The sequence below is a fragment of the Silene latifolia genome, chromosome 4, assembly GCF_048544455.1.
Source record: "Silene latifolia isolate original U9 population chromosome 4, ASM4854445v1, whole genome shotgun sequence".
NCBI classification, from domain to species: Eukaryota; Viridiplantae; Streptophyta; class Magnoliopsida; order Caryophyllales; family Caryophyllaceae; genus Silene; species Silene latifolia.
In genome coordinates, this window is record NC_133529.1 from 3,318,710 (window position 1) to 3,380,089 (window position 61,380).

The 61,380-nt window shown below is 37.3% G+C and overlaps 4 protein-coding genes, 2 long non-coding RNA genes and 1 pseudogene across 6 annotated transcripts; 4 read left to right on the forward strand and 3 right to left on the reverse strand.

Annotated features, from left to right (window-relative positions):
• Positions 1-7,074: 7,074 nt before the first annotated feature.
• Positions 7,075-9,579, forward strand: LOC141651982 (uncharacterized). Its single transcript, XR_012546924.1, has 4 exons — positions 7,075-7,430; positions 7,520-7,555; positions 7,867-7,962; positions 9,312-9,579. It is a non-coding gene; the product is annotated as an uncharacterized LOC141651982 (long non-coding RNA).
• Positions 9,580-13,539: 3,960 nt separating this feature from the next.
• LOC141653916 (putative lipid-transfer protein DIR1) lies at positions 13,540-13,845 on the forward strand. The gene has a single exon (XM_074461783.1). It carries the CDS (start codon positions 13,540-13,542, stop codon positions 13,843-13,845), a length of 306 nt encoding a protein of 101 aa, XP_074317884.1.
• Positions 13,846-14,686: 841 nt separating this feature from the next.
• On the reverse strand, positions 14,687-18,760 carry LOC141652593 (uncharacterized). Its single transcript, XM_074460130.1, has 5 exons — positions 18,378-18,760; positions 16,704-16,867; positions 16,561-16,591; positions 15,729-15,828; positions 14,687-15,106 (listed from the first exon to the last, which is right to left on the reverse strand). The coding sequence occupies exons 1-5, from the start codon at positions 18,681-18,683 to the stop codon at positions 15,000-15,002; spliced, it is 708 nt and encodes a 235-aa protein (XP_074316231.1). The 5' UTR covers positions 18,684-18,760; the 3' UTR covers positions 14,687-14,999.
• Positions 18,761-28,264: 9,504 nt separating this feature from the next.
• LOC141652594 (uncharacterized) lies at positions 28,265-31,352 on the reverse strand. Its single transcript, XR_012547221.1, has 2 exons — positions 30,413-31,352; positions 28,265-28,552 (listed from the first exon to the last, which is right to left on the reverse strand). It is a non-coding gene; the product is annotated as an uncharacterized LOC141652594 (long non-coding RNA).
• A 7,213-nt stretch (positions 31,353-38,565) lies between these two features.
• LOC141653917 (uncharacterized) lies at positions 38,566-40,279 on the reverse strand (annotated as a pseudogene).
• A 4,015-nt stretch (positions 40,280-44,294) lies between these two features.
• On the forward strand, positions 44,295-45,110 carry LOC141653918 (uncharacterized). Its single transcript, XM_074461784.1, has 2 exons — positions 44,295-44,696; positions 45,039-45,110. The coding sequence occupies exons 1-2, from the start codon at positions 44,295-44,297 to the stop codon at positions 45,108-45,110; spliced, it is 474 nt and encodes a 157-aa protein (XP_074317885.1).
• Positions 45,111-49,264: 4,154 nt separating this feature from the next.
• Positions 49,265-54,689, forward strand: LOC141652590 (putative serine/threonine-protein kinase WNK3). Its single transcript, XM_074460127.1, has 8 exons — positions 49,265-49,808; positions 50,079-50,116; positions 50,379-50,606; positions 50,703-50,926; positions 51,192-51,349; positions 52,583-52,763; positions 52,840-52,980; positions 53,343-54,689. Exons 1-8 carry the CDS (start codon positions 49,722-49,724, stop codon positions 54,344-54,346), a joined length of 2,061 nt encoding a protein of 686 aa, XP_074316228.1. The 5' UTR covers positions 49,265-49,721; the 3' UTR covers positions 54,347-54,689.
• Positions 54,690-61,380: the final 6,691 nt, after the last annotated feature.

Sequence of the window (61,380 nt, forward strand, 5' to 3'; positions counted from 1 at the left end):
TCTCTTGAAACAAAAACATCATTAATCTACAATCTCATTAAATTCAAGCTTCCTCCAACCAATAATCCAAGCCACAAAATCATATTTGTGTTTCCTCACAACTAGAATATAAACTTTGTACAATGCACTGTATGCATAAATTAATAAAGAGCAAACCCTAATCAAAAATCTGCAAAAATTTGGGTTTCAAAAATAATTTCAAATAAAAATTTGAAAGAAAGAACATTTCACCTTAAAATAGAATTGTTGCTTATTGATAGAGAGAGAGAGACAAACATGAGGGAGGTAATTTGAAAAATCTATAAATACTATTAAAAGGCATCCTACAAAATGCCAACTAGACAAAGCCACGTAGGATGGGAAAAAGCCACGTAGGATAGGAAAAAGCCACATAGACATTCACATTGCCACGTTGCTTAAGATTGACAGACGCCTACCCAACCATTCTCCACACAGACATGTATATCTAAAAAATATTATTAAAATGCTACCCTAAAATGACCAATTAAGTCCACGTAGACAATCACACATAGGATAAAAAAAAGTCACGCAGACATTTGAAGCTCACGTCAGCCGCATAACCCAAATCCATGCCACACACACATTCATACCCAATTATCCCGTCTCTTATCATCATTGTTCCTACCGACAACGACAATCCGACGTGACATATTTTTAATGTGACATGGCGATTAATGTGACATGGATTATCGATTTATTATTACATGCCATTGATTTAATTCATTTATCTATAAATTAATTTAAATCACGTATTTATAATATTATTGAATATTATCACTATTCTTAAATTAATTTTTTATATTTAATATATTGTTTTCCAAAATTTATGTAACCTTTACAAATTTACATCAAAATTTCATAATTTATAATTAATATTGACATTTTAATTGAAACTTTTGTAATAAAAAATGTAATAAATTTTATAATTTATAATTAAAATTGCATTTTAATTGAAATTTTTGTTATAAATCATGTTAATAAATTAATTAAAACTCTTCATATTACTTAACACCCACCATTTTTTTTTAACATTTTTTCCTATTTAATTCATTTTGTTAATTAAACATGGTAATAGATTCCAAAAAAAAAATCTTCATAATACTTAACGTCCACCAAATTAATTAAATTTTTTTCCTGTTTAATTAATTTTTGTAATATCTAATTTAATTTGCCTGTTGAGTTTCCCTCCAATTATTAGAACTATCATTATAACTCAATGCCAAATGCACAATGTAGTCTTATAGTAACATAAATGTTAAGAATTCAAAAGGTTTTTTTGTTAACTACTCTCATTATCGTAGATTGATTATTCATTACTCCATCACTTCCCATTTTCCTGATATGAGTATAAATTATGAATTGTATCTATAAGCTACTCAATGGCTACATAACCCTCCATGCATACACTAATCAAGGTTAGAATTTATTGTGCCATCAACCATGATCTTCCGATTCACATAATCACATATGAGTATTTTTTAAAATTTTAATATTGTTCTTACCTTTGTTTTTTTTTTCTACAATTATGTGTTTTTTATTGGTAAAATTTGATGAAGATCAATATCAAATGTTAATGGTCGAATTCGCATTTGACCATGGTATAGTGCATTTAATGTGAAGATTTGTAGTAGATTTATCCCTAACTCCATTTTCACTCCGTATTATTCTTCTCTAATGTCGTCTCGTGTATTTTGTTTTGTTGCCGATCTTTATGAATTGCACTTTCACTTGGCTTAATGTAAAACCATAAATCATTAACATACATAATATTGTGGCCTATTTGGATTCATCTTCTCCATGCTAATATTTGTCCTTTTGGCCAATGAAACTCTTTATCAATTTCAGGAAATTATTACACGCGATGGTCGTTTTCACCATGTGGACTATGATGAGGTAGAGCACCACGAAAGAAAATAGGGGAAGGACGACAAGTATAAGAAATGCAAGACTGACTAACTGAAACTTTTTAGGTAGAAGCCGATAACTTTTTGAAGCATTGTTCTATTATTCGGAAATGAGTACATTTTCTACTATTACTCCGTAGTGTAAAACACTTATATCCATAAAAGAAGTCATTGATCATATTTGTAACTATTTAGTGATAAAAAGTCAAAACTAACATTGTCAGTTTTTAAAAATAAAATGGTAATAACTTTTTTTTTAATCAAAAAATATACGCATTTTATTGTAAAATGGTCACATTTAATCTGTCTTAATTTCATAAGGATATCACCTGTCCAAAATGAGGATTTGGAGGAGTTGAGTTCTTCTCATGCTTAACTCAAAAAGTATACCATGTTTCTACGATCATACTTAATTCACAAACCTTTCTTTGTTATAAACGTGCTATAAACTTTTTTTTGCATCATGTTTTATACTCATGGTTATATTTATATATAGAGCTGCATGAGAAGACACATACACAAAAACAATAACCTCTTTTCCCCACTTTTACGTAGTTGCGGACTTGCGGCCATATACCAAGTTAAGTTTTAAATAACATCTCAACAAGAAAAATATAATTGTTGCTATCAAAGTAACAAATATTCAGCAAGATACAAAAGTCGTAGACCAAAAATAGCCCAGTGATTTTCACGGGTACAAATGAAAACATTTTATTTCAACCACTATTTAAGATTAATGATAATAATAGTAATTTTCATTAACGTTTTTCCTATTTGTTTTACCTCTTGAGCTCCTCACTCATAACTCGAAAATAAATAAAAAGGCAAATTAAAAGATGGGAATCAATAGTTTATAATGGCTATTAAACCTACAATAGTTTCCATTAACTTATCCTCCATTTAATAGCTATTACTCATGAACTTCCAAATTACAAACTAAATTTCATGGATGAATTAAAAAATTCCAAAAAAAAAAACGATGTAATTTCCCAAAATTCACATCAAAACTTTTTAATTTACAATTAAAATTCCCATTTTACAATAAAAAATGCAAGTGAATCGATTAACATTTTTCACAGTAATATAACTCATAAAAGTTATACAATTATGGCATTTTATATTCAACCATTATTTAAGTTCAACACACGATAATTTTCACATAAGTCCAATGATTTTCTTAAAGGCATCGTCGAATTTTCTCACAAGTCTCTTCTAATTCCCTATCCTAGCCTAACCGTTACTCCATTTAACTCTCATACTAATTTTGCAATAGTTTCTACCACCATTAATATTATATAAAGCAACCCATTATATACAACCCTTTCAATGCTTTTTTTTTTTTCCTAATTAATATTTATGTCATTTAAAGTTTGTGAACACTAATTTTAGTGTACAACATTTAACTTCCAAATTAGCATTATATAGTTTCTCCTATTTAAGATCGTCTCATTTGTTTCCTCCAAAACATTCATTTGGGGTGGTAAAAATTTGCATTATTTTCTTTAACTTGAATTTGGAATGACGAATTACTAATTTGTGTATTATTTTTTGTTGTACTTTTGTTTTGTAGGCGGTACGAAAGGAAGACCTTGCGGTGAAGTCCTATGGTTAGCGGCTAACTCTTGATGTCATGCACACTCCACAGGTAAATCCACTTTTATGCAACTAACAACTTCAATATTTCAATTTGGTTTTAAACTTTTCTAATTCGTACATAATCAAATTTTAAAATTTATGAATTTTTATTAGATGATGATCAAAATTAAGAATAGAAATATGTATCAATGATTAACTAAATTCCGATTTCATTTGATATTCACAAAAAAGAAACAATTATCTAAATTTTTAATTTTCCTAGAGATAACCCGTGACTTTTCACGGGTAAAAAAACTAGTTTAAAAATTGAAAAGGGGGAAAGAAAGGGATTTAATAGATTTGGGAGGGAGATGATTTAAATTAAGCACATAATATAGGTAAGGGCAATATAGTTATAACTTATAAGCAATACAATTAAATATCAAATTTAAATTTTGGACGGAATAATTTTTTTTTTCCGAAATTATTAAATGGGCGAAAACTTTGATAAAATTAACATTTCATGGGGGTAAGTTTCAAAAAAAATTTAAAAGAGGGAGTAAATTTCAAAAAATAAATTATATAAGGGTGTTATAACCATAAACTTAATAATAAGCAAAAATTTCAAAAATCCTTCCCAAAGATCAAGTTTTAAAGTGAAACCTAGCTATAAAATGATACTCCCTCCTATTCACTATTTTCTTCCCTATTTCCTTATTCGGATTATTCGGGTTTTCTTCCCTATTTCCTTTTTTGGGTTGATTTGTGTGATCCAAATTCATTTGCATGTGAGGTAGTGTGTTTTGTGTGGTCCAAATTCACTTTCTTATTTCTTGTGAAAAAAAGGAAAGGGGAATAAAATGGTGAATAGGAGGGAGTAATAAATAAGACTTTAAGAAAAGCACAAATTATACTATGCGACTGTCATATAATACGATTACATAAAAAATGACCACTTTCTGATAAAATATAACCATTTTTTTTTTGTTAAAATAGGATCTATTTTTTGGTTAAAAATAATCATCTTTTATTATAAAATTGTTGAGTGATCACTTTTTAACCTAAAATGAACACTTTCGTTACAGTGTGCATTAATTTTAGAGATAGATTAAATCTACCAAAAAAAAACTTTGCATTAATTTTAAAGGGAGACTAAATCTACCCAAAAACAATAAAAACTTACTAAAATATACATTATATATAATTAATTAGGAGGTAACAAGGATAATGTAGTCACCAACTTACCATTTAAAGCAATAACCAAAAACTAAGATTAAGTACAATATGGAGCTTAAGAGAAAGAATGCAACAAGCTTACTTCTTTTAATTAACATGTTAATTGTTGTAGGTGCTTTAATAATGCAAGGGGTTAATGGACAACAAGGAACCATGATATGTAACGTACCAGGAGAAAAGTTTAGGGTATGTTTACCAGCTTTGAAGGGATCGAACCCGCCACCTCCGACCAAAGATTGTTGCACTTTAGTTAAGAGTTGTGATCAAAAGTGTTTGTGTTCTTACCCTACTTCTCTTATTTTGCCTCAATTTGGCATTGACCCTAAGCTTTTCTTATCGATTATTTTTGACAAATGTGGCCTTCCGGATTGCTCTTAGACTATCTTTATCCCCATCCCGGCTATAAAAATAGCCTTAAATGTTAAGGCTAATAACCTTATTTAGGTTGTCCTGTAATCAATAATAAAATAATTGTTTATTTCTTACTTATATGAATAAATTAATAATATAATTTTATATCAGTTGCTTGATAACTTGTTAATGCATTTATTTGTTTGTGTCACGAAATGTGAATACATTGATCATGCTTTTGCCATAAGCATGTGAAATTGCACCCTTATATCTGGTGGTTACATATAATCGATCTGATCATATTAGTATATCACTTAATTTAAATGATCCAAGAATTTTTTTATCACCAATTCATGAAAATCAAACCAAACTATGAATAGTTAAAATATGCCTTTGCGAAATCTACAAATTTGTCGCTAATTATGACATTATTATTGTATAAGTAAATGAGTTAATACAATGATAAACTACAACCCCGGCTATTAACCAAGCTAAAGACATAGTAGTGTTGCCGCCATGAGTTTCACCATCTAAGTCATCATCCCGTCTTTGACTTGAGTTGCCGGAGTTGCAATTTGTACGTATGTGGGAAATGGAAACCGTTTTGTTACCATGCATGACATGAGTAGTGAAGTCGAGCTAGCATGTTGGAGTGGAGTGGCGGAGTCAGGATTTTTCGTTAGAAGGGCGAAAAATCTTAGCGAGGGTGGTATTGTCACAAAGTAAAACCTTGAAAAATACTGAAAATTTTAACTAAAAAATTCGAAATTTCCAATGTCTAGAGGGGCGACCGCCCTACTTGTAATACCTCCATTTATCAAAGAGCCTTAACAAGACCTTCCCCAGTAAATAAGGGCGTTACCATCTCGATTGGTTACCCGAGGTAAGTATTAAACAATAACAGAGCGTTTATTACGTGTCCCTTATAGATTAAGCCAACGTGATAAGGATTACGACTCTAACAACTGAAAAAACTACTAAGCATGAATGATAGCGACAACTTGTTAAACAGCGTGATGACTCGATTCCCTTCCATGTCCCGCAAGAAACATATCAACCAACACTTGCTAAACCAACTGCTCACCATCTCTGAATGGATCACCGCAATTTTAAAAACATAACACGGGGTCAATCACCTGTATAATCAAGGTAAGAAAAATAACAAGACAACATCCAAGTCACGCAATACAGATTCCTCCAAACTCCACTAGTACCAGTAACCGACTACACACCGAAGTGTGTAGCCCTACCGGGTTTCCATCGCAACAAGAGACCCCCACCGTTAGTGGAGGACCGCAGCGTTGCCCACCTAAGCCCCGCTCATCGCAATGAGTGAATAACCCATGTCCATTAATGTACACATCCCCCTTGTGACGGGAACCACAAGAGGCGAAATCAAGGGCATGATGCCATTCCCGTTGATGACTCCACTCAGCCGAGGGCGCACGCACCTTGAGAACCATAGACAAACAAACAACCAAGCCAATTTATCCAAGAATTTCAATAACAATACTAATCATGCCAATAAATCAATCATTATCATCTTAAACCAATTAAACAGGCAACTGAGTAGGGAAACCATACCTTTCGCTATCACTACAAGGATATAGCGGATTAGTGACGGAAGTGTAGGGACGGATAAAAATCGTCACAAAACACGGGTTTGTGACGGACTTGTGACGGACAAACATTTGTGACGGACTATCCGTCACATACCGTCGCATAATAATGGCGCGTTAAAAAAACCAAGGGCGCCAAAAGCTGTGACGGATTACCCGTCACAAAAAAGGTACTTGTGACGGATAGTCCGTCACATAAACAGTGATTTGTGACGGATATTCCGTCACATATATCTTTTCCTGTGACGGATATTCCGTCACATAAAGGAATCCGAAAAAGCAGTCTGCGACGGATATTCCGTCACATATAACATTTTTGTGACGGATAATCCGTCACATAGGGGATTTGAAACACGGGATTGGGACCGATAGGCCGTCACATATTTTAGTTTTTGTGACGGAATACCCGTCACATTGTTTCTTAAGTTGAGAAAACACGCGACTCTTACTCATTTTCCCCTAAATTGAATTTTCGAAACCCTAACACCAAATCGCTTCCCCCATCAACCACCACCTCCGGCCTGCCATCACACCACCTCCGGCCTGCCACCAAACCACCTTCGGCCTGCTACGACACCACATCCGACAACACAACAACCACCACCGATCTTATTCCTTCTCTTCTCTTATCTTTCTTCTTCTGATTTATTTCCGCCACCTCTGCTTGTCGCCATTCTCCCGGCGCCACCACCTCCGGCCACCACCACCTTTGCTTGTCGCCGTGGTAATTCCTTTCTCCCTTCTCTTTTTTCCCTCTCCTTTCCTCTCTTCTTTTCCTTCTTTTCTTTATCTTCTATTTCTTTCTCCTCTCAGCTGCCGCCTGCCGTGCTGCCGCCTTGCGCCGCCGTGGTAATTGATTATTTGTTCCTTGTTGATTTAGGGTCCATAGCTGCCACATGTCATTCATTGTAAATTTGTAATGCAGGTAGTTTATGTATCTTGATTGTGTGAGCTTCATCTCACAACATGATGAAGGGTGCATATCTGAGCCATAGAATTAGATGGTTCTTGTTAGGGATGTTGAGAATTTTGTAGTTGGTGCATCAGAATTAGTTAGGTGCATACATGTGTTGTGCGCTGCAACTTTACCACCTTTATCATTTATCAATACATGATTATGTTTCTTCATTTAGGATACTAAATGGCCTTTTTGTCTGCAGGTACACACCAAACATCAAGGTTCTCATGTTAAAATGTTACGAGTCTACCCATATTTCCAAATGTGAGGCCGTTGTTCTGTGTTAACGAGTTTATGGGTATGTGATTGGTCTCTCAATCTTGCTTTATGTATACATGAAACCATCGTTCAGGTGATTTACTGTTGGCATAAGTTGTTGGCAGATTCTATTACTGTCCTTGCTTAGTTGCTTTGTTTTCGCAAACTTTTTACTGCATAATAATAGTTGGCATACAAGAAACTTGTAAATGTAGGTGACTTCTGGTCATTGAACCATTGATTGTGGTTGTTTTAGTTTAGGTTAATTTTTTTTGCTGTGTTTAGATTTCAAGTTTGTTTAGTGATGACTTCTTTTAGTTTTCGTGGTTTTTCAGTTATGTTACTCGTACTCGTTTTCCTGTTTTACCTATCATTGATGGTTTTTATATGGCGATTGATGTTAGTCGAACCCAATTCATTTTGAGACACCAATTCTAATATAAAATCGTCTGAACTTCTGACATTTTTTACCCAATTAAAATAGGGGGGATATAAAAATAAATTGTGAGAAATTTTAAGTTAAAGACGGTTTTAAGTAAGATCAACTGATTAAATATAGGGCAGTGTTTTGTGGAGCTACCCACAAGCACTATTCAGCTGAATTAGTATTAGTTGGTCTCATAGTAATAGATTTGACATCTGCACAATTCTTTTATGAGTGATTGTTGTGTGACATGGTTTATAGACCATCTCATTCTAGAATTTGTGTTCTTTTATATGTTAGATACTAGTTTAGAACCATGTTACTGAATTGGATTTTAGCTGCAGTCATAGAAATCATCTAGATATCGCTTCTTTATAAAGTAATTTATGGAAAAAAATACCCTAACAATTAGCTGTAGAAGCTAATTCAACAAAAATCAATCATCTCATGGGAAGTAGACACTATAAGAACTACCATCTTCATGAATTAATTATAAACATCAGAATAAAAAAACATAGACTAAACATTTCAATTGGCAATCCAATGACAAACATTAACAAACATGGTGAGGAATACAGCATCATGTCACCAATGAAATTTCTAGAATTAAATTTCAAACTCAAGCCAGCATAAACACAAAAATCATATGAAAAATCAAATTCAAAGTCGAATTTTAAATTTATGATAAAACGGTAGTAAAATGGAATTTTGGTAGATTTTATATAGATTTTATTGATAGTAATGATGCTTAATCAACTAAATGGTGACATCTTTTTCTTTATCCTCTCACCTTAAGGTTTACTTGTTTTAAGACTTTATTTTGGTATCCTATTATGCAGCTAAAGATGTCGCCACAGTTGCTACTGCCGTGTTAGAAAGCCTTAGTTTATATGAGTACTATATAGTATATCTCATTTCAATCTTTTTGGTGGTGCTAATGATTAGTATTTAATTCATCTTTACAGGGATTTCTTGTGGCGCATCTGTATCTTGTGATGAAAAATCAAGTAAAACAAGTTCTTGCTAAGTGAGGCAACATCAAGTTTTTACCTTCCTGACATATAGATTTCGCTAAATTTATTCCTTTTGTAATTGGGGTGTAGTTTGTATGAATCCGTATATAATTTTAAGTTTTGGTTGATTTAGGAAGTTGATGGTGATGATCTATCTAATTTGATAATTGTAATGTTTTAGTAATTATAATTTTTGAATAAAACCGGTTACAAATATTAATTTTTTTTTTTAAAAAACTGACACTTGTGACGGACTTTCCGTCACAAATACTGTCTTTTGTGACGGAAAGTCCGTTACAAAAACTGTCTTTTGTGACGGAAAGTCCGTCACAAATGTTAAATTTTGTGACGGGTAATCCGTCACAAGTGTCAATTTTGTGACGGCTAAAAGGGACCCACATAGAAGTGGGTTTGTGAAGGGCAATCCGTCACAAGTCCGTCCCACCTCCTTTTGTGACGGACTATCCGTCACAATTCCGCTTTTTGTGACCATTGAGAGTGACGCCAGCTTGTGACGGGTAATCCGTCACAAACCCGCTTTTTGTGACGGGAAAGGCTAAATAGTGACGGGTTCGTCCGTCACTATTCCGTGTTATCCTTGTAGTGTATTCCATGAAAGTGCGTCCATCAAACAAGCCAAGCAAGACTCCATGACGAATCCTACAAGGAGCAATCATGTCATATCACTAAACTATACAAGATCTACAGAAAGACAACAACAAAACACAAACTCACCTTGAAACGCAAACCGATGCCGAGGATGGCAACAACTCGACTCAGTGACTCCATGCCTAGACCGTCACCCTTCCCGGATTAATGTTCAAGACCATACAAGAAGTATAGGGTGAGATGAGAGGATTGGGAGAGAGATATTAGGTTTAGAAAGAGAAAGAAACCGTCGAAAATGAATTATGTTTACGCGTTTTATAATAACGCGCTGACTAACGAGGTGCTCGGTCGAATATGGACTTACTCGGCCGAGTATGTCCTACTCCGTCGAGTATCTTAACTACTCGGTCGAGTAACCCTAACTAGGTCGAGTAACAAGTTACGTTGATCAACTAATCTCTCCCGTATCTCTTGCTAAGACTCTCCTTTGGTCAATAGGTCAGTCAACAGGTCTCTAACAGGGCGGGTATTACAATACTTGTTAATTGCCATTTTACTTTGCATTGGTTTTAGAGCTAAGTAGACTAGATTTGCCTAAAAATGATACTAAAACTTTGCATTAATTTCAAAGGGAGACTACATCTACCCACAAAAAATATAAACTTTGTAATTAGTGATGGAGTCGGAATTTGAGGTTAGCGGGGGTGAACAAGTAATGATATAAGACAAACTCGAAAAAAAATCGAAAATTTTAACTAAAATTTATGAAATTTTCATTTTCCAGTGGGACGAGCACCTCTGCTAGCCCCCTAAATCCGCCACTGTTTATAATATCAAAGGGAGACTAAATCAACTCAAAAATGATAAAAACTTTGCATTAATTTCAAAGATAGATTAAATCTACCCAAAAACAATAGAAACTTTGCATTAATTTTAGAAAATCTACCTTAAAAAGTAATTAATGGCAAGTGACCTACTCAAACATATAAATAACTAGGAGATAACAAGGATGTAGTCACCACTCACCCCCTCACCAATACAAGATACAAAGTATAAACTAAAGATTATTAACTATAAGATGGAGCTTAAGGGAAAGAAAACAACAAGTTTAATTCTTGTAATTAACATGTTAATTGTGGTAGGAGCCCTAATCATGCAAGGTGTTAATGGTCAACCAGGAACCACGATTGAGAAGATATGCAACATACCAGCAGATAAATTTCTGTTATGTGTCCCAGCTTACGCGGGATCGAACCCGCCACCTGCGACTAAAAATTGTTGCACTATAATTAAGAGTGGTGATGAGAAGTGTTTGTGTTCTCTTGCTAATTCTATTGTTTTGCCTATAGTGCCCACTATTGACCCTAACATTTACTTGATGATTTTTCGCAAATGTGGCCTTCCTTGTTAAATTTGTCATAATTAAGATCAATAAAATAAATGTTTTCTTATATATGATTAAGCCAATGATATAATTTTGTTGAGATTGCTTGATAACTTGTTATTGCATTTATTTGATTGTGTCAAGAGATGTGAATACTTCGATCATGTTTTTTCGCGTAAGCATGTGAAAATGCACCCTTATAACTAGCTGTATGAAATTACAGACTTACAGTAATTTAAGAATGTTTTTTATTCGACATTGAAAACACACGTTTATATATCTTTAATTTTTTTTTAGAGAATTTCTCTAGTTACCACTAATGAACTCAAATTTGGTGTTCGATCACAACATTATCTAAGTAGATAACATCAAAAGAATTGATTCCTATACAAAAACAAGGGACCAAATTCTTTCAGTATAATATACTAGTACTATTTACTAAATACAAACGCCCTGTTCTTTTAGACTTAATTTCAGCTCACTTCAGTTTGTTTAGCTTTATTCAGTTCAGTTAAGTTCAATCCATCTTTATTAAGTTCAGTTCAGCTCCATTAAGTTCAGTTTAGCTCAAACGATTTCAGTTCAAAAAAATAGGGTTAAACTCTTGTTCACCAATAAACTTTTTAAGCAAAACATCCAAAAATTCTTTTAGACTTAATTTCAGCTCACTTCGGTTTGTTTAGCTTTATTCAGTTCAGTTCAGTTCAGTTCAGTTCAGTTCAGTTCAATTCAGCTCAATTAAATTCAATTCAGTTCAGACGATTTCAGTTCAAACCAATAGGGTCAAAACTCTTGTTCACCAATAAACTTAATAAGCAAAACATCCAAAAATTCTTCACGAGATCAATATTTAAAGTGAAACCTAGCTATGAAATGATAACAAATGAGACTTTTTACAAAAAAGAGTAATATAATGTGGAAGTAAAGCAATGGTGAAGTGGCACATGAATTGCATATGTATTGCTCAGCCGACTAAGTAAGGCCACTAACCAAGTCCATCCAAAATCCCGTGAACTCAATATGCTTCTACTCAGCTTGTATTCTTCGTACTTCGTCCTGGTCACTTGGTCAGTACCTTCTTCTGTCACGAGAGCTTACTAGTGGCTAACATTACACGAGTAGGAGCAGGGTTACTGGCCGGAGTTTCCTGCGGCTACGAATTGTTAATCGTTAAGAATGAATTTTATCTCGTCGCTTATTATTGGAGTACGTTGACGACATTGTTATCAGAATCCCGATTAAATCTTACGATTCTTTTACGATCTAAAAATGTTTAACCGGTCCTGAATCATACGATTCTATCATGGTTGTAGAATCTTACGATCCGATTCATTTGAAAAAATTTAGAGGTAGGATCATAATATGATCCTACGATCTTATGAGTCTACCCGACTAAAAATATAAATAAATATTTTTATATAATGAGATTTTAAAACCTAAATTTTATGTAAGTTGTTATAAAAAGATGCTCGTAAAATGATAATAAAATCATTAGTTATCAATATTTCATGGATAAATATTAATAAATAGGTGTTTTAATCATCAATCATACATTTTTATCAAATAAAAAAGTATATTTAGTTAGTTTGTAGGATTTTACGATCCTACGATCGGATTCTACTTATTCGATCCTACCCACATTATCGATCCTAACAACATTGATTGACGGTATTGCCATATTGGAGTGTACCAACAGATACAAGGCATACATGGAACACGACAACCGACATGATTGACAATGTGAAGGAAGTAGTTAGTGTCCGTGATGAATCAATGTGTCCCTTGGTAAAATAAATACGACTTTATTGTAAATCAAAGAACATGCAATTTATTAATAATATTTACACTTGTATAATTTATCACTTACTGAAAATACATATAACATACTATCTATAAAAACGAATTGCAAATTAATAAGGACGTATTCATAGCGAATCAGGTAAGCGTGAGTAAAAGTATAGGCATAATACATCAACTTCTAACTCCGTCATTATTCTTTACCGTATAGTAAAACCGTCTTACACGGTACATTTATTCTCATACTATGCTGCATGACACACTCCCTTTACCCCAACCTCTATATATAGCAACCTTTGCAGATCATTGTATTTAAACAATCTTACATCAAACCCTAGTATCCGAAAAAAAAAAAAAAAAAAGAAAAAAAAAACACTTGTTCTCATAACAATGGCAAGCAAGTTGGTTATGTTTCTTGTAGTGATGGTTGCAGTTTGGGGAGCCACCAATGGGGTGTGCAACTTGTCCCCAATGGCCATGTTTAGGTGTATGCCGGCCGTGTCTAACGACAACCCGACCAACCCGTCAAGTGAGTGTTGCAACTCTGTCAACAGTCTGAGCAGCAGTGACTTTCAGTGCTTATGTGATTATAAGAACAATCACCCTGGTGATTTGCAGCAATATGGTGTTAATGCTACTCGTGCTGCTCAACTTCCTGCATCCTGCAAGGCTAAAAATGCCATTCCCTGCTCTTAAAATCCGTCTCCTGTCACCCGCCATCCGTCACCAGTCCCTACTACTTCTGTGATGTTATATTAACTACTAATGTTCTGTTTGTTTTTTAGAGTTTCTTAATAATGTCTTGGTGTGGTGTGTTACTGTGTTGCGACGTAATTACTGGTTTAATGTAACTCTGTGTCTTGTATCATTTTCCATGTAATGTTATTCGTCATGTCGTCGTAACTGAGTTCGTTTTCATAAGATCAAGCAGTACAGTCGGGCGATTAGAGATAACCAGTGCACTTGTATCCGACTCTGTTAAAATCTTGTCTAGCAATTAATTTTTACAAACAAAATTGATTTTAATTAAGTTGCAGAAGAGATGGAAAGATCTTAACAGAGACTGCAGATCATCTCTCTCATTACATATCTCAAATTTACGACTCCAGCAAAATCAGCAAAAACACGAATTTTACTAGACGATAATGATTTGAACATATTTACCATCTGCGCAGGCAAGAAAAAACCGTATAGACTCATTAACATTTTCAAACTTCTACAATGTTTTAAAAAAAATTGCTGCAAAAATGCGAAACTGGCGATTAAAAAAGGTTACAAAGTGCAGGAGGAGCAGTTTACCTTGTATAACAAAACCAAACACCTAAAATAAATGGAAGGTTTTCATGAATCAGCCAAATAAGGCAAAATGGAATGCTATTAAAACTCGAAGTAACAGTAGAAAGACGGTAGTATCAGGAAAAACAACTACAAAGATACATTGACACTATTTGCAACACACATTGTTCAGGCTACATCCACTGGTGTCAGTTGATGAGAAATGACAATTAACTTGAAAGGAATAAAAATGTAATCAAGGTTGACAATAACACAGACACGAACTGTTAATTCATCCCGTTCCAACACTGTGAAACAAAAAGGAGTTCGGCTAACAAGCATCTTTAGCAATACTTCATATTCTAAATATTACAGCTAATATATAATATGGAACAGGTCTAACCAGGCAAAGCATTTGCTTGATCGCTAAGAAGATGGTCGAAGGGCAACTAGATCGACTAAAGCATGATCAACAAGAAGATTGTTCTCACACGACGACAATTTGGTTCCAAACTCCAGCTTCATTAGAAATATTACCGAGAAGATGACATGAATCCATCAAAACTAACAGCCTTTCAGTCTTCCTCGTCTCCTGAAAAGAATTTCTCAGCATCAAAAGGTTGATTCTTGAATGTTGGTCTTCTATCATCAGGGGCATTGCCCATGTTCATAGGCGCAAATGCTGCAATGGAGAATGCATATCATGTTATATATCATAGTAACAAAGAAGTAAAATTTCAAAAGCTCCAGAATACTTTCAGCCCAACACTCAAACTGTTCTAAATTCCCGTCTTGAGAAAATAACAGCCATGCCTGACTTACATGTCAGCTTACCAGCTTGCTATATTATTTGCGGAAGGCATCTGAAGATATAAAAGGATAAAAAATCTCTAGAAATGATTTTCAGATCCATATCAGGCATTGCAATAGTATAACGCAACATTTTGCCGACTGTGACCCATGTAATTTTCCTTTAGGCTGCTATAGATTGTGTGATAAAAGTATAAAACTACCCGAGCATATTATGGTACCTGGTAGTAAGAAGTAATACCCTACAAGAATGGCCACTATATCATTTGATATTGCCCTACAATTCACTTAAATATTTGTCATGTTTCTATACCCTTCTTAGTCTCCCCTTCCAATAATGTATCGTGACCATTTAAGACTGAGAAGCCTGAGGTTATCATCCAACAAATTTGTTGACTACCAGAGTTCCAGAACAATTATAATGCATGCAACAAATCAAAGTAACAATTAATCACTTCAACTAATCAAAGAGCACCACGCAACACTAATCTAACCTTTGTCTCTCATTCTCTTCTCCCTGTCATATTCAAATTTATCCCGTATTTGGTTAACTTTTTGCCATGTTTCAGCTTGTCTGTGGCCTGGACCTTGTTCCTGCAACCAAGTTTCAAATCAGTGCAATTTCCTAAAAACAAGCAGTGATATATAACATTAATGCACAAACGGCTCATGCTTGTCGTAGATAATGGCTTTTTCATAATATATAGTACAGCAATAAGATCAAAGAGTAAAAAAGGAAACAAACAGCAGAAAAGCAGATTGTGTGTCGATACTCAACTACAACAGACATCAGTTTGTCCATAACTCCATAATTTCTCTGAAATCCTAACTTCTTAACAATCTATCTCAATATGCGTCCTTGTTCCAGAAAACATACAAATAAACATCACCCTCTTGTAGCAACCTTAATACTTCCCTTCATCTAACCGATTCTACGGTCCATTCACTTCTGTGCGGTCTTTGGGACGACTGTATCTTTATTCGTTAATACATGATTTTTTTTTAAATATAACGTTATGAAATATCTTTTTAACAAATCTAAATATGTGCATTTCAACTTTAGAGGTTTATATTTTCTAAGGTAATGACGGTCAATGTTTTTTGAAATTTGACTATCAATAGGTTGTGAACAAGTAGAATGGGCTGGAATCCTGGATAAGAGGGACTATCTTGTAAGAGATGGTCTCACGTATGACGATATGAGACCAACCCATGTCCTCATGGATCCTCAATTATTGAGAGATTAAAAGTTGCTCTCAAGTGTAAAATGTCTGATAAATTTTGTAATAAAAGATGAGCTTGTAACAAAATTTCAGGATCAAATACCTGCAATTGCCCAGAATCTGACCGGCCTCTCCTGCAATGAAACAATAGTGACAATTAGATATAAGGGTGCTGGGTAGATGATTTGTAGTGCCTAATCATCAAATTAGTCAATAACAAATTTGAGACCGGCTAAAAAAGCTAACCTGTAAGGTGAAAAGTCGGCATCATCATCTTCTTCAGGAGAGTCGTAGTTTTGGTGATCTACAGCAAGCTTTTTAGAGTAACCTTCATCCCAATAAAGTCTTTCCCAATTCTCTCGGAGCTCATTGTACAATTGCATATACTTTTTGCAAAATGGCCCATGCTCCTATAAGACAAGGAGGCGGAGAGTTCAGTACAAGAAGTCAGCAAAGCATCCCAACATTCAGCAACATGAAACCAATCAATAACTCTAGCTAAGTAATAACTATTGCACCACTAAGAGCTCATTCAGCAAGTCAGAAAACAGGTTACAAATTGTATCAAAAATAAAAGTTTGAGCCCGTATTCGTCATGGATTTGATGTATCGCGTGATTCGAGTCCAACACAGTGCCTCAATCCCCAATAAACAAGCTGAACTGATGAAGCGTGAAATACTCAAGTACACAAGCAAAATACGAAAACTAAATCCGCAATAAACAGACTGAAAAACTGAGGCACATACATATTATACGGAATGCTACACAAGCAAAAGAAAAAACCTAACTAAATGAACAGCCGAATAACAATCCTAGATCTTAGTTGATATTACAAACGGCTTTAAGCAGCACAACTTCTTCAATGAAAATTACCAAGCCAGTTGCCGAGTCATGTAGAATTTCAAGGTAAAAAGTCGAGAACTATGGGTAAAAAGTCATGCATTCAAAACGTAAGCATACATGTGAGCAAAGTTTAGTGAGCTTGTACCCAAAATTTCCTAGCTACAGAGCTACGTCTATGAGTCTACAAGCCCTCCTTTCTCGGATGGTACTTAGGGTGTGTTTGGATTGAGGAATTTGGAGGGAAAGAGAGGGGAAGGAATTGAAAGGATGAAAAATCCATTGTTTGGTTAGCAAAGTGATGGTAGAAGGAATTGGAAGTGAGGGAAAATGAATCCCTCCATTTCCCTCCTACAAGGCAAATTATTTCCCTATCAACATAGACAAGATTTGAAGGGAAAATCACCTCCACCATTTTCCCTCCCTTCCCCTTCCTTCCTTCCTTCCCCCTCCCCTCCCTTTCCCTCCTTTTTTCCTAGCCAAAGTTCAAACTACTACGGAATTACGAGTAATTATTAATCTCAAAGCTTCAACATCCAACGGATACGCATTGAGTTTTCTTCAATCTCAAATCCAAGTCATGATATCTAGCAATTCCTTTAAAACCCGTCTCTCAACGGCATTTCAACAAACAGATACTCCCTCCGTCCTGGTCATTTGTTGTCCTTTGGTTTTGGCACAAAGACCAAGAAAAGAGGAGAGAGTCAATTACTAAATGACATGTGGACCAAATTGAGTGTGAATGACCAAAGTGTTCATCAAATGCATTCCTAATATAGAAAGGACAACAAATGACTGAGACACCCAAAAATGGAAAAGGACAACAAATGACCGGGACGGAGGGAGTAATATCTAGCAATTCCTTTAATACCCGTTTCTCAGCGGCATTTCAACAAACACATAGTATGCATACACAACAGAAGCTCAAACAAATAAAACAATGCAAATAACCACAACATATATAACCACCAATCCAAAACAACAACTTCATAAATCATAATCAACAGTAAACACATAAGAAAAATAACTAGGCAATTATATGATCATAAGACGGTCTTATATAAGAATATAATACGAACATCATCCTTAATAACGAGGCGAGTACGGCGCATGAACTGATCACGGAGCTGTTTACGGCGGCGATTAGGAAGATTATCTCTAGGAATTACGAAGCGTTCTCTGATTGGCACATTTTCGCCGATTTCGTGAATTTCGCCGTCGACGATCCACCACTCGGATTTATCGTCGGTTTTTTTTAAGGTGGACGGTCGGAATTTCGGCCGTCGGCGCGACCGAAATTGGTCGGTGCCGGCGAAGCGGAGTTGTTGTTGAAGGGAACATGGGCATGCCGCCGTTTTCAGGAACCGTTTTGCTATCGCCAGCATTTTTTTGGGTTCGGCTTGGTTGAGTGCAACCGATGGTCTGGACACTGGACTTGAGCTAGTGACTATAGTACTCAATCGCCCCAAAGATCTAGAGTTGATCTCGAGCTTACCCGAGCTTGTAAAAAATGTGTTCGCTATTAAGCTTGCGAGCTTTAATGCGAGCTCGAGCCAATGACTAATTTTTTTAATTTTTTTTTGCGATATTCTACATGATACCCCTCAATTTTTCGACATTCTACCTAGTATCCCTACACTTTTTAAAACATACACGGTACCCCTAATTATTGTCATTATTACTAAGTGTACCCCTAAACTTATTTTCCGTAAATTAAATTCAGTTTTAGGCGTTAAGTGATGACTTGGACGCGTAACCAAGCTTGTCGTTTATTATCTCATGACATAAAGACTCTATTAGGCTCAATATCCATCTCGATCATAATATTTATTGATATATACGGGCTAAAAAAATTTTGACGGAAAATTTATTGATTTCCTGCCAAATTATCACGTCCAAAGATGGATATTTAGCCTAATAGATTCCTTATGTCATGGGATGATAAACGACAAGTTTGGTTACGCGTCCAAGTAATCACTTAACGCCTAAAACCGAGTTTAATTCACAAAAAATAAAGTTTAGGGGTACACTTAGTGATAATGAAAACAATTAGGGGTATCGTGTATGTTTTAAAAAGTGTAGGGGTACCATGTAGAAAGTCGAAAAATTGAAGGATACCATGTAGAATATCCCTTTTTTTTTTCTTCCGATATTTCCAATTGATGGGGCATATTCTGCACCCGCTGACCGAGTCAACACATTGAGCAAGGTCAAAGATATCCACAAGCAAGTCAACGACTTAGACGGCCCTAATTAAGCCGACGCACTGTCGGCTGTCTCTTGGGTCTCGCCACGCAACTAGCCACGGGGGGCACATATCCGCGAACTCATATCCAAGACCCCTCGGCGGCGAGTCAACAGGGCCCGCCGGCCTGCCATGGGTCCCTCGGCCGAGGGTAGATCAGTCTTTCCACCTGCTAGCCACTTGGTCACTTGGCCACTACGTGACAAAAGGTGAAAGTCTATAAATACTCCTCAACTCTCATTGAGGAAAAGATCCACAATTTAACCTAAGAATCACTATTCATCTGGTAATATCTTCCTTATCTCTCTACAAAATATACTTCGCCAAGTAACAACAACTTATCTCTTTAAGTTTACTGACTTGAGCGTCGGAGTGAGTTCGCTCGGTGCAAAGCCGAGCCCTCGCTTGTTCATTGTTTCGGAGACCGAAAGGAGGATTCAATCAAAGACGTCATTCTACAAGCACGGGTGGTAACAAATAACTGCTCTGGAATTACACCCGGAACAATTGGCGCCGTCTGTGGGAAAAGATACTAGAAACTAGTCACATTCATTCCCAAACAAAAAAAAAAAAAAAAAAAAAAAAAAACAACACAAAACAAAAACCCACCCAAAAAGCTAAGAAGATGTCGAAACAACCAAAGAAGGTGCTGGTGGAAAATGAATTCTACCAAGACGACACATTCCACAACTCAGAAATCGGGCAGTCCGCCACCGGCCGTATCACTGATACGACGAACGGGATGTCAAAGGAACAAGATACACCGCGCCCCCGACCAGGTCACCATCATGGGACATGTGGTTGATGCAAAGAAAGCGAAGCTACTCCCGGACCTAGTTGGTAGTACGCCGACTCACACTTTGTCACAACGACAAGAGCGGTGGAACCGTCCGGAGACCGGGGTCCAAAATGTGACTCGAGAAACTTGAACGGAGCACTAGGGAAGCCGACCCTGTCAATACGCCGGGGAGCCCAGAGTGCTAGTGGTAGACCGAGTCCTTCCCACACTCGCGGGAGGACGGCGTCGCCGCAGCACCAACGAGGCATGCCCCAGAGGAGTGAAAGAAGTCCGACTCACCGAGTCGGAGAAGAAGCCCGACTCACGAGTCGGAGAAGAAGCCCTTCCCGCTACGGGGAGAGGAGCCGGACTAGGGATGCGAGGAGCCGATCGCCGCGTGTCGTTCGACACGTGGTCGACACCCCTCGGCGCCACGTCCTAGAGACCCGGTGCCGACTAAGTGAAGTTGCCACCCATAGCATACAAAGGAGAAGGCGACCCAACCGACCACGCCGAGGCTTTCGAGTCTTACATGTCGGTATGGGAGCAACCCGATGAGGTTTGGTGCCGAGTCTTCCCAACGACACTGCATGGGATGGCACAAAGTTGGTACAAGGGGCTACCCGATAGGTCGGTATACTGTTACGCCGACCTAAGGGACATATTTTTAGCCCAATATTCTTGCAATAAGAGGAGGGCCGTCGAGACATCGGACCTCCTGACTATCAGGCAGGAGGGAGGCGAGTCTCTCCGAAGTTATGTGAAGAGGTTCGACGCCAAGGTTCGCAGATTCGTGAGTGAGCAATGAACCGGCGGCCTTAAATCGATGAAAGGCCTCCCGAGAGGAGACTTAAAAAATGAGCTCAACAAGTGCGGCGGCCTGAACCAGACTCCGCCAGGAAGATGGCCGACCAAGCCATTAAGGTGGAGGACTACCACAAGACCTGGGTAGGTCCCGGCGAGGCCGGGCACTCAGAGAGTAAGAGCCGCCGGGAGAACAACCCGGATGAGAGACGCCGTGACAATAATAGGTCACGGTCTGACAGGTCCGCCAGGAAACAGAACTCGGTGGGCGCCGGGGGGAGTTCGGGAACGTACTACCAGAAGCGGTACAATGATCACACCCCCCTGGTCGTGTCTGCCGCCGAGGTCTTCGCCCTGAGCAAGAACGAGGGTCAGAAGTGGGAAAGGCCTCCCAGGCCGAGGAGTGACGGTGACACGAGCCAGTACTGTGATTACCACGGCCACACCGGTCACTTAACTGACAACTGCCGGCATTTGAAGAATGCCATCGAAGAACTGATCCGGAAGGGGAGCCTCGGCAAATATGTCGCCAAAGGCCAAAAGACTGATGCCGGCGGCTCGAATAAAAAATCCGTCTTCGAACGGATAGGAGTAATCCATGTTGTCATCGGGAGCAACGAGAACGGTGGGTCCGTTCATGGGCACAAACGGCACCTGAACGAGCTGTATCAGGCCATCAACTTTGTGCCCAAAACAGCGATCCCCGCTTCCAACATCCCCGATATGACTATTGGAAGGAAGGACTACGAGGGAGTCATCGCCCCTCACAGCGACCCACTCGTAGTCCACTTGGACATATCCAACCACCTGGTCAAGAGGTGCCTGATTGACACAGGCGCCTACACGAACATCATGTTCAGGGAGTGCTTTCTCAACCTCGGTCTGAAAGTCGAGGACTTGAGCCCCTGCACCAATCCACTGTACAGCTTTTCCGGGGCCGACCTGGTACCTCTGGGGTCAATCAGACTGCCAGTGATGTTCGGCGAGAGGAATGCGGCTAAGAATGTCCTAGTTGAGTTCGTGGTCATTGACGGATCGTCCGCCTACAACGTTCTCATAGGCCGAGTCACTCTGAGCGAGGCCGACGCAGTGATGTCCATCCGGGCCCTGACACTGATGTATGTCTCGGACCGGGGGGAAGCGCATAAGCTCGTCTCCAAGGACGAGAAGGACGAGGTGGTCAACATCCAGATATCTGCCAGAGGGTGCAACATGCAATCCCTCAAAGTGGCAAAGAAGTCAGAGAAGGGGAAAAACTCATCCTTACAACAGGAGAGCGACCTCATGGATGCCACTGACGGCTAACTGGGAAGGTCCCTACAAAGTGGTTGAAGAAATGAGGCTGGGTACACACCGGCTGACAGACATGGAGGGTGTGCCTTTAATGAGCCATTGGAACACTGACAATTTCAGGAAATACTTTGTATAGCGGCGGAGGTACCCAAGACAACTGTGCGCATCCCGACACATGTTTATATCTAATGAAGAATCGTCCAAGTTTTCCATCAAAGTGTTCATTTCCCCCCATAGTCACTATCAAGAAGTAGACGTCACGGCAGTCACCCCAAGAGGTAGACGCCCCGGCAGTCACTATCAAGAAATAGACGCCACGGCAGTCACCCCAAGAGGTAGACGCCACGGCAGTCACTATCAAGAAGTAGACGCCACGGCAGTCACCCCAAGAGGTAGACGCCACGGCAGTCACTATCAAGAAGTAGACGCCACAGCAGTCACCCCAAGAGGTAGACGCTACGGCAGTCACTATCAAAAAGCAGACGCCACGGCAGTCACTACCAGCGCAGTCGATACTTGCAAAAGCGATCAACATGCCTTAGGAACGTTAAACACAGTTGAGATACGCATTCTAACTGCCTCGGCCAGGCCGAGGCAGAAACAAAAGAAGTGCTCAATTAATAACGTAAGAAGACAACTCAGACGAAGACAAGAAAAGACCTCGGCCAAGCCAGAGGCAAAATAAGCAAACTCTTATTAAAAATGATAACAGGTTACAAGTGAGAAGAATACAGACGACGGCCGTCCCCATAGGGATAAGTCAAAACACAACCTACCAAAGTTGTACAAAATACAAGGAAAATAAAAGCAAAAGGTTACAGACATATCATTTGAAGCGCCAAAAGATGGCAGGGAGGAAAGGCTTAATAATTGGCCCCCGAACAGCTGAAGCTATCCGAGACGCCGTGTGAGCCCGGTGACGACCGCCCGTCTCCCTATGCCGTTGCTTGCTTGCCATCGCAGCGTTAGCGGCATCGTCTTTGATGGGCGACCCGGAAGGCTGTCTTGGCAGTCTCAGCTTTCTCAGCAGCCTCAGCCTCAGCTTTCTTGGCAGCCTCAGCCTCAGCAGCCTCAGCTGCCTTCATCCTCTCGGCTTCCTCCTTGGCCGCCTTATTCTTCTCAGCAAGGGCTGCCTTCTCCGCGGCCACCTTTTCCTCCTTCTTCACCCTTACCTCCTCCTTGGCCTTCTCCTCCGCGGCCTTCTCCTTAGCCTCGAGCTTGTCATCAAACAGCTCGTCAAATTTGTCCCACGGAAAGGAGCCATCAAGAGGGAAGAGCTCCCAATCACTTCCCCTGGCGGCTTCTTCGGCGGGTCCCGTGATTGGGCGCACATGTTAGGGAGGATAACGGTTTGGAGCGTCTCAATATCCTCCTCCCTTTGGGCGATGATAGCGTCCTTATTCCGAACCACCTTCCCCTGGGCCTGAAACATGCCCCTCCATTCGTCCCTCTGCTTAGCATAAAGGTCGGCGTGCTTTACGAACGAGGTCACGCCCCCAGCGGCCTTAGCGGCTTCGGCCGCCGAGCCTCGGCCTTGGCTCTCTCGGCAAGGACCTCCTTTTGGCGTCCTCTCGAGTTTTCTCTCAAGACGGACGCCTCCTCGGCCTCGGCCTTGGCCCTCTCGGCTTCCTTGTTCACGGCGTCGAGTTCGAGCTCGAGCCGCTCGAGCTGTGGGGCGGCTTCAAAGCAATGGTCTTCTCTTGCTCCACAATAAGAGCACCGGCCGTATCGCCCACTTCGACAAAGAACTGGCCAAACTCGGGCCCTCCGACTTAACTGTAAGGGGTAGGTTGAGGGTAGGAGGTGACAACGGTGGCATCTTGACCACTTGCCATAGTTTTCTTCTCGCACGCCGTTCAATAGTGTGACCGGTAGACGGCGGCGGTTGATCTACAAAAATTCAATTAAAGCATCCGTGTCAACATACATGGACATACCGAGAGCTGTCATCAGGAACGCCTAATGAACCGGCTAAGTCTGAGCCACAGGATAGATCTGTACCATGCTTGGCCTTCTTGGGCGGAAGACGCATTTCCTTGCCGGCAGCAGTAGAAGCGAGCGGCGATAGTGGCGCGAGAGCGATAGGGCCGAAGCATTAGCGGCAGAGGTAGGCTCTTTCCTCTTACGGACAAGGGGAGATCCCTCCGCATCGGAGTCCCCCCCATTGGTAATGTCAACGATCACCACCGTCTCCTTTTGGACTGAAGGGATGGGAGGTGGAACTGATGTCGACGCCGTCGCCGCCGAAGACTTTGTTTTCGCGTTCGGCGCGCATGTTACCAAAGAACCTTCGCACGGGCCGCCTCCACATTTAAGCCCTTCACTGGCGATCCATGAGGTCATTCGGCGACGTTCGCGATCACGGGCTAGAGCCTTAGGATGCAAATCGCCAACGGTCTTATCCTTGGCAAGCCCCATTCTCCGGAGGATATCCTCAGACAGGTCCGGTCCAAAGTGGTCTGCAAAGGAAACAAATCAAGAGTTAAGTAGAAGAAATAAATCGAAGTTCAAGAAACAGAAACATTGAGAGCAGAGATGGGCCTCACACCGACCCCACTCACCCTGTGCTAGGGCCGGTATGAGGCCGACAACATGAAGCGACTCATCCCGAAGAATGATCTCGTGTTTGGGAATCCATCTCTTCGGCACCCCATTCTTCTCCGCCTCAAAAAGCCTCATCGCTGACTTCTCATCCGCATTAAGAGGGACCTTGGCGTCCATCTTAAGCTTATTCCGGTGACCCATTTGTCATGCTCCGCCTTAGTCTCGCACCGCAAATTAACTTGGTCTTTGGAAGGACCGGCGGCGGATAGTCATCCGACACCTCAACGTACACCCACCGATCTTTCCAGTCCTTGCAGGAGGAAAGCTTATCAACGGAGACGTAACCCGGCTCCATTTGCACGCTGTACCATCCGACGCGACCAGGAAACGACGGCCGAAGGTGGTGAAGCCGACGGAATAAATTAACCGTTGGGACCTCCCCCTTGAAGAGACAGAGCCAGACAAAGCCGACTATGGTCCTAATAGCCAACGGGTGCAATTGGGCCACGACGACGTTCATGGCTCTAATGATGGCCATAACGTATTCATTCAGCGGAAACCGGAGCCCGTACTTCAGGTGCCGGATGTATACGCCGGTGCAACCCGGTGGAGGGCAACAGACGGCCTGACCCTCCTCAGGGATAACAATTTTGTATCCCCTGCCGAAGTAGAAATGGCCCTCGAAAAGTGTTTCGCCGGAACAACTGGCGAACTTATGGGTCCAAGCACGGTCAGGGCAGACCTTACAGGCGTCGCCGTGATCCATGATGTACTGCCTCCCCTCATTAAGACGAGTCCTTCCAACATTATCACCGTCATCATCAACATCATCATCATCCTCCCAATCCTCCAAAGCTTTTGGATCAACTTCGGGAGAAGGAGACCTAGGGCCCCCAGACCTTATCGGGATGGCGTCTAGTATCTCCTCCTCATCAAGACGCGACGGGGAACCCCCCGGCGCACGGTTACTAGGTCCCAGATCGCGAGAAGACATGGTAGCAACAATTACTTAACAAAATAAGAGATTGAGAAAAATTCGTTTGTTTACCTTGAAAAAAAAGCACTAGCCGAAGTAACGACTCTGAAGATTAGAAGAGAAAGAAGCCCTTGAAAGTTTTGAGAGGAAAATTTTAGAGAGAATGAAATTGGTGGCCAATTTCAGGGACTAACTGCCCTATTTATAGGGGAAAGCCCATGAAGAAGGACCAATCGGGCCTGACCCATGAAACGTCGACCAATCGGTGACGAATGACACGTGTCGGACATGCAACCACGGAATGTCAATCGTTGCAAACGATTGAACGTCAATCAATGCAACAGTGACAAGCGTCTTCAACACGCCCCTTCATATCTCTCTCCGCCTATTCATCTTCCTCAACAAATTCCTAAGTATACGCCCCCTCCGCCGCCACATGATCAACCAAGCTAGGTAGCATCGGCCGGGGGCAATCAAAAACAACCGGCACTCTCAACCCAGGTCTCGGCCAGCGTCACTTTCTTTTCCACATCGGATGTCCTTTACACATCCATGTGGAGGGGGGATATGGTACGGCCTAAGCAGAACCAAGCCGAGGTAGAAGAGGCCGAGAAAGAAAATTTTTACTTACGCAGAATATACGCTCAACATACATCGGAGCCCATACCACGGCATAGACTACGCTGGGGGCAAATTGATGGGGCATATTCTGCACCCGCTGACCGAGTCAACACATTGAGCAAGGTCAAAGATATCCACAAGCAAGTCAACGACTTAGACATCCTAACCGACGCAGCCTGTCGGCATGTCTCTTGGGTCTCGGCCACGGCAACTAGCCAGCCGGGGCACATATCCGCGAACTCATATCCAAGACCCCTCGGCGGCGAGTCAACAGGGCCCGCCGGCCTGCCATGGGTCCATCGGCCGAGGGTAGATCAGTCTTTCCACCTGCTAGCCACTTGGCCACTTGGCCACTACGTGACAAAAGGTGAAAGTCTATAAATACTCCTCAACTCTCATTGAGGAAAGGATCCACAATTTAACCTAAGAATTACTATTCATCTGGTAATATCTTCCTTATCTCTCTACAAAATATACTTCGCCAAGTAACAACAACTTATCTCTTTAAGTTTACTGACTTGAGCGTCGGAGTGAGTTCGCTCGGTGCAAAGCCGAGCCCTCAGTTTGTTCATTGTTTCATGAGACCGAAAGGAGGATTCAATCAAAGACGTCATTCTACAAGCACGGGTGGTAACAAATAACTGCTCTGGAATTACACCCGGAACACCAATAACAAGGCTCGAAGGTTAAATGTAAAATATTTGGCAAATCGGTGAGGCATTTGATATATGTGATACAAAATATAATCATGATAAAATATTTGTATAAAATATGAGCAATATCTCATATAATCACACAAGGTCGAGCTGCTCACGAGCTTTTCGAGCCGAGCTAGCGTTTGCTCAGCTGGACTCGTTAAGCTCTCGAGCCGAGCTTTGACCGAGCCGATCTCGAGTTGCTCGCGAGCTATCTCGCCTCATTAACACCCCTACTTGGGCCCGTCCGGATAACCTTTATTTTAGTCTGAAACATTAAAACGGGTTTTGTAACTATTTGACAGCCAAATATGATCACTCCTGGAAAAAAAAGTTAGCATAAGTTGTAATACTAACTGAACCATTGACTTGACCAAAAAAAAAAACTAACTGAACCATTGACTCAATGTAGTTACATTTGACCATAAAATGGTCACAACATCCCCTCTTATTATTTATGTATTTCAGACCAAAATGGTCGCCTGAAACAAGGATTTGTGTTGATTGAATATCACCGTCTCCAAGTGGATACCCGATATACATCCACACTTTGATTGAATATCACCGCCACCAGATCGTCAAGGGTTGGAGTTTTGAATTGGTATTTGTTCTACTTCTACTCGATTTTGATTTCGCAACAAGTGGACCCGTTTCAGAATATATTTGCCATTGTGATTCAGTAGTAACATAGATATGGCGGCCACCCATTCAAACTCTCATAGGGAAATCCCTGACGATGTAGTCGGACATAAGTTTGATCACTTGAGATCAACTCGATGCTGTGAAAGACGATGGCCTTGAGCAATTAGATCAAGTCATTAGAGGGCTCCATTTCAGTTGATTTAACTTACCAGGAATTCTCGAGTTTGAATCCCTTTAAATGTGGCCGGGAGAGAGTGCATCACCGCCCTATTGTCCTATTACCAAACCCGAACCCAGGGTAGAACATGATACTCACAAACGGTGCACAAAAATAAAAAAATAAAAAGTGGGTGTGAGCTGAGGCAATCTGAGAACAACCCTGATTATATTTAATTCCATGTAACATAATGTTTACCTATATAGAGTTCGAATCAAATAAAACATCTGAGCTTACAAACATTGTTTGGTAGAACAACTACAATAGTTTTTATACCATCTAACAATCTGCCAAGAAAATCAATTCAAAACCGCAGCAGCTTTATGCACATCAACTTGCCTTAAAGACTGATCATAGCTGTAGCTTTGTTTAATGCCTGTATCTTTGAACTCAAAAATCAAAATAATTTGCACTGCCTCCTCCGTCCCTGGAAATTTTACTGAGGAAAAAAAAAATCAAAGTGTCATATCACTGATCAGTGATCACTATATTAAGTATACTGAAAATATATAAGAAAATTGATGATGCATTGTCCTATGTTTGAATCCGCCAGGTTAACTTAGAATCATAGAATAGAGCATGAGACATGAAAAGAGTGTCAAACTCTCGTCACTTGGAGACGACTAGTAGACTAATAAAATCACAAGAAAGTACGAAACTGTTGCAAGACAACGGTAAAACAAGTTAACAGGTAAAAAGAGAGAGAGAACTAAAACAAATATGGTCGACAGCAAGTTTCTACTCTAGGAAAATTAAACAAACCATCACAACAGTCAAGGCCAGCAATTAAGTGCTCACCATTCATTAAAAACTCACGATGTATGGACTGGACTGGACTAGACAGTAGACACACGATCAGCCAAATATGCTTAATCCTATAATATTAGGCCACATTTCAGTTAGTGATACACACAGAACCACTCTCAATGTAGGAAGCAAATAGATTGTGTGGTTAAGAAACTACTCCATAACACAATATATGTCCACCATAATTATTCTTTCAACAAGTCAAAAGGCCCAAAAGTCACCAAGGCCTGACAACAAGAAGTTTGTTGAGCATCATTGATAGAAGAAACTAATTTTTGTTTTAGACCAGTCGGTGTGTGCGGTGCGGCTGATATCACATCAAAGACTTGCAGAATAACCTCTTTTAGAACAATGTCATTTCCTATGTTGAAAGGATTTTAATTTAACTTGTAGAGGAAATATGGAACCCTTCATATTCCTCCTCTTCAACCCTTCATTTTGCAGAATACCCTTTCTAATAAGTAGATAAACAATACCTCAAGGCTCAATCTATATTTGAATCCCAGGGGTCTCTCTTCAAGAGAAAAAAATCGAAAAAAAAAATTGTAACATGAAAGCTGAAATACAGGCACGCCATTGAAAGAATACAAGTACACAGAAAGTAGGACGACTAACATAAAACATTACAAGAAAGTAGGAGTTCATTGCAAGACGAAGGTGAACAAGTTAACAGGTAAAAAGAGAAAGAGCTGAAACGAAGTGAAACTGACAAACAACTAATTGCTTACTGATCATTAAACTTTGCACCAAGTTCGTGGAACACTCCATGCATGGACTAAATATGTGATCAGCCTAATATGCTTAATCCTCTAATCACAGGCTACATTTCAGTTAGTGATAGGTGACATAAGACCACCCCCAATGCAGAAAGCAAATAGATTGCACGCTAAAGACAGTAATAAGACACTAACCCACGCACACATTACTGAGAATGCACGTTAATCATGATTATTCTTTCAATGAGTCAGAAGGTGCAAAAGCAGGAATACACACTGAAGATATACAGATTGACAGGATGTCAAATTTCACAGCTCCCTTTATGGAATCAGCATAAATTAGAAGTTTGCTGACCAGCAGTCACCCTTGCAAAGTGAACCAACAAAAGGACTGGTTTTGCTACCTCCTCAATACGCTACCAAGAATGTAGCTAAAACAACGACCATTGCGCTTGATTAATACACTATTACTGATTGAGCTAACAAACACTAAAATCACAGTCCTGATTCTGCTATAACCAGCAAACATTTCTTCGTAACGATACTTACACATTAAAACCAGCTTCAACAACAGCATTAGTCCCAAATTAGTTACAGTCGAATTACACGAATTAGTCCCTTGAAACTACTCTACTGCACATCTACCCATTGAGCTAACAAACATTAGATATCACCTTAAACAGAGCATAGTGCATCATGAACTAGCAAACTATTCTTCACTACACTGTATATTTAAACATAAATCCGCGAAATTACAGACGAATCGAAACACATACCTCAAAAAGACATTCAATTGTACTTCCCCGCGAACCAAAACTCTCAATTAAACCCCTTTAGCACTACTGAGTATCGACCCAAGAGTACCAAGAACGGCGAAAGCCAACAAAGGACTAACATCAAGTGTATCGAAAATCGGGGGAATAATATTCCTAAACAGATTCAAATAAGGATCACAAAGGTCTCTAATAGCAGACAAAGGCTGTCTATCCCAAGGAATATTAGGGAACCAACTAAGCAAAACCCTAACCATTAAAACACCACTATAAATATCAAGCCATTTCGCCATTCCTGAAGCAACAACAGTAAGAGGAGTGTTAAGATTCCCAGATGGACGGTTTCTAACGGAGGCAAACAACATGGGTCCCACAGTTGGGAAGACATTGTTCTGAAGATATAGAATTGTTGAAGGTGATGGAATTAGGGTTTTTAGGAATTGGGTGAGTTTAATTGAAATTGAGATGGTTAGGGTTAAAAGGGCAGTTAGGGTTTTGGTTGAATTGAAAAGGGTTGGTGGAATTTGGGGGAAATTGATTGGGTTAGGGTTAGGGTTTGCGGAATTGGGGATGATTGTGGTGGAATTGGAGATTGATAGGGGTTTTAGAGATATGGGTTTTTTTGGTGTGGTGTTTGAGAGGAAGTTGAAGAGATTTGTGTGGTGGTTGGTGCGGCGGAGATGGGTGGAAGAGTAGAGGGAAGGGCGGAGGAAGGTGAGAGTTGTGGTGGTTGCCATTGATGGAGTGTGTGTGGATAAAAGTTGAGGTGATGAAGGTTTGCAAATTGGGAATGGTTTCGAGTGGTAAGTTTGTAACTTGTACGACTTGGTCACTACTCACTACACTAGTCTATGTAAAGATTGTCTCATCACCGGATTAGCCCAAATACTCGTAGAAGACGGTTTGTTATTTAATTACCGATCTCTGTTAAAATAGCTATTTTATTTTGTATGTGATTTTACAATGAACTAACTATTTTATGTTAAATCGTGAAATCTTTGTTAGTAAATCATTTTATGTTATTCGTACTCGTTTAAGAGTCTTGATTCTCATTATCAAAATGTTTTGTCAGGTGACAATTTTGTATACTTCCGATAAATCACAAGGAGAAATATTTAATCATGAGTATTTGTTTGACAAGTAAATTCCATCTTGTGAAAACATATTATTTGCCAGTTATATGTGTCACAAATTTTCGATGAATTGTGTCTTATATATACTACTAAGGCATGTTTCGATTGATTCTTGCTCTATTTAAATGTTATCAACATATACGATGTTGATCATTTAAATGTTATCGTATTGGCAAATTGATTTTGTCTTGTGATTAATTGACAGAAACAAATCTTAAAAATTCTCTAAAGATAAGACAATGTTTGGTAGCACATTTCAGCTAACTTATTTAACAAAGTTTTGACCAATATTTCAGCTAGTTGTTTTGTTTTTAAAATTATTTGAATAATATTTTATCTAGCTGAAATAAAAAATTACTTCAAATTACTTTATAAAAAGATAGTTTGTGCATGCATCAACTAGCTTAGCTGGTAAAATGATGGGAGTTGATACGCTATTCATGACCTGAGTTCAAATCTAATTAAATTTGTTTTTTTTTTTAACTAGAGCCTTAACATAACTCTCTATTAGACTAGTAGTAGGTTTTAAAGTCCCTAATTTAGTTTATTTATTTTACTAAGGTCCTGTTTGGCATTCAACAGATTAATATTAGCAGAAATAGATTGATAAAGCAGATATTATAAATGACAGATTGGATTAACAAGTTTGACTAGTATATTTCAATTAGCAGATTTAATAGAAGTGTTTGATAATTAGCAGTTTCAGGCGTTGTATCTATGTGTAAATGGTTAGTTTCAATCTACTGTTTTAATATGTCATTTACCAAATACTCAAATTAGTAGATTGGTGAGTCAACATGTTAAAAGCTTTAAATATGCTAAATATTTTCTGATCCGTGTTTACCAAACACCCCTAAACCTTAACATAACTCACTAGTAGATTTTAAAGTCCTAGATTATGTTGGCAACAGGATTCATCAAAGCCACCTTATAAGTGATAGCATAAACTAATGATGGATATTAACATATCCCGCAATATTGGTAATGCCTTAACATCTAGCGATTATTCTTCTAAAATAAAATACCTACTCCCCTCGAAGACACTTGAATTGGATCAACTTCTATGCTTAGCCAAATTCAAGTCAACAACCTTCATTTTTTCTTTAAGAATCTCTAGAAACTGTTAATAAAAACCTAAATTTTGAAATACATAAATTATTAAATAAGATCGTTTTAATCTTATAAATGCTTAAACACTATTCATTTAGTACTGTTATCAAATGAGATATTTAACCAACAACAAAACCATACAACGGTCTTACGCAATAATTACTGAGATTCAGTCACTAATTCGCCTTCATTATTCAAGAACATGACTCCCTAACACACACATTTAAAAAAAATCTATTAAGAAAACATACAAATTTCATTGCCATTCAAATCTTATTAATTTGTACCGAGCAAACCCTTACAAGAAAATCAAACTTAAATCACATTTTCTTGAGTCAAAAACCAGAAAAAAAAAAAAAAAAAAAAAATCAAATTTACAAGAAAAATAAGAAAAATAAAAATTAAGAAATTAACACAAAGGAAAAACTTGTGGACGTAAGATAGACAATGCTCGAAAATAAGCATCAATCCAACGTCCATTTGGTCCCATATTATCAGAAATAAACCTCTTCAAAACCTTAATTGTATCCGCCATGCAACTCCAATGCACCACCGTACGTGGACCCATGCTAAATCCGCGTCGCCGGCTTCCTAGCCTTACGGTGCTCGCTCTTCGCCTCCTTAGTCGCCTCATCCTCGGCCTACACCACCCTACCATTAGGGTCGAGTGGGGTAGTAGAGACACTTTGACTAAACCTCTCGATGATTTAAACATTTTTTTCACTTACTATATTAGTTTCTGTAGGGGTACAGATTGCGGAAGCGAATAAATCTCTATTTGGTCTTAGTTTATGATGTAGTGTGGAGGTAACTTAGTAGATAGCTAGTAAGCTAGTAGAGAGAGTTTTTATATAGTGTAAGTAAAGAGGTATTGACAATGATTATGGTCATTATGTCAAATAAGTTTACTTAATTAGTAATCTTGTATTGAGGATTAAATTAGTTGTATTTGGCTTAGTAAAGAGGGAATAAAATTATGCTTTATTGATCTTATTTTAATTAGCATTGGTTGTGATCATGATGACAACTACAAGAGTCCACTTTTGTCATAAAAAATATAATTTAATTAATTAATTAATTAATTAATTAGGTGACTTATAGAATACTTTAATTAAGGGTAACTATAATAATTATAATAAACTCATTAAAAGAACGTCAGGTATCTCTTAAGACAGTCATATCCATCTCAAATGTAAAACAGGTCAATGCATCCTCATATACGTGAATGATCTGAGACAAGAATTTGTCATTCCCTAGAAATTTTGTTACACTATTAGTTGTCTCATCCATTTATTTGATTCGTTTTATTATTATTTAAGACGGATATATTCGTCTGGATAAGAATTTAGGTTAAAAGAATGATCATGTGTAGTGAAGAGAAGTCCCTAAGGGAATGGAATGAGCCACTAGAAGAGTGAAGTATAGTGAAAGTTAATAATGATTTGAGTATTGTAATTAAACTAGTTAAAGTTAAGGTCAGGTTAATAGCTAACGTACGAATGATGATGATGGCAGATGTATGTGCTTTCTGCTCAATGTCCCTTTCAATTTTGTAGATATATATGATTAAATTGTTCTTAATTAGAAGATAGTTCCAACTCAAGTTCGATCCACACTAAATTATCTCTTACTTATATGACCGATTAGACATGACCCTACGAGCTACAAGCGAGCGTAGCTAATGTTATTTGTCGTTCATTTGAAAAAAACCCGTCTTAATAAAAGATAGATATGAAGTACTTAAATTGATTACAAATTAGATCATATTATGTGATCGGTACTAAATATCTTCTCGTATAAGTTTAAGTTTAGGAGTATGACTTATTGTTTGTAGAAACTCCCTATCACTACATTAAATACACAACATGAGTATAAATCTTTGACTTTTATAAGAATTTGCAAATAATGTACTGTATCACAAGTTAACCACCTATTTAACTTGATGTTATTCCGTATAACATAATTTCACTCGAGAATGACAAATAGTATTTCATGTGCCGAGTATATATTAAGTCGATCAACTATTATGGATAAAAGAATTTTCATTTTGGACAACTTAATTATTTATGCATATGACCAATGATTAGTCGATGACATGTTATGCGTGATACTAGAGTATACTAAACATATGCATGAAATTCCTCTACCAATAATTGTATAAATAAAACAATAAGAGTGACATGTAATATTGTCCAGACTCCATGGAATTAATCATGAAATATTTAAAAACAAAATTGATGTATTGGTATATTTTTATTAAAAAAAAAAGAATTTAGACTTTATCGAAGGAGACGAAAAATATGTCAACAAATGTTTTTTTGGAAGTGTCTTATTGACTCACATTTTTGTACTTACTAAACATTACACTTTTATAAGATCGAGGTATTCTTATTAATATTAAAACAAGTTAAATATTACCATTTGAATATATAAGACTAATCTTCTGCTTTTATCAATACATTATACTTTTATTTTACTCATATTATTTAATCCATTTTAAATTCAAAACGGGCATGCATGTTTTAAATAAGTTTTTTATTAAAGAATTATATAGATGATTATAGCAAAATTAGATTTTAGTGTCAAATTGTCAAGCTTTAAATTCTAAATAAATATTTTTTGTTGTGTTAACAAGTTGCCACGTCCTCAATTTTTAGTCGAGCAGGGTCTTAAGAGCACTATGATGAGTTGATGACTGTGAAACAGTGTAATTTGTATGGTTATACACCTACATATGTTGTAGAAGGTCACTAAATAAAGTTCTTAGCCCAAAGATTGATGAAGAGGCATGCATTTCATGGGGTCATTTGCAAATTTCATGTGTAATTATCTAAGGAATTATGTTTTACTTTTGAGTGTTTTTAGTTAATGACGAAATTTGTTTGAGACGGTCTTATACTCGTGTGAATGATGAAGTCGGGATATTTGTTGTTAGGGTTTGAAGTAAACCCGTGTGGAGGTCAGGGGTTTAGTATCCCTGATAGTTTAAATCTAGGCATGATTTACTGAATGAATTACTCGTACCATTCAGCCTATACCTTGAGATTGATAGAATTATGAAAGATTGAATTTCATTGAGTTGAATTGCATAATAATACATGAACGATGAGTACAATATATATAGTAGAGCTAAGCTAGCTAGGGTTACCAGGATTGCTACGCAAGACATGCCTAATTACAAAGAGATACGGAACGATATATTTCCTAATTACAAATATATACGAAGCTAAATTATAGAAACGAATAACTGAAAGATATTTTCAACTGAGAAGATATTTCCTTTACAGAAATGATACTTAAGTAAATGTATTTTCCAACAAGATTAGCAGTAGGTGGATTATACATCTGATGTATTACCACCAATTTTAGAGTTTTTGAGCATTATAATAAATTTTTTGAGTTTTGTTTTAAAAATTATGAGTTTTACAATAAAGTTTCTGAATTATTCACTTAAACATTAAGCTCTAAAAAATTACAATAAAACTCAAAAACATTACATATAAATTTAGTAAAATTTGAGTTATGATGGAAAACAAATTAAAATCTAACTTATAAATTTTAATAAGCTCAAAAAAAATATACATATACTCAAAAACAAATAAAGTTTGAGATAATAAGCTCAAAAAATATACATATATGCTCAAAAACAAAAAAGTTGGAGGTAGTACATCCGATGTATGTTCCTTTTTCTCCAAGAATAACCAAGATTAGTGTTTAGGTATTGTCCTCTTATTATTTATTTTAAGATCCGCCACTTTTAACTTGCAAGTTACTCCATCATTCATGTATACGGAGTATAATTTAGGTACTTATTAGTTATTATGGAGCATCATTTTTCGGGCCAAGACGTCCTTGGTAGTAGTTGGTAACATTGTATCAAGGTAATATAATGATTCATCATCTAATTGGTGAGTAATCAAGTATGATGGCAATGAACATAGGAACAATTAATCCCAAATTTGAGGGATTTGGGATATATAATAGGGGTACATACGATCTGGCATGCCGATTATACATAATTTGATTTTGATGATAAAAGATAAGAACGGCAAAAGATGAACATTGTCAATGCCAGCTTAACATAGGCGTCAATAATTTGCTGTTACTCTTGTTTTATTTTAGAATTCCTACTTTGTCTTGCTTATTGATACGCCGTCTAAGCTTAAGACGGATAATGCTCGTTTTAAATGAAAATTTGTGGTATACATTAATCTAAGAAGCTTTGGATTTCAATTTGTGAAATGGTTTATACTCTTTTTCGTATTTACTGTGGAGTATGTCGCATTAGTTTATTCATGATGGCCAAAAAGATGAAATAAGTTAATGTCGGAAAGATGACCAAAATTTAGTCGGAAATATAAGTTCCGTAGAGTGGTACTATTTAATGACGAAAATGAAAATAAAATCATAGAGTATATAATAATAAAAAAAAAAGGTAGGGTAGCACTAAAACGACATAAAAAATCTCCCTATCTACTAAATGAATAGGTGAATTCTATCATTTTCCCGCCAAAAAGCATATTCACAAAAAAGGAAACTAATGATAATTATATCCATTCACTAAATAAGAAAATTAACAAATTACAAATTAATTTATCTATTATATTTTCATTAAAATTAATCTTTTCATCAAATTAGATTAATTTCACTAAACTCTAAACTATATTATTTTAATTAAAATAAAAAAATTGATATAAAATTATAAATTACTAAATCTTACATTCAAAAGAAATTAGGTCAACGTTTATCAATATTACTCCGATTTCCTTTACACTCAAAAGAAAAAAGAAAATAAAAAGAATACCCACCACAGCAATAATTCAACAACTCACCCATAAGATCGTCATATAACATAAGACTGATCCAATAAAATTAAGTTCTTGATTTTATTTTAATAACTTAATGTAAGTTATAAAATAAAAACTAACATATTCAAATATGTAATTTATCAATTTAAAATATTAAGTTATTAAAATAAAAATATTATTTCACACTTTTATTAAATAATTCTGTTGGGCTAATATTATTGGGCTAGGTTTACCTAAAAGTAGGTCTTATACAACAATGACACAAACAAACAGAAAGCCAAATCTGACACTGGTCCAGTCATCAACATATTTATAATTTATGGGCTAGAATTTCCGAACCAATGGGCTTAGCTATAGTTTACTGTGTTGGGGCCTTGGGGTTGTGCATAGTTGTGCTTTGTATACTATCGCCGTTGGGTTCGGGTCGGGTCAATTCGGATCGGGTCATTTCGGATCAACAATTTCGGGTCATGATTTTGCCTGATAAGTCATTTTGGGTCATTCGGGTTACTCAAGTCAGGTCTCTTCAGGTCGGGTTACTTTCTCTTCGGATTATTTTCGGGTCTCGGGTCAGTTTTGCCAGGTCTAGTCTCGACTCTCGACCCTTGTATTGTGATTTCGTGACTTGCGAGTTGTGATCTTGTGACATGTGAGGCCGAGTAAGGTTAATAAGAGTAACAATGTTATAAAATCTATCTCGATTCGATTCTACAATTTTACAGTTTAAAAAAGCTTAAATTATGACATAGGTTAGAGTCTTATAGTGAAACCATTACTTCCCTATCATAATCCCATACATTTTAGACAACTCACTTTAAATACGGAGTATTAGTTTAATTAAGACAAAATTATGATATTGATACCCATTTATTTTCAGTAAACGAAATATCCAAACAATGTAACAAGATACTCTCTATGATAAACAAAAATGTTTATTTTGTTCTTAAAATCACATATTAAAGAAATGGGAAGAAAAAAAAAACGGAGGAAGTATACGAATGTGATCGACAAAATTCAAAACTGCGAAAGGCACCATGCATCGAGCCATTTGACCTTATGTAGTTCTATCAACTTGGCTTCCGTCTTAAATAAGAATTTGTGTTAATTATGAAGAGGCTGGGTACTTAAGAGCATTAAGTTGAAGCTTGCGAAGAGCAGCTTGACCAAGGTCAATACCGCAAGTATCAGAGAGTTGTACCAAGTAAAGAAGTACATCTGATAGTTCTTCACCTAGGTGTACTTTGTCTTCCTCCTTCCACCCTGGGAGTCCTTTTTCGACTTCCCCTCGCCACTGAAATATCTCCGATAACTCTCCCATTTCTCCTACCTGCATTATTTTGTATGTTAGTTTTGTCCATTTTAAACAATAAGGCTGATATATACATGGTAGCTTTGATCATGGTTTCACGGACTTTTTTTACAGCTGTCAAAAAAAAAAAAAAAAAAAAAAAAGATCATGGTTTCAGGGACATTTTTATCAGTCGAGATAACTGACATTTCTTAAACAAAGTTTTTTTTTTTCCTAAAGCGATTGAAAATGTAATTTGTAAACTCAATACATCACAATACAACAATTACAAACGTAACTTTACATATATTTTTGTGTGTGTAAATGCTGTCAGGAACGGGATTCTACTTTGGATCGATGGGAAGGGTATAATTGGATCGGTAGAATCGGATCGTAGAATCGCAAGATTCTACAAACTCACTAAATATATTTTTTTATTTGGTAAAAACATATAATTGAAAATTAACACACTTATTTATTAATATTTATTCATAAAATATTGGTAAGCAATGATTTTAGTGTCATTGTATGAACATTTTCTACAACTTACACGAAATTTGAGTTTACTGTGTCATTATATAAATATATATATTAATTTTTTTATTATGGAATCGGATCGTATGATCGTAAAATCGTAGGATCGTATTATGATCTCATCTCTAGAAATTTTCAAATTAACGGGATCGTAAGATTCTACAACTATGATGGAATCGTAGAATCCAGGATCGGTCAAGCATTTTTGAATCGTAAAATCGTAGAATCATTGGATCGAATCGCGATTCTGACAACAATAAAACTTATAAGGGAATAATGACGATTTTGATGTTGATAGGGTTTGAACCTGGTCATGAGTATCAGTTTTTATAACTTTAACAAGTAAGCTAATTGAAATCTGTTAACTTCATAAGTTTTAACTAATACAAAGTTAAAAAAAATGTCGGAATTACATAATCTTACAAGTTACATCTTACATTTATAATAATCTTGATTTTATAGGGCTAGGGTTTATCGAGAGTTATGTGATGATGCTATACATGTTGACCGTTCGATAAAGCAATGCTCTAAGACAGACAATTAATAAACTCATTTAATTACAAGAGAGGATCATAAACCATAGTCCACTGAGCAAAACATAAACAAAACAAATTAGTTTTCTGATATCTTGAGACGATCCACGTACCCTTAGATAAATACGTCTTTTTTACTAGATCCGCCAATAAATATACGTTGTATTCATGATCGAGATTAAGGTACAAGTGTATAATAGTAAGGGATAATCAGTATTTTAATTCACATTTAGACATGTCTCCGATATTCTAATTTATTGATCGGCTCATACCAGACTAACAAAAATAACTAGGATAAGCGACATAGTTAAGGCGATTTTTTTTGTAAAAAAAATACATACCATAGCCAAAAGAAGGTTCCTAGGAGTATGGTGAGGCTCCCATCCTCTTGCTTGAGCAAAATCCCTCATCTTTTGCCTAAGAAGTTCCAAGCTTACATTTTGTTCTCCAGATAAACTTGTCATATTTTTTCTCCTACGCAATTTTTTTTTTAAAAAATCGGTATAAAAAATTTAAGAGGAAGAATGTTTTTATATTATTAGTTTGAGAATGTAAAATGAAAGGGAAGAAATAAATATGAAGGTTAAATTCCAAGAATTCAAAGGGTCAAAGATAGAAGAAATTGTTCAAAATTAGGAGAAAATGTGAGGAAATTAAAATCACTAGGAAATTTTTTTTGTAACATACAAAAGTGAATTGAACCCATGCGGATTTGGCTTTGGTGATTGTGTTGGATAATTATTGGTGCAAATCTTTACTTTATGGGCAAATGCATTCTAAAGAAACAAATTAATTACACTTTGAATTGATTAGTTAAATAATTGATTAGTTTAATACGGAGTAATAATTGTAGACCAAATTGCACCAACTCATCTCTAGCTGCCAAAGGGTGGAATAAGATACCTTTGATTCTCTTCCAAATATAGGTTTTTGGGATATATGTCAATTAGTTTAATTGATAAAGTCACTAGTTTAGACCCTGTGCAATAAAAGCACGGTATATAGAGTTTTTTCTATTTTTAATAAATTATCTGTATTATAGTGGTATTTCATAAATTGTTCATATTCTCGCTATTGTATTTTATTTTGAGAAAAAAAGTTGTAACTAACAAGTAATCAAGTGAATTGAGTAATTTGCTGAAATGTATTTTAAACAAAAAAGAAATTATACCACAAAGCTAATGATTTCAATTTTTAAATTCTCTTAACTTTTTTGGCACGAAAATAATTATAGCGATTTACATTTTTATTTTTATGGAGTACTTACTATGGTCAAGTCATTCTCAAATAATAACATCAATAAAAGATTAAACAACTTTATAGTTTTATATAAATTGTATTTATATATTAATTAATATATTTTAGTTTAAATTTAGTGAAAATAATATAATTTGGAGAAAATGTTTTTATTTTATTAGTTGGAGAATGTAAAAAAGGGAATAAATAAATATGAAGGTTAAATTCCAAGAATTCAAAGTGTCAAAGATACCTTTGATTCTCTTCTAGATATAAGTTTTCGGGACCAAAGTTGGTTGGTGTGAATAGTAACACGTGATTGATTAGGAAGTCAATTTCTGATTCTTGATAATGAAAATACCAAATTTGAGAGAGTTTACCCATTAAGTTGTTATAAACTTTTTTCTAACCCATATTCTGACCCTAACTTGACCCTAGACCCCTATAAGCCGACCCGTATTTGGCCCGACCCACAACCCGACCCGTTTGATAGGTCCAGCTATAAGTAAGGCTTTGCCGCAATTTTTTTATAACTGATTTTAGTTTGTGGGCCGGACTCTGAACTTTTCCTGATGGTCACCTAACAGTTTGGGCCTTGTAGTTGTTGTAAGGCCCAAACCTTCATATAAAGAGAGGAACGATTTTATGAAAGAAGGATATGATTTACGAGTGCTGAAATGGTCAAAGTCATGTAGTTTGACTTAGTCGTCCTCTAATCTTGCTAATCCTATCTCATGCGCTGTCAAGCCCAAACTCCCAAGCCACAAATCCTTTGTTAACCAATTAAAGTTACGTCACATTCAAATATTCAATGCTAATTATTGTGTTTAATGCTCATTAATAAATAATAATCATACCAAAGTTGGCTGGTGTGAGTGGTAAGAACTCTCATCTCTTAAACAAGTGGTCAGGGTTCGATTCCTGACTCTTGGGAATGAAAAAGCCGAGGGGTCAACCCATGAAAAAGTCAAACTTAGGAGGGGTCAACCCATTAAATTGCCTTCAGTACCGCGAAGGAGATTGCCCTAACTGTCGGTAGTTGATACACCTGGTCAACACCAAAAATAAATAAATAGTAATCATACTCCCTAATTTCTTGCCATAATAATAACATGAACACCATAGTCCACAGCCCACAGCCCACATATATCGAAATTGTGTCAAGAATTACGATCATCCAGTCATTTTGTTAATACCAAGTTACCAACCCATAATCCTATGACAATGCAAGTTTCCCCACATACATATAATAACATTATCAATAATAAATTATTATTATATTTGGTTTTGCTTGTTACCGGCACTATCTGTCACAAGCTGAAAATGGATAGTGGCATAAGGCAAGTGGGAGGACAAGTGGAGGGAAATGAAGCACCCTATAAATAGTGTCACTTGCATATTGTGAGAGGGACACTATCCGTCTTCAGCTTATGACGAATAGTGCCCGTCTTCAATGAGATTTTGTGTTATTGTTATTATGTAAAAAAGTTATACCGTATTATGTTACAAGTTCGTCCCCAATGTTAACTTAGGGAAAGTGTCAAACATGAGCTATCTGATACAGTCGCCTATCAAAAAATGATAAATTTGAAAGGGAAATGAAATACCCTTCCAAATTTGGTATTAATTTTAAAACTAGGGAATAAATTACACATAAATTAATGCAATTAATGCATGTATTAAGTATTTATTTCTCTTTTTAGTTTCTTAAATACACCCATTAAGTTTTATTTATCATTTCCCAATTCGAAATGCTTAGTTGAAGTTTTCGAGTTTTCTTTTCTAGTTGACTCTATTACATTACTAGTTCGTCCCTAATGTTAATTTTTTTTTTATAACATAATATCAGAACTTAGTTCCATCATCGACACTTATATTAGTTATATAGAAATAACTAGTTTTAAACCCGTGCAAAAAATGCACGGGTTGTAACAGGAGGTTTTATCATTGAATATATGAGTAAATTGTACCAAATAGTTCCATATATTTACATCTAATTATTTTACTTTCAATACAAATGTCATATTAGTATATTTATTTTGTCAAAATTTGTGATGTTGGAGTATAATAGTCATGCTGATTTTTTTGGTTTGATTTACACAATGAATTTGACTACTAATTCCGGATGATTAATCAATATGCATTGTTCACATTTTATTTGTCCGACTTAGAGGTAGGGGGACGACTATTTGAAAATTTTATTACGTTTTTAAATTTTAATTTATTAATATGTAATTGTATAATATATGGTTTTATATTGTTGTGTAAATGTGTAATCTTAATTAAATAATCTTAATTAAATAAGATTAAGAGAGTAATGAGTCGTGTAATTAATTGTATAGAGATAATGGGGGTCTCACTAAAAAAAAGAAAAAAAAAATGAAGAAAAATTCGGCCAATAGAAATCATTTAAAAAACCCATCTTTTATACTATGTAGATTTGGGGTTGTTATTCCCCATGTAACAGCTATTTAATCATTTACCAGAATTCGCCCCTTATTGACCAAAATAAATAAATTAAATAACCGTTTTAAGTTATAAAACAGTCTTATTCTACTCGTATAATTTGTACAAGTTATTGCCCTATATTCATCAATTATTTTTTCATTTGATTATTCTCCACCTCCTTAAACCTACATTATTTTTGCCATCTATATGCCAGTTTGATAATCTAAATTTTTATATTAATTTCACTTACATCCAAAGTAACGCTGGCAGCATCTATCCATATATTATGGCCTTATGGCCTTTGTTGAACTCTCCTTCTCCATGACCACTTATAATTCAATTCAACTTCCCAAAACAATTATATAATCAAACCTTACTCTCAAATTCAATCAATTCCTATAAAAATATCAACTCTTAAATCAAACTTACGCTCCGTCGACCAAGTTTTTTTGGTACGTAGTTAGTAAGACTGCGTACATCTGATCCAAATCCAAACTTGCCATATTAAGCAACTCCTTAAAAAATCCGTTTACAAAAATGTTAGCGGATCCAATTGGTATCCCGGCATGTTTCTCATCGGGAGACCGATCCACGGATGACCCGTCTACCACATCGGTAACACGGGCGGGTCAAAACGTGATCATGTCAATTTACAAAACAAAACTACGTAACCAAACACGTCTAATAACCATAACATGGTGCAGAAACGTCCTCCTCCTACACGGGTTATCGGTTTCGATATCGTCTCCTTCCGAAACCGAATCCGGGTCAATCGAATACACTTGTAAGGTGGAAATGAAGCCATGGTACTTTTGGAGGAAACAAGGATCGAAACGTTTCGTAATTGACAACGATTCGAAACCCGTAGATATTTTCTGGGACTTGAGATCAGCTAAATTCACTAATGGTGAAACCGAGCCTAGTTCGGATTACTACGTTGCCGTTTTATTCGATGGTGAAGTCGTTTTGTTAGCTGGTGACATGCGAAACGACGCGTTTAAGAAAACGGGCTGTGGGCCCGGGATTATTGAACCTACCTTGGTGTCTAAGAAAGAGCATGTTTTTGGTAAAAGACGTTTTTTTACTAAGGCTAAATTTCATGATAAGGGTACATTTCATGACATTTTAATTACATGCAAGAATAATAATAATGGGAATGTTAATCAGGTCGAAAACGGGTCGGGTCCGGAAATGGAGGTAAGAGTAGATGGGCAAGTAGTAATTCATGTTAAACATTTACAATGGAAGTTTAGAGGAAATGAGTGTATAAATGTGAATAAGTTAAGGGTTGAGGTTTATTGGGATGTACATGATTGGTTATTTAGTCCTGGTTTAAGGAATGCTTTATTCATTTTCAAGCCCATTATACCAATTTCTATGTTAGCATCCCCGGTGTCGTTATCGTCCTCGTTGTCGTTATCGTCTCAAACCGATAGCTCAGGGTCGACGATGGTGGATAGGTCACGGGTAAATGAACCGTCCGAGTTTTCCTTGTTTCTTTATGCTTGGAAGATTGAATAAACGATTATTGCACATCAGTGTCAGACTGGCAGAGCTAGGCAGGGGTTTATGTCAAATCCTGTTTATGTCACTGTTGTACATTATGATTAATGTTATAATTAAGGTTAGTCGATTCAAAATCATTTTACGATAACGGTTTGTGATTGGACAAACCGTTATCGTAAAATAGCGTTACTCCTGGCTCAATCACTATTTCACATTATAATAGCGTGTCAGTCGATTCTAAATCATTTCGAGAGAAACGGTCCGGGATTGGACAATGATATGAGTAAAGTATAGTGGAAAATAGAGAATCAACTTTGTGAAAAATGTCAATTAGTTGAATGGAAGCACATGGAGAAAGGCTGGAAAAGAGGGTCACACACACATACAGCTGGAGGAGTTCACAAGTGTTAATGTCAGAGATGACAGATTGGATACCTAAAGACATTGGTCAATCATCTTTTGATTGATTTTTGTTGCTTGGAATATTTTTTGCAATTATTATCTATTGATTTCTTATCTTATTATGATAATAAAAATGAATATGAATTATATGATTGTTGATTGTTTTTTTGCAACATGTCATCTTAATAATGTTCTTACTTAAAGAATCTCAATGAATTGATGACATTCTTATGACTATTCTATATAATTTGTGAGATTTTATGCTAAATCGATCGTGCCATTAAAGTTTTTAAGAGCCGGGTAAGTTTAAGACTTAAATTGACTCTCGATAATGAACTTTAATGGCACGGCCGATTTAGCATAAAGATGAATCGACCTTAATGTCGTACCAACCAAAGCAGGTCAAAGGTTGATTTTTAGCATATAAAAAGCTCGTTAGCGGTTACTATACAAAAACCGTTGAAGGTGTTATACGTTAGCAAAACTATTCATTTTAAAACAGACATTTGATTAGGGAAAACTTTTTCATTCAAGATTATGTGTGAATTTCAAATTTGGTGATCATTTTTCAAAACTTTGGATTGGTTTTTGAAATGTATGCTTTTCAAAGAAGCTACACAAATTCTCATTTGTGACGGCGATATCCGTCACAAGCTTGTGACGGGTACCGTTTTCTCTCACAAAATGCCCATTGAGAGGTGAGTGGGAAGCACATGGGGGTGCCCCACCTTTGTCCCCTCTCCCTTTTTGTGAGCACAAAATCTCATTGAAGACGGGCGATATCCGTCACAACCTTGTGACGGATACCGTTTCCTCTCACAAAATGCCCATTGAGAGGTGAGTGAGAAGCAGATGAGGGGTGCCCCACCTTATCCCCTCTCCCTTTTTATAAGAGGTCACAAACTTGTGACGGACTAATCCCGTCACAAGCAAGACTAGCTGTTTTGTGAGAGGTCACAAGCTTGTGACGGAATTAGCCCGTCACAAGCAAGACTAGCTGAAGAAGCTATGGCCATATGGTGTAAATTTGGAGAAAATTTTGTTTAGTTTTGAGATTTTATGTGATTCATATGAATCTTACTTTTGAGGCAAAATCATTTCTAACGACGGTTAAAACTCGTCATTCTTCAAGTTTGAAATATGATATACAAAATAAATGACTCATTAAACTTTTTATACAATCGTTATTATAAGTCATTAAGTCATTGAAAAACGACCTTCCAATATACAATTAGTGGCACAAGACTATTTATGGAGCATATGTGTAGTTTAATGTCAACCTTTTTATGATTAGAATAATAATCACAATAATCAATATAAATATATAAAATATAATTTTAATTTATCTCGTGTTATGAATATAAAAGTAATTGTAATTGTATTGTGAATTAATATTGGTGTTGTGATTTGCACCAAATGTGCCTTTTCATTATTTCATTTTCAACAATCTTATCTATATAAATTCAGAAGACAATACTCACTGTACATCACGCCACGTCATAAATGCATTTTTTTTTTTAAAATCCATGTTACGGTGGGACCCATGAGTGTGCAATGTATTTAATTATTCAGATATCCGTCATTTGTTGAAATATGCGATAAATTCCGTTTTGCAACAAATTATATAAAATCATATTATGAAAATATTCTTCGAATTAATATTATGATAAAATTTTTACATTCCGTGTAAATAAAATTAATAACATATACGAAGAATTAATTACAAATGCGAGTAAATGTAATTGAATTACATAATTTAAAAAACAAAATTACACAATAAAATTACATAATTTCAGGAAGGAATTACACTTATATACGGGATCGAACATAAAACGGAAATGAATTACATATATTTTTGTTACTATTATTGTACCATGCAGCAACAAAATCACAACATAATTTTTTAAAAGTATAGGGTACAAATTTTTTTTTTTCAAAAAATCAATCATGACGGAATATTTACTTGGAATATAAAATTCGGCATCTTAACTATCAGCCGCGAACACCGAAATTGGTAGGTGACAATGATAGGAAACCGAGTTAATATCAACGAGCATTTAAAGCTATTTTTAATTTCTTGTTACTCTAAAAAAACAAATAAATAAATTTATTGTAATTTACAAGTGATTAATTTTTTTTTAATAATTTATTTAAAATTCACAATTGTTATAACAAATATTGTTTAAATAATAACAACACGATAATGTAAAAGTCGAAAAACTTTAAAATATGTTTTTTCTAGGAAAAATAATCCTCTCAGATCTGTATAGAAAGCCGTTCATCACCGGGGATTTATGTACTTGGAGCAAAAATTATGGCAATTTTACTATCAGTGTCGCACTCCGAATTCGGAAGATTTCCGGTACGTTTCAGTAGAAGACAATTCCCCACCGCTGTTTGTTTTGCAATGACGATAAACAAGAGTCAAGGGCAGTCTTTATCTCAGGTCAACATCTATCTTCCAAGACCAGTGTTTAGTCATGGCCAGCTTTATGTCGCACCTTCCAGGGTCACCCGAAAAGAAGGCTTGAAAATTTTAATTTGTGACTCAGATATACGTACTTCTACTACGACTACTAATGTAGTGTATCATGAAATTTTTCAATTTTTAAAATAACTTGCATATGTTAAAGTTGATTATTAGATTTTCTTTTATCCGAATGTAAAGTTTTTTATGTATGCAATTTTTATTTACAAGAGTAGATTACGTTATTTCCTTATAAACCAGTGCATGTGAACACATGTTTGTAATAAATTTAAACATTAATTATGTACATCGTTGATTTAGACAAATTAGATAGGTATAATAGAAATGCAAAAACAAATATACATCAAAAAACATTAATTCTGGCCCAAATACATACCCGTGCAATTTTGCACGGGTTTAAAACTAGTTTAATATATTTATATTTCACCATCGATAAATTTCAAATAAGACCCTTTACAATGTCAAAAAGTCAACAACTTTAAAATACCTTTTATACCTCATCAAACATTAATACTTATAAAATAATTTATACAATGTATAAGTATTACAATATGTTGTATATTATGCAACGATCTTTATTACTCCCTCCACTTTTTTTTGTTCACCCCATTTCTTTTTACACGGATATTAAGAAAAATTATTAAAGAATGAAAAAATAATAAAAGAGTTGTAAGTGGGGCGAAAAGAATGATTAAAGAATGAAAAAGTAATAAAAAAGATGTAAGTGGGGTGAAAAGAATGATTAAAAAATGAAAAAGGTAGTCCAAATAAGGAAAGAATAGAAATGTGGTGAAAATAGATAATTTGCCAAAAAAGGAAAATGGGGTGAAAATAGGAAAGTGGAGGGAGTATTATCTTGATTCTTGAGGTAGTCATTCAAGCTTGTCAACTTGGCCTGCCACATCGGGTCGCCACCTTATAACTCGCTTGATCTGACATCCCGACTTGCCTTTATAAAGGACCAGATCACGATTAAAATTTCACAATCGAATCCACTTTGCAGTTCGTAAAAAAAGTTTAAAGAACATGATTGAGCTCACACAAACCGATTCAAACACGATCCAAGTCCAATATAGGCCTAAGCAACCTGCCAAGGCCCGACTCATTCCACATGCTCGTCGGACTCTTTCCATTGGCCCGCATTCCAGTTCGTCGAAAAGTTTAAAGACATTCTTCCGCTCGCACAAACCAATCCAAACACGATCCAATTTAAATACAGGCCTAAGCAACCTGCCGAGCCCGATTATTTCCACATACTCGATCCGACTCTTTTCACTGGCCCGACCCAACACGAACCGACCGTGGCCGCCTCTTTTTTTTTTTTTTTTTTTTTTTTTTTTTTTTTTTGAAGTCTCAAGAATCAAATCAAGGGCAAAGTTGAAAAATCGACAAACTTTTTTTCTTCGACCCGTTGGAGTAGACTTTTTTTGTTTTTTGTTTTTTTTTGCTGGTTATTTACTAATCATTACGTACAAAATTTTGCTTTTTTTCCCCTTTCATGTTCTTCCTGTTGTTGTCTTCTTTATTCAAACAGAAAAATTTGTCGATTTAATGATTTCATAATTTTCAACAAAACATCGCGCACTTTCTTAATCTGCAGAAACCCAATTCAGACGGCTCTCTTTTCTAATTACCCTTTTGATCAAAATTCAATTCCAATTAGTCATCATTTTGATCTTCTCTTCATAATTAGGCATCTGGGTCTTTGATTTTAATTGATTCCTCAACTGGGTTTTGATTCAAAGAATCAATTTTGCAATAAAGTTGAAAACTTTTGCGTTTTTGATTTAAATTGTGTGATCAATTTTTCAATTTTAGGTTGAATAATGCCCCTTGAAGGTTCATCTGAGCAAGAAACGGATGATCCAGAACCCGAATTTGCAGAGATTGATCCAACTCGCCGTTATGGTCGGGTCAGTAATTCAATCATATGGTTAATGGTTAATCTATTACTCCCCCGTCCCGTTCACTTGTTTACCTTTTATATTTTTTATGAGGGGTATTTTAATCAAAGGTAAACAATTGAGACGGAGGGAGCTGCAATTTTGAATTATAACGCACTTTTTGGCATTTAATACTGTTTTTGTTGTTTAGTGGTATGTTCTACAATAATGGGTGCAATTTGTTTTATGCAAAATCGGAATTTGTCTTAATTTATTGGTTTACTTGATTTTTTTTTGCAGTATAAGGAAATTCTAGGGAAAGGAGCTTTTAAGAAAGTGTATCCTTTTTTTAAGTAGCTGCTATTTTGGTTAATTTCCTGTTGTTTATGTTGTGTAAGCATACAGAATCTCATTTGAGACCGTCTTAAGCTTAAGACGGATTCTTTTCATGCTATATACATAGTAGCTAGTTTAAGTGTTTAACAATAGCTATAATGATGATTATGTTGGTAAGTTTAAGACGGTCTAGCTCGTTGTCTTATGAACATTATAAATTTGTAGGAAGTACTTTGTTTATCCTTGATGAAAGAATTCATTTAGATACAGAGCTTTTGACGAGTTAGAAGGAATAGAAGTAGCATGGAATCAAGTTAAAGTTTCGGAATTGCTTCGCAATTCTGAGGATTTGGAAAGGCTTTATTCGGAGGTTCATCTCCTTAAGACATTGAAGCATAAGAATATTATTAAGTTTTATAATTCTTGGATTGATACCAAAAATGAGCATATAAACTTCATTACCGAGATCTTCACTTCAGGCACTCTACGGCAGTATGTTTGTGGTCCTTTCTTTTGTTAGCTTCTGGACATGACTTTGATTCACTTATTTGTATGCCCTTGTTGAGGTTTTGTTCGTTTCTTTGGTAGATACCGGAAGAAGCATAAGCATGTTGACCTGAGGGCACTGAAGAAATGGTCTCGACAAATTCTCGAAGGTCTTTTGTACCTTCATAGCCATGATCCTCCTGTAATACATAGGGATCTAAAGTGCGATAACATTTTTGTTAATGGCAACCATGGTGAGGTAAAAATTGGTGATCTTGGATTGGCTGCCATTCTTCACCATGCAAATGCAGCTCACAGTGTCATTGGTGAGATGTAGTTTGGTTATGTTTGTTAATTGATTTAAGTGCATGTCTCAACCACGGTCCACGGTTAGTATTTGGCTAACTAGCTGAGGAAGCATACAAGAACTTGCATGATATGGTTACATTCTCACATATGTGAGACTCACTATTTACCATGTAATCAAATGAGGAATACATAAGGGTTTGGTTTGATGAGCACATGTCAGAGCGTCTCATACAAGGCTCACTGGTAGAACTTGGAAGTAATGTGTGTATACTCTCATTTCAGGCACACCAGAGTTTATGGCGCCTGAGCTTTATGAAGAGGAATACAACGAGCTCGTTGATATTTATGCCTTTGGCATGTGCCTGTTGGAGCTGGTGACATTTGAGTACCCTTATACAGAATGTAGCAACGCTGCTCAGATATATAAGAAAGTGACATCAGTGAGTCGATTCTTGACTTTAAATCTTTTAAACGAGTTTTCTATACCCCCATCTCCCTGTCCAGTTCACAATTTTTTGGTCATTTCAATGTCATAGAGTTTACTGCTGACACTTGAAGAGACAAACAGTCTCATATTCTATATCTATGTGATTAAGGATCTTATCCTGTGGCACGGAGTGTGGAACAGGATGCTGCATCACCTCTAGTCTCTTCAATAGTTCAATGCCTTTTAATGCTTAGAGGTAGTGTGAGGTGCTTATCATTGTAGGAGTATTTTCCTTGGTACTCAGAGTATGTGTCTGGGAGAGGATATGTTGGGGTTTCGTATACCGTGTGACTGTGTGAGAGATCTCCAAAAAGGATATACTCCCTCTGTCCCGATCATTTGTTGTCCTTTTCCATATTGGGGTGTCTCAGTGAGTTGTTGTCCTTTCTATTTTAAGAATGAACTTGATGAACAATTTGATCATTCACACTCAATTTGTTCCACTTGGCATTTAGTAATTGGCCCTTTCCTCTTTTCTTGGTCTTTGTGCTTAGAATTCCATGTTTGCTTAGAATTCCATTTAGTTACTCAGCTCTATGTTTGCTTATTTGTGTATATAGTTGCATGTCTGGCTGTTCGCTTGTGTGGTGCGTGCCTATTTCAACTGTCCAGTTTAGTTGGAAGCCTTGAGTCCTGACGATTATTACTGGCTTAATGTACTGTTGGGAATACGGACCCTTTAACGGGAGAAAGGGCTCCTTTAACGTCCAATGGATGATACTCCCTCCGTCCCGGTCATTTGTTGTTCTTTTCCATTTTTGGGTGTCTCGGTCAATTGTTGTCTTTTCTATTTTAGGAATGCATTTGGTGAACAATTTGGTCATTCACACTCAATTTGGTCCACAGTCATTTAGTAATTGAATCTCTCCTCTTTTCTTGGTCTTTGTGCCAAAACCAAAGGACAACAAATGACCGGGACGGAGGGAGTATTATATTCCTTTCCAAGCCTTATGTACTTTCCATCCGTATTCACCCTCAGTTTATACCCTTATTTAGTTGTTAGGACTTGTTACAGATCCGCAAGGTGTGCTTATATGACTTGGTAAATGGCTCGGTTATGTTAGAGCTTTGAATCATTATGCATGGCCAGTGTAGCTTTATTTTTTCTGTCCTTACTATATGTGTTATATATTGTTTATCAACTGGGTTTATCAAAGTTTTTCTTAAGTCTCTTTTTCATTGCTAGGGAGTAAAGCCTGCATCTTTGGTGAAAGTGACGGATCCTGAGGTCAAAACATTTATAGAAAAATGTATTGCTCACTTGCCTGAAAGATTGACTGCCCAAGAACTCCTCCGGGATCCTTTCTTGTCAGATGTTCATCTGGAGAACACTGGCCGCTCCTTACATGTTAATTTACAGCATCCAGGCATGGCTTTGCTTGTTTGGTAGACAGCTTTAAGGTCTTCCTTACCTTTCTTTTAATCAACTGTATAAACTTGCAGGGGTCACTCGAAATAATTCTAATACTGGTACAAAACAAGCGGACGACTCTCATCCTGGACCAACTAGAGACCTTACAGTGCAGGGGGAAAGGAAAGACGTCAACACTATATTTATTAAATTGAGAATAACCGATACTACAGGTTTTCCTTGTTCTTTTGCCATCTCTTATTCATTGTATTTCTGTTGTTAGTCAAAGACTACCTATTAGGTTTTGGATTTTGATGGAACGAAATAGAATGGTTCGATAAGGTGGTTGCACTTCTTTTTCTTGTGAAGCAGTAGAGAATTCAATGCAATGCTCGATATGCTTTTCATTTTTGGGTCATGTGACAACAGAACAGCCTCTTTGTTAACACAAGAGCAAGTCTGTGTTAACACGGGAGTTAGTCTGCGTCCCTTTGACCCACATTTCGTGGGAGCTCTTGTGGCATCGAGGTATTCATTGTGAACCTCCTTAATATCCATTATCAGATGAGTAATTGAATTTTTTTGTGCTGTCCAGGTAATTGTCGCAATATTCATTTTCCTTTTGACATTGAAGCAGACACGTCGATCGCAGTTGCTAGTGAAATGGTTCATGAACTGGACCTAACGGACCAAGATATTCCAACCATAGCCGACATGATTGACTCTGAAATTAGAGCTCTAATCCCGGATTGGTCACCCAGGGACTCGTCTACCGGTGATTCTGGTTTTGATAGCAACATGTCTGACTGCAAAGAAGAGGCATCTCCGCTTCCTCCCCCTGAAAACAAGGACGATGTCTCTCAGCTGACAGTCGTATCTCCCTTTTCAGGCACTAGTTTTTACCCAGATCAATTGCCTTCCGGTCGCAAGTTTTGGTCTGACTCTCCTCGGACTGGAGGCGGATTTTCTCCTGTTAGGTCCCACCCTTTGAGCCCAAATACTGACACCCAAACATTTCAAAATGTCCATCTACCCCTAAAGCCCGGGGGTAGCACCTTGCATGAAGAATCACATGAAGAAAAAACAAATGAAGATAAAACGGAATTCCCAGAAGGGGATGCTAACAAGAAAGGGGATAATTCTCCCGAGCGTGTCGAAAATGTTGAGTTTGATAAAGTTGGGAAAATAAGCGGGGATTCTAACGTGAATACCGATGAAAGCAGTATAATTGCCAACAAGCTTCAGGACTTGTTAAATGAGCAACAAAAAGAGATGGATGATCTGAAGCGAAATCACGAGTTGGCTGTATTTAGTATTATCAAGGAACTTTCTCCTCAAACTCGTCTGAAAGTATTCGACATATGTCGCAGGAAGATCCCTGACAGTAAATTGCATTCTGAGATAAATATTTCTTCTTCCGGGCATCCACCAACTCCTGGCTCATCAGCAAGAAGAATACTTACTCGTTCAGTTAGTACTATTGATTTTACTATTGGCCCGAGAACCCGTACTCCAACCAGCAACATGGATAATTGGAGTCTGAAGAAGCAGTGCAGTTCTGATGGAATTGCTGTTATTTTGGAAGATAATTTAGAATAACCGAAACAAGGTCTTCCCTTCGAATCATCTTTTTGCTTGCGAGATTTAGAAGTAAGTCTCTTTTTATATGCCCTACTTTACCTTTACTTTTTTGCCTGGTTAACTACACTTTCTAGCTGAACATTCGTTGTTGGTATTACTTCTTGGTAAAGTGTGGTATATAAGTCATTCATGTATATAGGATTAGTTTCTGCTGAATTTAGAATTAGTTGGCAATTCGATCTTGTAGTTTATGTATATTTTGTCAGATATTTTTTCTTATAGGCGACAATTTGTGGAGTGAATACAAACTCGAGATGTATACAATTCTTTTACCTATATATATGCATTGTGTGTTATATTACTTCGACTCAGCTGGAAGTGTTAGCATAGTTATTTTGAAAAAGGTCGTATATTTTTAGCCTAAAATAAAATGTTGTGTAATTCCATAGTTATCGGACAGCCAACCGAGTATGTAGTAAAGTAACAGATATTTGCTGCATGTTGGTGTGCATAGTGATGTACTCTGCTATAGATTGTTATGTTTTAACTGCAATCGGTGGCATGTCCGATATATGTCAGAAACAGAAACATTACCACCCTTGTAGTTATAAGCCTAGTCAATATCGACACACAAAATGTCGCTTACTGAAGATCAAATGCTTAACGACATTGTGAAACTTCAATGTCCGAGTCGTGAACAACAGAATTCAGTAATACATGTTGCATACAATGTAATGTTCTTGATACAGTGCCTGAAACTCGGAATTATTTCGGGTATAATTGAATTAATTTTTTTAGCTCAACAGGGGATTTGATTGTGGTACAGTTTTGGAACCGAGAGATTAGTATGAGATATCACCGAAAAATTTACGCAATTATTTACTATTGACCCGTGGTTAATATAATTACGTTGTACCCCTCCCTCCGTTTCGATTATTTATCTATATATATGTTTTTGAGTTGGCGGATTTGCTTAGTTAGCTCATGAATCACGAATCTAAATTACCTGGATTATGGTGTTTGGCTACGAATTTCTCAAATTATGCTCGCAAAGATGCGAATCAGCCGTTCGTATTATGAATTCGAATTAGTCGTGTTACGAATATGGCAACCGAAATTTGATTTTGACACAGATTAAAAGATTAAAGATATAGGTGCTTTAAAAAACATAAAAAAGACAGTCATTTGGAAACTCATAAATTATTAGTGGATGTTACTGAGAGTCTGAGACTTTATGAGAAAAAGAAATGTAATCGGATATATTACTTACCACCGTCGCAAACATTTTATATAGGGTCTAGCATTTCAGTCAAGCTCACATGGTTCATGTGAGCGGATACCAGACTACCAGCGGCTAGAGATGATCACGAGTCAGATTGGGGTCGGGCCGTGTCATACCTCCTCAGCTAAACTATACTCGTCCTAAATATGTAAAAATTGAACTAGAAACTTTTAACAAGTCGGTCCTAACTACTCCGTAGTTAGGACTTAGGACCAGACTAGTTGGCTGTTCAAAAAACATCCCATTAACCTATTCAGGCCATTCTACACTATTGAGTATTGATCACTTCCCCTCGTCCGATGACATAATCTCATTTCCCTTTGTACAAACCATCCTAAAAATGAAGGTGACACGCGGTAGAAAAATCGGGTGAAAAAGAAACTTAATCCTGTCTCTCGAACGACTCAAATTTAAGTGTATTATAATACCCGGTTTTCAGGATTCCAGGTTTGCGTAAAAATATTCTTTGAAAATCACATAGAAAATTCCCCGGACCAGATAAAGCGGCCACACAAATTTTGAGGAGCAACGGAGCACATTTAGAGGTGCCGTTATGCAATAAACCAACATTTGCTGAACCTCAGATAATAATGAAAAATGGATTAATACTCGTTATTTGGAAATGAAATCGAATAGAATAACTCGAAATGACCTCAAACACGTCACGCGTGTTACGAAAACCGAAAGAAAAAGAAACCTGGTCCGTTACGACCTCGCGAATGGCATAAATTGAAGTGTATAATACACGGTTTTCAGGATTCGAGGGACTCGGATCAAAATTCTCTGGAAATCACACAGAAGGTTCCTAGGATCTGGAAAAACGGCCACACAAAATTTGATGAGCAACGAAGGACATTTGGGGGTGTCGGTATGCGATAAACCAGCCTTCCTCGAATTTTTGATAATCGTGGAAAATGGATTAATACTCCTTTTTGAACCTGAAATCGAATTGGGTAACTCCTGAAACGACAACGGACACATGGTTAAAAAATCGGGAGAAAAAGAGATGTGGTCCGGTACGACCTCCTGAACGGCTCAAATTAAAGTGTGTATAATACACGGTTTTCGAGATTACAGAGACCCGGAATAAAATTCTCCGAAAATCACACACAAGGTTAGTCGAATCAGGTAATGCGGCCACACAAAGTTTGAGGAGCAACGAAGGACATTTAGGGGTGTCAGTATGCGATAAACTAGAATTCGTCGAACCTCGGATAATCGTGAAAAATGAATTAATACTCCTTATTTGTGCCTGAAATCGAATTGGGTAAATCCTGAAATAACCTCGGACACGTAGTTGAAAAACCGGCAGAAAAAGAACGTGGTCCAGTACGACCTCCGTACGGCTCAAATTGAAGTACATAATACACAGTTTTCGGGATTTAAGGGACCCGGAACAAAATTCTCCGGAAATCACAAAGAAGGTTCCTCGAATCGGGTAAAGCGACCACACAAAATTTGAGGAGCAACGAAGGACATTTGGAGGAAGCCGGTATGCGATAAACCAGCATTTGTCTAACCTCGAATAATCGTGGAAATTAGATTAATACACCTTATTAGAGCGTGAAATCGAATCGGGTAACTCCTGAAATGACCACGGACATATGGTTAAAAACCGGGAGAAAAAGAAACGTGGTCCGGTACAACCTCCCAAACGGCTCAAGATGATGTGTATAATACACGGTTTTCGAGATTCGAGGGAACCAGAACAAAATTCTCCGGAAATCACGTTGAAGAATCCCCGGATCAGGTAAAGCAGCCACACAAAATTTAAAGAGCGACGGCGGACATTTGGGAGTGTCAGTATGCGATAAACTAGCATTCGTCGAACCCCGGATAATCGTGGAAAATGTAAAAATACTCCTTATTTGGGCCTCAAATCGAATTGAGTAACTCTTGAAATGACCTCGGACACTGGTTTAAAAACCGGAAGAAAAAGAAACGTGGTCCGGTACGACCTCTTGAACGGCTCAAATTATTGTGTATAATACACGGTTTTCGGGATTCGAGGGACCCGGAACAAAATCTCCGGAACTCGGACATAAGGTTCTTCAGATCAAGTAATGTAGCCACACAAAATTTGAGTAGCAACAGAAGACATTTGGGAGGTGCCGGTATGCGATAAACCAGCATTCGCCGAACCTCCGATAATCGTGGAAATCGGATAAATACTCCTTATTTGGGCCTGAAATCGAATTGGGTAACTCCTAAAATGACCACGGACATGTAGTTAAAAAACCATGAGAAAAAGAAACGTGGTCCGGTAAGATCTCCCGAACGGCTCAAATTCAAGTGTATAATACACAGTTATCAACATTCGAGGGACCCGGAACAAAATTCTCCGAAAATCACACAGAAGAATCCTCGGATCAGGTAAAGCGCCCATGCAATATTTGAGGAGCAACAGAGGACATTTGATGGTGCCGATATACGATAAACCAGTATTCGTCGACCCCCAGATAATTGTGAAAAATGGATTAATAGTACTTATTTGGGCCTGAAATCGAATTGGGTAACTCCTGATATGACCTCGGACACTTGGTTGAAAAACCGGGAGAAAAAAAAACGTGATCATGTTCGACCTCTCGAACGGCTCAAATTGAAGTATATAATAATACACGGCTTTCAGGATTCAAGGGATCCGGAACAAAAAATTTCGGAACTCTGACACAAAGTTATTCGGATCAGGTGATGCGGCCACACAAAATTTGAGGAGCAACGGAAGACATTGGAGGTGCCGGTATGGATAAACCAGCATTCGTCGAACCTCGGATAATCGTGGAAAATGAATTAATATTACTTATTTGGGCCTGAAATCGAATTGGGTAAATCCTGAAATGACCTCGGACACGTAATTGAAAAGGCGGGAGAAAAAGAAATATGATATTGTATGACCTCCTGAACGGCTCAAATTAAAGTATAATACACAGTTTTCGGGATTCCATGGATCCGGAACAAAATTCGCCGGAAATCACGCAAAAGATTCCTCGGATAAGGTATAGCGGCCACACAAAAGTTGAGGAGCAACGAAGGACATTTGAGGGGTGCCGGTATGCGATAAACCAGCATTCGTCGAATCTATGGTAATCAAGGCAATTGGATTAATACTCCTTATTTTGGCCTGAAATCGAATTGGGTAACTGCAATACTACGTATTTATGAGTCTTTGGATATTCTATCGAGTAGGCCTTACTCTGTCGAGTAAGGGTGAGTTGCAGTTTAAAATAGTTTATGACATGTTGGGTACTCGATCGAGTAACGTGGATACTCGATCGAGTAAGGGGGCACTCGATCGAGTACCTTAGCTACTCGATCGAGTAAGCCATTACTGGGGATGATTTCTCGGGTTTTGTTAATAATGCGATTAGAGTATATAATACTTCCGTCATTGTTCTTAAAACACTTTTTAAAACCTAATCACCGTGAGAAGAGAAATCAAACTACGTCATTCGCTTTAATCGCATTGTTGGCAAATCTCGGAGCTTGGAAGGTCGGATTCTACCTTTCTTTATACCGTTGTGATCCTTGCGTCGAGGGTAAGACCTATATACCGTTTTTATAGCATTTCATTAAAGTTGGTTAAACCCTAATTTGGGGATTTGGAGGTTTTGTTGTTTGTATGATTGGTAGTGATTATGTGTTTGTATATTAGGAGGAGGATTCGTAGAGGAAGCGTTTTGATATCAGCTGTGAGATCGTCTGATTGTTGTGCTTTCCAGGTAGGGTTTCCCTACTCAGTATTAATTACATAATGTGTGGTGATTGTGCTGTAGTTAGTGATTGTTGATTGATTCAGACGGTTGTTGATGTTGTATTGTGATTGCTGATTGTTTGTCTCTGGTTCTCGAGATGCGTTCTCGGCTGAGTGGAGTCACTTGCGGGAGTGGCTTCACGCCCTAATTTCGCCCTTCGTGGAACCCGCCACGGAAGGGGATGTGCACATTAATGGAACAGGGTTATCGCTCGGTATGATGAGCGGGGATTTGGTGGGTGCGGTGCGGTCCCCCAGCTGGCGGGTGATCCAGTGGACGTCGGTGACGGAGATTGATTGGAGTGGGTGATTGTGTGTGACTGCTTGAGCTGTCTTGATTACTGTATTGTTGGTTATATAAATTGTGTGAATAGTACTTACCCCGGTTTATTGTTTTAAAACATGCGGTGATCCATTCGGGGATGGTGAGCAGATATTGAGCAGGTATGAGTTGAGTGCTGGGATAGCTGGGATGTGCCACGATCTGATGATAGAAGTCTTCCGCTGTAGCTTAGTAGTTTTCATAAACATTTCGATTAGATCAGTGAGAGCGAGTCGGTTTGAGAACATGTATACGTATTTTGGTTTGGTTTTTGGATTGTAACCTTTCACTAAAGTATTTCTATTTAAACGTTGTTTCATTATTGTTTATTTGATTATCATTGCCTCGGGTAACCGAGATGGTAGCATCCTTATACCTGAATGGTCCTGGTAAGGCACTTGGAGTATGGGGGTGTTACAGTAACTCCTAAAATGAACATGAACACGTAGTTAGAAAAACCGTGAGAAAAAAAAACGTGGCCTGGTACGACCTCCTGAACGACTCAAATTGAAGTGTAACACGGTTTTTGGGATTCTAGGGACCCATAATAAAATTATCCGGAAATCACACAGAAGGTTCCTCGGATCAGGTAAAGTGGCCACACAAAATTTCAGGATCAACGGTAGACATTTAGAATTGCCGGTAATCCGGTATGCGATAAATCAGCATTCGTCGAAGCCTGGATAATCGTAGAAAATGGATTCACACTTCTTATTTGGGCATGAAGTTGAATTGGGTAAATCCTGAAATGATCTCGGACACATGGTTTAAAAACTGGGAGAAAAAGAAACGTGGTTTGGTACGACCTCCCGAACGGCTCAAATTGAAGTGTATAATACACGGTTTTCGGGATCAAGAATAAAATTATCCGGAAATCACACAGAAAGTTTCTCGGATGAGGTAAAGCGGCCATACCAAATTTGAGGATCAACGAAGGACATTTGGGGGTGCCTGTATGAGATAAACCAGCATTCGTCGAACCCCGGAAATTGTGGAGAATGAATTAATACTCCTAATTTAGGCCTCAAATCAAATTGGGTAACTCCTGAAATGACCTCGAACACGTGGTTGAAAAACCGGGAGAAAAATAAACGTGGTCTGGTACGACCTCCTGAACGGCTCAGCTTAAAGTGTATAATACACGGTTTTCGGGATTCCAGGTGATACATGAGTGATGAGTATAAGTTCAAAACGAAAGTTCAAGTCACTCTTGTCATTCAGATTCGTTCACTTAATTTAAAAGCTCAATATCTCCGAAAATATGGCTATTTTTGGTGTGTTGTTTGTTGGAGATGAAAGTACATGATGTTAGCTTTCCAACGAGTGGTCATATGCTTTATTTGTTTAAGTAACGAATGAGATATGATCGATTTAAGATAAGCTGTCCAACTTCTACGCGGGTGATGAACTGACTCAAGTTTACTTCCCTAAATCAAGTCTTATTATTAGTTTACTTATTTTATTTTGATTAATAATTTTAAGGTAGTGTTGTTTATTTCCTTGTTGTTTCTTTTAGATTTTAGCAAGTTGTAATAAGGCAATTTTGCCAATTCTCTAAGGGTCGAGTTTAGGAAAGTTGTTTTTAGGCAATTTTATGAGTCCTTTAAGTCGGCCTACTCTAATTCCGCTGCGTATTTTATTATTCTCATATCCATATTTATTTTTCGTTGTTTACATTATAAAAACGCCAAAAACAC

What these genes read in the sequence shown, in the direction of transcription:
- LOC141653916 (XM_074461783.1), top strand. Translation starts at nt 13,540, where the DNA reads ATGGCAAGCAAGTTGGTTATGTTTCTTGTAGTGATGGTTGCAGTTTGG.
- LOC141652593 (XM_074460130.1), bottom strand. Translation starts at nt 18,683, where the DNA reads ATGCTGGCGATAGCAAAACGGTTCCTGAAAACGGCGGCATGCCCATGT. An exon ending in GCCTCGTTATTAAGGATGAT is followed by an intron (nt 16,868 to 18,377) that starts GTTCGTATTATA and finishes CTTGTCTTATAG; the next exon opens with GAGCATGGGCCATTTTGCAA. An exon ending in GCCGACTTTTCACCTTACAG is followed by an intron (nt 16,592 to 16,703) that starts GTTAGCTTTTTT and finishes GTTTCATTGCAG; the next exon opens with GAGAGGCCGGTCAGATTCTG.
- LOC141653918 (XM_074461784.1), top strand. Translation starts at nt 44,295, where the DNA reads ATGAAGCCATGGTACTTTTGGAGGAAACAAGGATCGAAACGTTTCGTA. An exon ending in GGTCGGGTCCGGAAATGGAG is followed by an intron (nt 44,697 to 45,038) that starts GTAAGAGTAGAT and finishes ATTGCACATCAG; the next exon opens with TGTCAGACTGGCAGAGCTAG.
- LOC141652590 (XM_074460127.1), top strand. Translation starts at nt 49,722, where the DNA reads ATGCCCCTTGAAGGTTCATCTGAGCAAGAAACGGATGATCCAGAACCC. An exon ending in ACTTCAGGCACTCTACGGCA is followed by an intron (nt 50,607 to 50,702) that starts GTATGTTTGTGG and finishes TTTCTTTGGTAG; the next exon opens with ATACCGGAAGAAGCATAAGC. An exon ending in TGTTAATTTACAGCATCCAG is followed by an intron (nt 52,764 to 52,839) that starts GCATGGCTTTGC and finishes ATAAACTTGCAG; the next exon opens with GGGTCACTCGAAATAATTCT.